General features: G+C 36.4%; 1 protein-coding gene across 2 annotated transcripts; it reads left to right on the top strand.

Moving 5' to 3' along the window:
- The first annotated feature begins 15794 nt into the window (after window positions 1-15794).
- On the top strand, window positions 15795-60706 carry LOC149776355 (pituitary tumor-transforming gene 1 protein-interacting protein-like). 2 transcript variants are annotated; one of them, XM_089942885.1, is made up of 8 exons: window positions 15795-16011; window positions 23615-23670; window positions 26989-27088; window positions 33691-33796; window positions 39185-39250; window positions 43148-43194; window positions 47904-47939; window positions 53983-60706. In XM_089942885.1, the coding sequence occupies exons 1-8, from the start codon at window positions 15891-15893 to the stop codon at window positions 54021-54023; spliced, it is 573 nt and encodes a 190-aa protein (XP_089799011.1). In that variant the 5' UTR covers window positions 15795-15890; the 3' UTR covers window positions 54024-60706. The 2 variants fall into 2 exon arrangements, with proteins under 2 accessions (XP_089799011.1, XP_089799012.1); XM_089942886.1 differs by lacking the exon at window positions 47904-47939 and having other exon boundaries at window positions 15796-16011.
- Window positions 60707-65950: the final 5244 nt, after the last annotated feature.

Here is a 65950-nt window from a genome sequence, read left to right on the forward strand (position 1 = left end):
TTTAATTTCTTCTTCGTCTTCTCCTAACATGTCGTCGAAAATGACCAAATGGGTTTGACGAGAGTCAGAGACGATGCCGTCGTCTTCTTTAGGAATGCCTTCCACAAACACGATGGAATCGCCTTGACTTTCTCGCAAGAGGCTGTACGCCGATTGCCACTCTTTGTAACACCACACGATCCGTTGAGGTGGCCGATCGATCAAATGATGTTTATGTTCGATCAAACGTTTGACGAATTCGGTTTTGCCTGAACCACTAGGTCCAGCAATGAGCATGTTAAAGGGATGGCGAAGATACAAAGCCTCCCAACTGGCACGATCTAAGTGTTCGTCGATGACTTTGACAGTAGAGGAAGAGGGAGCAGAGACAGCAGAGGTAGCCATGGTGTGAGAAATGTCACTTGTGACACGAAAACGAACAAGACAAGAGTTTATATACTTTTTCAGAACACGTTTATTGAATGTTTTTTTTCAAACATGAATTCGAAAGACAAAAATACATAAAAGCCAAAGGCTTAAGTACAAGGATAAAAGGCACATGATAACGATGAACGTGGAATAAACACAAGTATCTGTACAACAATCACATCTTTTGGGTAATGTTCTAACCAGTTCAACAGGGGGTAAGGTCACACAAGTGTCCTCCCGAAAGGGTCTTTCAGGTCTGTCCACGACAGTCCTGTCCTGGGTGACGGGTTCCTCTGGCACCGTCACTAACACGGGTTGAAAAGTAACTTTTTTCCTTGAACAACTCTCTTGCATACTGGGCCACTTCTTGGGTCCAAGCCTCAAAATCCCATTCTTTCCAGGCACGGACATCTGTCCAATGGGGATGTAAGTCACAAGCTACACACACATCGTCATACACGTCTTGGGTAGCTAAAAGTTGACGAATCTTTTTTTCCTGTTGAGGTCGAGAAGTATCCAGATGAAAACGCAAGGCTTTGAGCAAAAGGAGTTTTTCGTGACCATTTAAGGCCATGGAGGTGGTAAGTACTGATCGTAAAGAGTCCACAAAGAATCGGCTGGTAAACGAAATCCCAAAAAACAAGTCACTAAGACACACACAACTTGTCGTCCCAAATTGAATGGATACAGTTCTTGTAATAATCGATGGTAATGATCCACGGTTTGAATATGGTCATTGAGTTCCTTCCACGGAATCTGTTGGATGACATGTGACATAAGTCGTGGCATGGCAGCCTGTTTTTATAGTCTCTTTGTTTCGGAAACAATACACGTACTTTCTAGCCAGAGATCTTCGTTCTCCAGTAGGGAATCTAAATCTTGCATACTGTAACCGAAACTTCAGAGTTTGTTTAGAAGTTTCCTCTTCCTCTAAGTAGATTCCACGTAAAATATGTTGATAATCCTTTAACTTGTCTTCCTCAATGTATTGCTGTAGGTGAATCTCGAAGTAACCAAAATAATGAACATTTCGATCATTCACTAACTCAAAGTGTTGAACAAGGTCTGACCACTGAAACAATTTCTGACGAATCAGTTCTCTTATACCATTCAGGTACCAGTGGTTAAAGATCTGGTGACGTAACGGATGCAATTGTTCTTTACGTTTGACTTGTATTTTCACCAGCTCTCGGTAAATGCGTTCTCTGAACTCCACAGGCAAAGCACGAATGTTCTCTAGCAAAGTATCCATGAATAGGTCATACTAAATCCTCTTTGGTCTGACACAAGAAATGTACTCTTTGCACAAACATGGTTTCACTTCAGTGTCAAATTTAAATCGTTGAGTCACTAATCTACACATTACAATTCGTTCAGAAGTTTCCTCTTTCACTAAGTTGACATTGTGTTCAAGATGTTGGTAATTCGTTAACTCTTCCTCTGGAATTCGATGCAGTACGTTTACAATGATGTAGGTAGAATCGTCCATACCAAACCAATCCTTTTTAAAACTAGAGGATCGTTGATCAATGTCTGTCCGATGGAACACTTTCAATTGAATCAATCCTTGTATAGCCTTCAGGTACCAGTGGTTCAAACACCGGTGACGTAACGGATGCAATTGTTCTTTACGTTTCACTTGTATTTGGACCAGCTCTCGGTAAATGCGTTCTCTCAACTCCACAGGCAAAGCACGAATGTTCTCTTGTAAAGTATCCATGAACAGATTATTATGGTAAGAAGTTACTTCAATGTCTCGGTCCCACTAAAGGTAAGTAATGACAATTCGGTGACCATCGAGCATGTTCTACGTAGGCCGAATCTTGCGGTTCCCAGTGGTGAAGTGTCACATCGCAACTGAAGCACCTGACTTTATCTCCTTCGCCCAAGTAGAAAAATCCGGCTCTGGCTAATTCTTCGGGGGTCGGTCCTCCCAGATACTTTGGCCATTTTCCTTTGAACGATTGAAGACGATTTTCAAAGTCGCAGTATTCCGACAAACGCACAGGAAACGAATATTCGTTTTTCACAGGTTCGTTTCGATGAGGGTTGAGTGACATGGGTAGGAGTTTGCTCAAGGCTGGATGACACCCGTAGGGGGGTAGACGTGAAGGTGAACATTCCCCTTTAAAACGAAACCCAGTAAAATGTCCAAGAGGACGAGCGGCATCACTTTCGCATCCGACAGGTTTGACACGCACAGCATCACTTTCCATGATAGGGGTAGGGGCACTAAAGTTCCCATGATGCTTTACGGCATCGTATCCATCGCAAGGCTCACAATCGCACTCGTCTGCAAACTCCGTTACGCAATTACAATGGTAACCACATGGACAATCGCAGTTTCCTTCCGGACATTTTCCGTCGCAATGCCTGGGTCTTATCCATCCAGTATTAGTCACACTAGAGGAAGATAAAACTTTTTTACAATCCCCAAACTGGAACGATGTCTCTTTCAAAGTATTCATCTTGTTCGCTCGGTCTTGGTAGTCACAATGAACTATCGATCTTGACCATAGCCCCCTTTTTATACTAGTCGCAATGCAGTCTCCAGCTTGTACATCTTTCCTTTTTTACGTTTTTTATGTCTTGTTTCGGAAGGTACCGTCTCTAAGGTACCGTCAACATTGTACCGTAGTGTGATGGGTGGAAAGGCCATAGAAAGGTAAGGGCAGTGCGGAGACCATCGAGTATGTTCCAGAATAGCTGAATCTTTATAGATACATAGATCCATTCGTAACTTCAGTCCGCAAGCGAAACACTGTACCTCGTATCCCAATCCTGACTCAGGTCCCAAGTAGACAAATCCTGTTCTAGCTAAAACATGCGAAGAAGGTAATCCTTCCCTATCCGTAGGCCATTTCTGAAACGTGTCCAATCGACGGGCACAATCACAATAGTCAGGTAAGAAGACTGGAAAATGGTAGGGTTTGAACTTGGAGTTCTCATCGGGTTTCTCACTCGATTCTTGCAGGGGCGAAGTCATCTTTCTGGTGGGTGGCTATTCTCTTCCAACCAATGTTTTATACCAATGTGTCCATACGGTAAGGTGAAATGATTGGGAAGTCGCACTCGCTTCTGGTACACGATTTGATAAACTTTTTCCAAAGGTCGACTGACGATGTGGTGAGTGGGTAAACGTACAATCTTGTTCGGTTGGTAAGTGGTCACTTTAAAGTTTCCATCCTCTTCCGATTGCAAGGCTTCTTTCAATACCCCAAAGTTGACCACTCGACTGGTACGATGATTCAGAGTCAGTCCTTTCACTTTGCACGTCTTGTGCACTTCTCCTTGTTTGTCCCGGTATTCGTAGCCGTAATTTTTGGGACCGCCACTGACGAAACTTAGAATCTTGTCGTCGGGATGCTCGTCTGTCCAGGCTCCTAAACGGTCTCCTTCGATGTCAGGGTGATGTTGAATCGGGTGATGGATGTAAATGCATCTGTCCGTGTCAAAGTACAGGACGCGTTCTTCTAACAGTTCTAAAGCTTCGTACAATTTTAAGCGAGCATGGGCTGTCACGTAAGCCGCAATGATGACATTTCCAAAGGGGTCGTCTTGTACAAAGTCCAGATCTTCTTCGTAATTGACTAAAATCAAATCCTCGCGAACGACGTCCACGTGTTTCATGAATTTGGTTTTGTCGTGAATCATCTGAAAGTAGCGGGAAGGTTCTGTCAAATATTCCGTCTTGGGTAAACACGGTCGTTGTGCCATTTTACCCCACAAGCAATTTAACATCACTTTGGCAAACGATCGCCTGCCTTCGTTTTTCTCGATGTGGTCTAAAGTGATGCCTTCTTGTTCGTAGTATTTCTCTTTGAATTGTATTTGGTCTTCGGGAGTGTGACACCAGGAAGGATAGCCGCTGGCTTCTTGCTTCAGTTTCAAAAAGGCATCCACGTAGTCTGCGAAAATGCCTTTCTGAGTGGGGTCACCCTTGCGATATTGTTGTGTCTTGGGAAAGTGGCAAATTTCGTACACTTCTAACAGTTGGTATCCCATGTCCATAGCTTTGAACAATTCTACGCTGACCCAGGTTCCCGTCAAGGCCCGTTCTTCCTGGCTGTGATGACAAGGCTGGTCTTGGTTGCACGTTTCGGCACAAGTACGGCACAAGGGAAACATCAGTTTGCCTTGACAATGGTGAGGTAAGACGGGATGGTATAGGTTCGTGGGAGGCAAAACTTTACACTTGATCAAGCCTTCGTATTGTCGAATGTTGACCAGGTCGATGTGTTCCGTCAACAATTGCGGGTGCCCTACAGGAAAGCGACAATATTTGCACACGTAGGGATACAGCGAACACACATCCAAGTATTTGATTTCTTCTCCGTTCTCTTCGTCGGCTTGGTACAGCAAACAGGTGGCATTGGTCCTTCCTCCGTACAAACTATCCCTCGGGTTCAGCGGGTCCATGAACTGGTAACTTTCCACGAGGCGTTTAAACTCGGGATCGGTTTTCATACGGTGATCGTACTCGTGTTCCCACATTTCCACCACTTGGTATCCTTGCTGTTCTAACTTTAGGCGTCGCTGACAAGTGTCCTGGTACAAGTCTTCCATGGTCCGTTGCAAAAACTGATTTTTAGTGCCACGGTCAGGATAGCAGACGGGACATCCGTGAAATAAGCAACCGTTAAACTCATACACGACCTTGGGGTTTTCTAAGTCCCAGCCATCGACCGAATACGTTCCGATGGTCTTTTCGCCCCCTCCGTTGCGAGCATGCTGAATCCACTTGTCTTCCTTGTCACACAAGTAATGTAACCAGCGTAAGGCTTTGACCGAGTATTGACGTTTGACAAAGTGGGTCGTTTGAGGGCTGATGACAGCCACGGTGTTTTCAGGCATGAATCGTTGGCGGTACACTAAGGAACACGCTTTGGCAATGGTGCAAGCTTCTTTCAAAGGATCGACCCCTCCGTGTTCCATGAACAGTTCTCGAAATTTTCCACAGCAACGCCGTAAAATGTCCACGTCGGAACGACAATACTTTAGCATTTCTTCCTGAAAGTCGAAGGGGTCAGAGGCATGAGCCTGGTACCAAGCGTAGAAAGCTTCTCGTTGTTCGGTACGCATGTTGTCGGGGTCGTAATAGTGAGCCTCAGGTAAATGGGGTAGAACGGCATGTTGATTGGCTTCCGTATTGAAAAAGTGTGGAAAGTACCCTTTAGCCATTTCTGTCATTCCAAACGTTTTAGGCATTCGACTCAAAGGCATGGCCAAATAGCTCATCGAATCTTTAAACTGTACTTGTCCCACTTGCATGAAAATGATTTTGGCTCCGTTCAAAGTCACTTTAGGACGTTCGGTGCCATGTTCCGTATAGTATCTGAGAAGAAACTGTCCATCGTATCCGGAGAAATTGTGAGCCATCACCGTGGCATGACGATGACAATCTCCGTAAAGTCCGATGTCCTCTTGGCTCCACGTCTTGTCGATGGGGTCTAAGACCCATTGGGCAAAATCGGCTAACGTGTTTGGCCCCCGAAAGATTTTTTCACGCCCTCCAGGAATCTTGCTGCAGTGAGGGCAATGACTGAAGATAGGTTCTTGAATGCACTTCTCGCACGCTCGATGAGCCACGCAGAAATTAGGAATGTGAATGCCAGTCTCTTGCATGCATTCGAAATCGAAAAAGATGAAATTGCCTTTCTTCTTGTGACCGTCCTCTTTCTCTGGTGGGGACTGGTATTTTTGCACGTAACATTGGTGTTCCAAGTCCACGATGTGGTGACAAATGTGACATTTCTTTTTTCCTGAACATACGTGTGCCTTGGTACTATTGGTACGTATGCCTTGTCCACACGTAGGGCACAATCTGAGCAGTTGACAAGCACATTTCTGCTGTGAACCTTGCGTTTTCAGATGTTGTTGGTAACAGGTAGGGCTGACAAACATGCGCAGACAAGTGGAACAAGGCACTGGTTCTTCGCTCAGACAGGGTGAAGAGGCCAAACATCCTGAGCATTTCGATCCACAATGCTTGTGTTGCTCTCGATTATTATAACCATGGTCACATTTCTCACAGTAATAACCGTATCCCAGGAATCCGGTGATACTGGTAATGGTATCGAAATGGTCATCGTGATGATAAACGTGAATGTATTTTCCGTCCTTAAAATCTTGCCCTCGAAACAACAGAGACCCGCGCACTTCTTGAGGGTGCACTTTCAAAGTGTATCGTGGAGCTAGGGCATCTTGCAATTTTTGCATCTCAGGAATGCCACAGGGTGTGTCTTTGGACATGCCAGCTTGTCGTAACAGGAGTTCTGCTTCACTTCGTTGTTTGGCTCGGTCCGATTGTCGAATGTTCTCCCAGTCTCTTTTCCATTCTACCGTGTCGTTCTTGTTGGCATAGGTTCGTCCCACCACGATGGCACGGGCTAAACACATCTGGTCATGAGGATTGTGAATTTGGACAAGGCTACGCTTAATGCTGCGAAGTCGTTCACCAATAACATCTTTTTGCGTCCGGCCCCTTGAGGAGGAGAGACGTGGGTCATGTCCAATGTGGCTTTTCCATCGGTGATGTCAAACTGGTCATTAGATTGTTGCACGTGTTGAATCTTGTCCATGACTTTGGAAGCGGTCAATTCTGCAGGGGTGCTAAACTCGATCCAAACAGGGGATTTCAAACCGTCGTGTTGTATGGAAAGTCTCAAGCGATCGTCTTCTTTGGGTTGACATTGTCGCTTGAGTGCAGTGAGCAGAGAATCCCACACTCCGGTGATGAACCCTTCTGCTTTCTCTAACGGTACTTCGGACTTGAAATCTTTAAACTTCACCGTGTATTTGTAAGCCGTGGTTCTAAATTTTCTAGAGGAGCGCTTTTCCGTCTCTCGAATGGAATAGTACTTTTCAGGGTTGACAAAGGGTGGTGGACTTGGTTTAGAGGTTTCAAATTCTGGTTCACTCATGTCCTCTTCAAAATCACTGGCATGAATTTGTGCCAAGATTTCAGCCCTGGTTCGAGGCGATAGATCACGTTTCTGCCTCTTACTTTCTTCTTTCTTCTCGAATGAATGGGATCGTTTCATCTTGAAAGCAAAAAGTCAAATGACTCAAGTTCAAACACCATAAACTACTTTATAGTCATAGCAGACCAGCGTATATAAAAGGGTGTGTGTCTTGTCCTTTCACTATTCATTTCACTGTCAAGCCGAGCACAACGATGGAAGAGACTAACCAGATGGAACGTTTCGTCAGAGCTTTGCGAGGGGTCATTAGAAAATTCTCTTCAGACCAGCCTACGGACTACTCTCCTTCCTTTCGAGATAAAAGTCAAGATACTTGCTATATCTGTCAGAAGAAAGGGCATTGGTCTTCAGAGTGTCCAGACCGTCAAAAAACAGGAGCTAAAAAAGACAAAAGTAAAGATACCTGTTATTATTGTAAAGAAAAAGGACATTGGTCTCCAGATTGCCCAAAAAAGAAACAAGAGGAGTCAGAAGAAAAGAAGGATTCTTCAGAAGAAGAGAGGGATTCTTCAGAGGAAGAAAGCAGACAGGTGAAGAAAAAGAAACAGGAGACGAAAAGAAGAAGGGAAGAAAGCGAGGAGGAAGAAGAGGAAAAGAGTGTGACGGTGAAGAAATTCAAAAAACAGAGAGACTAAACAAGGAGAAAGAAGAAGTCAATGAACTTTTTATTAAAGTGTTGTGTTGTGAATTGTGAATTGGATTGTAAAAAATGGAGAAAAGAATAAATGAATGATATAAGGTAAGAGTCTTTGAGTTTTGATTTTAAAATAAGAAGCTACACTCACGCACTCATACACAGACACGTACTATAAGGGTAAAATGGGTGGGTTATTTTTTTTTGAGTTATTGGCAAATTGAAATTGTATTTCTTTTCGAGATATGTGGGTGGCCCTGAAAAGGGCCTTTTTTCTTTACGATGTAGGGGTGAGTTTAAGCAATCAACTTTAACTGCCTTATGCCTTTGCCACGGCCAAGGCCTACTTCTGGACTGCGTAATGTTGATGATGATGATAATGATTGGGTTGAAATCACTAAGGGTGGTACGGTAGGCTTAGTCACAGGGTTGACGTGTTTAGCTCGGGAAGGTCGTATTCTCTTCGGTCGTGATAAAGAAGTCTGATACATTTGTTTCAGACTTCTTAACTCCGCTAAAATATCCAACAGTACCGTGACCGTTTGATTCTCACCCTCTTGTTTCTTTGCTGCTACTTCTTCTTGCTGTTGTTTTTTTCTTACCTCTTCTTCTTGTTGCTGTTGCTGTAGGAGAAAAGCCTGTTCCGCTTCTTTTTGTCGTTGCATAAATTTCTCCAATTCTTCTTTCTGTCTCTGTCTAAAATTCTCCACTTGCGGTAATGAAGAAGGTAACGAAGGTTCCGGAACAAATTCTTGCGAGGAGAGAAAATCCACAAAATCCCAATTCACCTCTTCTGAAAGTAAGTCCGGGTTCCCTTGGGCGGTCTCCACTGCTGGTGCACCCCATTGGATCGTTTTCTGAGTTTCCGTCATGTTGAATCACTGTCGCATAGATTGACTGCACACAAGCGCTAGCAGATCTATATTGACTACGTGACGTCACAGACTGCTCTCTTCGGATTGGATGCAGCTGGCTGAATTTTGTAACGCGTGTTCGGATTGGTGAATGAACTCAATCCGTTTCAATCCTACCTGTCCCTATAAATAAGCGCAGTTCAGTGCATTGATTCACCTATTCTCGGAGCCTCAACATGTGGACCGACGTTGAATCTTCAACCCTTGTGTCAACAATGATGTTCAGGACGGACATGCTCATGTATGTCCGATCCAAGTGGACCGTTGTCCACAGGACGAGCAGCAGCCTGTGGATAAGAAGAGTCTATATAGAGAGACAAGGTTGCCTCAAGAGGACTCTGATGTATGGCCCTGCTGTAAGACGAAGTTTGAGGACAAGAAGATGTCGCAAATGCCCTTTATGTTAAGGGCATATTAACATAAACCAAAGGCCCTTTTCAGGGCCAGCCATATTTCTCGAAAAGAGATAGTCTTTGAATTGCCTACCCCTTTTTTTATTTTATTTTTTTTATTTTTTTTAAAAAAAGTAGAGACCCTCCCTGTTTCAATTTTACATAGACCCTATACAGTCCCAAGGGTTTATGTCTATGTTAAATTTACATAGACCCTATATTGTCCCCAGGGTTTTTGGCCATGTTAATTCCCATAGACCCTATATGTTCTCACGATTTTTCTCCATGTTAAATTTACATAGACCCTATATTGTCCCAGGGTTTTTGGCCATGTTAATTTCCATAGACCCTATATGTTCCCACGATTTTTCTCCATGTTAAATTTACATAGACCCTATATGTTCCCAAGGGTGTTTGTAATGATAAATCCCATAGACCCTATAAGATCCCCATTAACTACTGATCTACCACTTCAGTTTTTGTGGGAGGCGACACGGGACGTCGTTGCCGATTACTTTCTCAATGAATTCGTTTCATCCTATTACAAAATTTCATTTGACTAGGTTTCATACGCAGCAGGTCGCTGTATATAGAGAGAGTGTCTTAGAGACAGAGTATTCATTCAACTCTCAAACGATCAAGAAGATGGAAAAGTCAGCGCAGATCGACCTGCTGGTCAAAGATTTGCTGAGAGCCATACGAAAGCATACTTAGCAGGTGAAAAGGGGCAAGAAAACTTACCCTTCTGGTCGTTGATTTGAAGATAGTCATACGAAAGTGTATAAGTGCTGATGAAGTTAGCTATAACTGCAAGGAAATGGGTATTTGTCTCCTGAATACCTGCTTCGTCCAAGAAAGAGAGACAAAAGTCAAGATACCTGTTATCATTTGTCAGAAGAAAGGACACTGGGCTTCAGAGTGCCCAAAGTAAAAAGAGCAGAAACAGAAAAAGAGGAGAGGTTCAGAAGAAGAATAAATTGATGAGGAGGAGGAACTTGTGCCAGTGAAGAGATGGAAATGGAAAAATTGACAATTTGAGCAGATCCGTTGGCCCTGATGTGATAATTCACACTAACTTCTAAAAGAGAATAGACCAGAAGAAGAAAAAACGCATGTGTATCTTGGTCTTGACTTTTTATAATAAGGATGGTGTTTTGTTTTTTATTGACACTGCATGAATATGTGCTATTTCACCCGTCTCTATCCCTCTGGGTCATTTTGTAGTTAGAATTGAAATGAAAGGAATGTTTTCCTTCACGTACGCACTTTAGGCATGCAAGTGGGTAAAAAAATAGTCTGTTCATCCATCATTTGTGTCTTGATTTTTTATAAAATCACACACTGACGCCATAGAATAATGGGTTAAATGGGTTTTGGGGGATGTGTGTGTGGAGGTGTGTGTGGGTGTTTGGTAACGTTGGTCATTGTAGGTGAGAGTTTAGATGCTCTCAAAAAAAAAAAAAAAAAAAAAAATTCTTCTTCACTCTGCGTTGATAGCGTATAATGGGCTATTTTCTTCACTCTAGGTTGATAGTATATATAATGGGTTATTTCTTCACTCTGTATGGATGGTGTATATTGGATTATTTTTTTTTATTCTTCTCCTATGGATAGTATATAAAGGGTTTGTTTTTTAGTTCTCATCTTGTGTGGCAAGTAGATATGTATTTTTCCCTCTCCCACTGTGTAGATAGTATATTTGGCGTTTGTTTTTTTCCCTCCCTTCTCTGTTGATAGTATATTTTGGGTTTGCTTTTTCTCATTCCCGTATGTGGATATTATATTTTGGGTTTGTTTTCCCTCCCTTCTGTGTAGATATTATATTTTGGGTTTGTTTTTTTCTTCTTCCCTGTGTGGATATTAAATTTTGGGTTTGTTTTTTTTTCTTCTTCCCACTGTGTGGGTAGTACATTTTGTGTTTGATTTTTATTCTTCACTCTGTGTGGTGTGTGTGTGTGTTTGTATGTGCGTATGTGTGCGCGCGTACGTTTGTGTGTGTTTGTGTGTGTGCGCGCGCGTACGTTTATTTGTGTGTGTATGTATTGGTCTTTGTTTGTCCCTATAAAACTCCTCTTATCCCTATCAAATTTATTTCGCCTACCTACTTACCTACCTCCAATAGCGCGTACTCAGGTGAGCCACTTGCAACACTGTTGCCATTATTCCCCTAGTGTCCAGTACAGTGACGTCACTAAAGCTATAAAATATAGACTTGTATTTTCCCACAGATTGTAGCTATAAACAGATACTAGGGTTTTTAAACAGGAACGTCACACAAGTTGAGACTATAAATAGATAGTGTGTTTTCCGAAGGAATTTCCACAGGTTGGAACTATAAATAGATAGTGGGATTTCATGGGAATTTCAAACAGGTTAAAGCTATAAATAGATACATGTTTGTTTATCCGCGAGAGTCACATAGGTTGAGACTATAAATAGTGGCCAGATTTATCCATTTTAGTCTAAACCAATGCAATCTAACGTTCGGGGATATGTTTAGTCTCCTTTAAATTCTGGGACAATTTCGTCAATTCAGAGTTACTTTTAGTCACGTCCATTTTGGCGTTGGTCTTTTCCTTGATTATAGCTATTTATAGCATCATTACAATTATGCAAATTTATGAACACCGCCAACATAATTTCAGGTCTAGGTAATGCTTCATAAATAAATCTCGGGCTTGTATTAGTATATGTCTGTCTACATCTCTGTGTTTAGCCCTTTACCATCATAGTCCCTAGACAGGCCCTATACAATTTCCCCATTGTTCCCAGCAAGTTCCATCCATGTTCAAGGTCACATTGTCCCTAGATAGTCCCATGTTCAATTCCCCTTGTCCCTAGACAGTCCCAACCCATTGTCGCTATACATTCCCTATGTTCGAGTCCTCTTGTCCCTATACAGTCCCAACATATGTTAAACTTTCCCATGTCCTGCTATATAGTACCACCAATGTTAAATTTGGCCATGTTAAATTCCATTTGTCCGTATATCGTCTCACCCATATTAATTTTCCCTTGTCCGTATATAGCCCCACCATGTTAAATTCCCGTTCTGTATGTATAGTACAAACAACCAAATTTGACATATAAGTCCCGTTATCCGTAAATCGTCCCATGTTCAATTCACCATGTCGCTAGACAGTCCCAATCCCTTGTCGCTAGACGGTCCCTTATCGCTCTATAGTCCCACCCATGTTAAAAATCTCCATGTTAAATTCCCATTGACGCGAATTTTGATATACCCTATTTTAACATTAGGGGACCGTCCATAAATGACGTTACGCACCTGGGGGGGGGGAGGGGGTCACACATTTGTAACTATGTGTTACGAGGGGAAGGAATTTGTTTAGAAAATGTGTGACGGGGGGGATTGGGGTCAAGAATCGGCCAAAATCACGTGACGCCATGTATGGATGGCCCCTAAGGGCCCTTTGACGCCAAAGTGGCCCAATATACTACTGGCATGCAAAGACATTATAAAATAGTATTTTAATTTTGTTGCTTTCCTATTATTAGCTACGATGTCGTAGCCTCAACTTGATTTGTCCACGAGGTAGGAGTAAAGGTACTAATAGGGGGTTTCACGGTTAGTATCTCCCCTTGAAAACACCAGAGGGCATATCGGTGCAACTCACTTCCGGATAGTTCAGTCAATTAAGATGGCAGATGTAGATCAAGAAAATGTGACAAACCGCTCACGTTATGCAAGCAGGATCGATATCTCACTATCTTAAAAAGAAATTCTATCAATATTTGATCAATTATTTTTACATCTTTTATTTTTTCACTAACTTGCGCTGCTCCCAGCTTTCAAATAAATATTATCTGCCCATTTCATAACTTCATTATCTTTCCATTACTACCTTATGCTCTAGTTTGTATTATTTGATTGTGCGAAAGTGTATCGCTGCGTAAAAAGTTCTTGCTATTTATCTCGCTTGAAAAATAATGAAAATATATTTATTTTGTACAGCTTCAATCATAGCAGTTAATGGAGGTTGAACGACAATGAGAAAAAAATTCTAACTTCTTCAGTTTTTTTATTATTGATTTATGCTGTTGCTTTTCTATTAATGTTCATTATATTTTTCATGAAATAACTTGAGTTTTTTTCAAAATGCACAAATGTCAACCCCGCTTGAACAGACAAGCGCACGTACGAGTCTCCTTGATAATAATTTTAAATTTATTTCCTTGGCTTTTCTATTATTGTTCATTACATTTTTCATGAAATAACTTGAGTTTTTTTTCAAAACGCACAAATATCAACCACGCTTGAACAGACAGGCGCACGTACGAGTCTCCTTGATGATTATTTTAATTTTATTTCCTTGAACGGTTGGAAATTTTAGAGTATACAATTTGGAGAAATATGATGTTAGACACATTATGCATGTATAGGACATATTTGGGCTCTCACCTGTCTATCTGTCTGTCTGTATGTATGTCTGTTTTCTTTCATCTGGTGCATGGGGATGTATATATCCTCGAATGAATGTGTTCGCATACGTATAGTACATAAACATACTTCTGGTTAAAAACAAGTATAAAATGATGCCATGTTAGAAAGACTGACTGATACATAAAGACAACAACTATGAATATTTGTGAGTATTCATTTATTATTGACTTCTAGAGTATGTTCTTACAAGCAGTCTCTTTTTTAAATCATACTATTTGCAATTTTACATCCGGTCACGTGGATCAATATTGATTTAAAAGCCGAACCAAAGTAATATGACGGAATCTGTGAAATAATTGGATCTTAAAAAATTACATATTTGATGCAAGGAAAGTTAAACAGAAATAAACTAATTTTAAGAAGGCTGTTCTAGATGAATTTGCTGGTGGCAATCAGAAATGTTGTCTAAAGACCCCAGCAAATTTGAGAGTTAGGCCTATTACGTGTCAGCATAAGCAAAGAAAAATCATGCTGAAAGTTACTGCATGTACCGTCCGATATTTGATGTTTCAAAAGTCAAAAAGAAAATGAAACAGAAAAAAAAAAACACGTCATTGGGTATGTTATTTAATTTGAATATTGTACGATATTTACACCCAAATATGAATACATATTCCGTCTGCATTAATTACAATCATTTATCGTTATGACAGTTAATGTAATTATTGCTTTGTTAAGTTCTTCTGAATACATTAAAATACTGTGTTCCATTTATTTTTAGAAAACAAACGTTTCTGGCTTAAAATATTCAGCTTTACAAATCAGCTGACGTATCGAATCCATGTTATAATTTTCTTATCGAACTTGTGTTATAACTTTCTTAACTCGTATTATAAACAAACTATTAGCCTTGCGAAAATAACAGAGCAGGAAGGATATATCAACACATAAAAAATGCAAATTGTTGAGATTGTTTTCGTTAAAGTTATATAACCAAAAATGTGCAATAAATGTTTAAAATCGGAGAACAGAGTAAAATGTTCCTACAAATGTATTTGAAATTATTGATAATGAATTTATATTATTAGTTATGGACAGTGTATTTAATTTAATTATTTGATATAATTTAAGTATGGAAAGTAAATATTATTTAATTATCTGATATAATGTAAGTATGGACACTGAATCTAATTATCTGATTTAGTGTCTATAATTATTCTCCTAGTATGAATAAAAGATGTTTGACATATATAACTGATTCATTGGTTTAACCATAATGATCTGTAGTACAGCTAAGATACCTTCCTTTGTTGACTTTATGTTTCGCTAACCAAGTGTAGACTGTGAACTATCCGGAACTGGAACTTTTTTGTGGGCATGCGCATTGGAGCTAAGGGAGGTAATTTTAGGCGCTACAATCAGTAACTCCTTTGTAACCGTGAAACCCTTTATAAGTATTATCATATTATATACTTATTGGTGATTACTTTATGATCATCTCGAATGCTCAAATTATACGCACCAGTTTTTTTTTTCTTCAGAAATTATCGACCATACTTTTTGTTACTTGTATTGACAACAGGAAATTTATAAATAATCATAAATAAGCGTTGGTAACCCCAATTTAGGGAGAAAAAAAAAATAGTAAAAAAAGCCCAAAAAATAAAATATAAACAAAACCGATCACAGAAAAGGGTAACAACAGATTATTCCGCATTTTACGTTAAGAAAGGTCGAGACCATCTGGGACGAAACTGTTCCGGGCCGAATCGCCACCTTAACAACAGTGGGCTAAAACTCAAACGACCTGGGCCGATATGACTCAAATTCTAATGAAGTTCGAAACGATTCCAGGCCGTTCCTGGTACGGTCATGTAAGACTCTCTCTTGATATTAATGCACCAAAATAACGTACGTTTTGCTTTTAGTTTCAATAGAACGTTTATAAATTTTATTCACAAATGTTTAATTATTCTCTATGTAAGAAATATGCTACGTATGTTTCTTAATATTACCTTAAATATTGAACTATTTGTGTCGGATTGTAGCACTTAGGCGGAAGTGACGTTTATTTACTACAATTGAATTCAGGAAGTTGACAAATATTGTAGTGTCAAAGAAACCACCAGTAATTTTTATAACAGAAACCAAATCAAAATGAAGAAGCTACTTGTCATTTGCGTGACATTGGTTTTAATAAGTCTGTCATGGGCGAGGACAACACCAAATACAACAGAACAAACGACGATTTCTGTTACGACCTTGTCTCCAGAAGAAGGTGATAATAATAGATGTCTTCATTCTTTGTTTGTGGCTTGAACAACGAACTCATCCGCAGGTGTATTGTGTTCAGGCTAAAATACTTATTTTTCAAAAATACTTTCCTCTCGCTCGCATGGTAGTTTGTCTGCGGGGTGGGGTATATTTATAGGACCCCTCCCCCTGCTGGGTTACTATAGTCTGAATATACTTCCCTTTGTTTGTATCCCGCACCCACCAATTTAAAAAAACCAAAAGCACAAATTGGAAAAAAGATGCACATAATTTAGTCAGTTCATTCATTGATTCAAAACTGAATATGACATGGGGGGTGATGCCTTAAAACTGTTGTCATCTGCATGTCTCATACCAAACGGAAGTTTTCATTGTTAAAGACAATCCTGCTCACGAGTCATTTTAAGTTCCTGGACAAGTCAAATTTCAGTGAAGAGTGAATGTATGGCTACATATATATGTACATAGAAGGAAAATACTTCATTGTCTGATTATGATATTTACAATGTGGAATCCAGCACATGAATTTTAACAAGCAATGTAATTTCATTTTACTTGTGGGCAAATGGATATAACTGTAAACTTTCAACCTCAGTGGTAATTTACAAAATTATCTAGCAATTACCAAATAGGATGAACAACCTCACTCTGTTATCTGAGGAAAATGGACTTGCCCACAGTGTATGCAGTGTGGTGGCATTTTAGTATGGAAACGCCGTTAAGCATGAAATGTGCAGATGATACCAGTGTTAGGTCCACTCTGGTCACAGTCAGGTTAGAATTATATATTAATGAATGACTTGACTATGTTTTGTGCAGTGTTTTATCACAATAAAGATTTTAGTTATTTAAATCGGTAGGGGGTACAGACAAATGAGGATTTATGCAAAACTAGAAACACCAAAAATACACCTACATACATACATTTTGTACCATAATACTCACGCAGATAAATGTATTATGATTTCTATATGTTTTAAATAATGATTTAAAAATAGTATAAAATTTGATTGTAGTGATTTTTATAAGAATTATTTACATTTTTCTATTTTTTGTATTCGTCACTCTATTCATGTAATGAAGTCACTAGGTCATGCTAGGTTTGACAGCTTTTACCTCGTTTTGTATGTCTGTTATGTCTTTATTTAGTTTTTAACACATAAGTATATTGTATTTCCACAGAAAATATGTAAATACACATTCTGGATTCTCACAATCATAAGTCTCACTTATATTTTAAGTTCTGGTCGATTTTCAAGTTATCATACCTGCCCAATCAAGTAAACATCAAATATGACCGAGTGATGTTATTACATTGATTGCTCCCGAAATTGGTAAAAAGTAAAGAATTCAGATCGAAATTTCTTAAATCAAAGTTTGTTTTGCTTATTATTATTATTAAAACAATTACAAATCATAATATTTGGGTGCACGCCAAGATATGCACCCAAAAGATGTTTTTGAGCATATTTCGTTGTTTCTAGTAAGTACCTCACACTTGTATTCAGCCATTTTCATTTTTGTACAACAGATAATTTCAAATCCTGTGCTATTTGGTATCTTGGAGTCCTCGCTTTAGATGCACTTAAGCATATACTGTCACCTTTTCCGAATTTTGCAACTTCATAGTAATACCTCTCCTTTCTTTTGGGAGAGTAACTGTTTTACCAAAGCTTGCATATCAGATGTCAATGATATTTTCCCACATACTCTTACTGGAATGTTTTCAACCAGATGACCCCTTGTCAGAAGGTTTCTGTATTACATCCCCTGATTTGATGCACTTAACAGAAATCTACTTCACCCTGTGTCACCATAGTATATGCATTCCATTAAAAGAAATTTATTGCAGAGCAACATCAATAGACCATTCTTTGAATGTATGTATTTATACGACCCCAGGTTATTAGGTTGATAGCAAGACTAAGCTAGGCACATGAAGTGACAGTTGTGTCATCAATGGTTACCACTGAACATTTCCAAGAGTATAACAAGAGGTCTCACTAGGATTTGAAGACTAGGAGTCCAGGACTCCTAACTTGGTACAAATCAGAATCCCACCAGCAAAAGTTGCAGTCCTTCCCCCAGAAACGTGTTGAAGTTGCTAAATGGCCAGGAAAAAAGAGACACAAAACTTTGTCAGTTTTATTTATTTGTAATCATTTATTATTCTATAAAAAATATGTAGTAAAATTGATATTGTGTACACATATCATATTCTTTACTTACATTATAGTTCATTTTTGTCTATGTCGCATTTCACAAAATTTTCTGATGCTTGGCTTTGGATCGTATTCTTCCACACTAGGTCCCTCTTCTTTGACTCGCATCATTTGTGTTGAGATCTCATGTTTTATTCTGGACCTTCCCTTAGTCTTGATTTTGTTTTACACACTGAAACCTCTCTTGCATGCCTTGGATGTCTATGGTGACACCACCACAATTACAGCCAGGACTGCAAAGTCTAGAAATCTCTGTACTCTTGAAGTAGAGTTGACAGGCTTCTGTTAGTGTGCAGTTCAATGATTTTATGGCTACCTAGCAAGTAGGTGGTCTCAAGATGTCCCATGCCTAGAAAATGTGGAACTTTGCAGATTAGAAGAACCAGTAGTTGCCATTGAGTTTAATTTTCCACAATCTTTAGACTTTACACCACTGGCATATAGCTCTTGTTTGTCAGTCAGAATTAACTTTGTAAATACACTAAACCAGGCATGATGCACTTTCTTACACTTGGCTACTGTCCCATCCGAACTATCAGTTCTAACAAATTTAGCAGAGTTCTGGATCTCATTAAAATCTTCATCAGTTTTCCGTTTAAACCCAAAATACTTATCCAAATTTGCACACTGCATTTTGTCCAAGTCTCGACGTGCCTTGATTTCGAGGTTGCATGCAATATTTATATGGCTAAAATCAAAAATGAAAACAATAACATGGATCGCACTGGGCTTCGCCAATATCGCAAATTGCGATTTTTTCCTAATTAGCGACAAAATGTACCATCTGGAGATATTTTTAGTGGCAACAGTTTTAGCTGATAAAAACTATATAAAGGCTTTGGAGTGAAGAAATTTAAAGGCACCATGACAGGTCCCCGCAAACTAGGATATAAAATGCACTGGAATCTATTGTTACATAAACAAATCCTTGTTTCATATTGACAAACCACCCCAATAGTGTGTTGTTATATCATAATCCGCTTACACTTGTGTCTGGCCTTGGTACTGTATGACTACAGTCAACCAGAGGACAGCAGTTTAAAAAAATGTAACAGAAAAAATAGTTTTCCTGCAACTTTAAAGAAAACTGATTACCTTTGAATCACTGATATATTCCAAGCAGATAAAAAAAAAATCTGTTTCAGTGTTCTACAATTATTTGATGTTGCCGCAGCAATAACAAACAGGTATTTGTTTGGTCCTTCAAAGAGAGCCTTTAGCGGCACCTTCAATAACACATACACCTTCATCAAAGCAAGCCAACGACCTTTGATCAAAGGAAGTCAGCAACTAACATAAATAAAATTATGGTCTCATTTTTCATAGTGATTAGAACATATTTATTGTGTCACAAAACTTTGCTTTTTGCGACAAAAAAAATGTGTACAGAGGACTCCAGCTTGGGTGATTTTCTGCATCCCAGATCAAAAACTTTCATCCAAATACGCATAATTAAGCGTTTCCAAGATCTCTGATAACCATGTCAAATATTGCTGTTTTCCATTTAGTAGAAAATGCTAGAATCCATGAAGACTTGAATTTCCAATATTAAATGGAACAGCATTTTAGTTGGTCAACCAGGTTCTTTTATAACTTCAAAAATTAAACTTTATTTGTGGTATTTTTTGTGTTCAGTTTGAATCAAACATAATTTAGTTGCTAAATTATTTAAAATGGGTCATACTACAGGTTCTCACAAAATTAGCTAAACCCATCCCCATACAATTAATGTGGTACAGTTTTATCAAATATGACAAACAGCAGTAAAAAAAAAAAACCAGCAAATAGGATAAGCTGATGAATAACAGATAATGGTTTGAAATCTTTGATTTAACAATGAACAGTAAGTCCAAGAACAACTAGTTTGGTTTTCTAATTCTAACTCACAACTTGCTTTTATTGTATCATAATGAAGCTAATAAATTCACGCGATGCACATCCTGAAAATATCATCTTGATTACTGATAGGATAGTGAGAAGTAAAGATGCTAATGGGTATCCAGGTACTTGGGTACCCGTCTGTTGATAATAACCTGTGAAATAAAACAGAGGTGTAGCTATGATATTTTGCGCCCGGGGACGAACTATAAAATTGGCGCCCCAGCCCCCTCCCCGTTTAATCACATTTTTGAATATTACCCATGTTTACTTATTATAATGTAACGTTGTAAGCCTCATTTTGGCGCCACTGTACCTTGGCACCCAGGGACATATGTACCCCCCTGCCCCCCCCAGCTACGCCTCTGAAATAAAATGAGCCACGGCGTACCTGTTCATCCTGTACAAGTTTTCTGCTGGTACTTGTAAAGGGCAGCACTCACTTTGTTTTCAGGTAGATGAGCCTTTTGATTGAGCTGCAAATACATGTACTTACCAATGCTAAGCAGAGGTCTGCCTCTTACAGTAAATATTGACCTTAATCCCATATCTTGTTTCCCTTGTGACAGCTCTTTCGTGGAGCTATGATTGAGCTAAAAGCATGGTACGGTGGCAAGTAACAGGGTGGTTATTTGATCTTGCCACACAACTGACATGTCTTGAGTTGCAACCTTGAATAGATTTCTCAAAATGTATGATCAAAGTGTTAATTGGAAAGTTCAAGCACAGTCTCTAACTAAGAATCCCCATATAATAATTAGACCAAGGAAATGGGAGTCAGACAATATTTATGATGACTACACCATGATGATTTACTAGACAATGATGGAGGATTTAAAAACTTTATCAGTCAGTATGGATGACTTCTTGGATCTTGTACCGAGTGTTGTTCCAATTATTGATTATAATGGATCATCATTTGCTTGAGCAAAACAATAAGATTATTAACTGTGAAACTCCATAATTGATTGTGTTTAAAATGAGGCTAATTCTTTTTAGTTGCATGCAAAACACAAAGGTTAGTAAAACTCCTGTGTAAATGGTAAGCTACATAGGGCTTCCAATCCACTAAAGTTGATCTGAATTATTTATTACATTCACACCTTACCAGTATAAAACTATACCATATTCCATAGGTGCAAACTTTCATAATTAGGAACATAGTCATGATTACATAATTAATTGTTGAGTTAGTAAATTTAAACACATTTTGATGTTATCTTTCAGCTTAAATGTAAAATCCTTTACAGTATTTTTAAATAATGACAAACAAAAAAGCCATGTATTCACCATAATGTTTTAAAAAGAAAAATGACCAATAAAGACATAAATTGCCTTTGCTGGGGTGATTCTGGCAAGAATTGAATAGAAAGTTAGTGCTAAACATACACATGCATGAAGTGTTTTAAATAAAAAGGCAATAGGTATCATTGGTAATCAACTAAACTGGATTGAAATATATATATTAATTCTACAATTGTTTACAAAAAACTGAACTTAGGTTTTATGAGTGTTGTAATTGACTGTTATGCCCATTATGTTAAAATGCACAATTTCATTATATATTTTTTGGGAGATATGCTTGATAGAGTTTTGTAACCTAAGTATCTATAATCCATGAATATAGGTTCCACAATGGAGAAGAAAACGATAGTCAATTTAATTGTTAATTTTCTTATTAAACTCATCCATGGAGAAAACTCAAACACATATGTAAGGAAGAGAGAAGGGCATGAAAATGACTCTTACAGTACCTACCCCCCATTTCACTTTGTAATCTAGGGAAGTGTAATCTTTATTTATTTACAAATCTAAATCTTTATTTGTTAAACATAACATGAAAACAGTTTTTGTTTTCATGTATTTGTTTCAATCTTCTTCATATCTGAATATCAATGTCAGACTATTCCACAGCATAAGACGTGTAATCTTGACATTGGAAATGGTGTCACAGTGTTAATCGCATAAAATCTGGATGGTCTTAAGTAGTCTTGGGGGTACTGCAGGGAACAGTTACTATATTAGGACTGGTTATAGTCACATTGCACATCAGTGTTATGGTAAAGAATATTGACTCTGAAATCTGCTCATTTGTGGCTGACTGTGCATACTACAGACCAGTTAAAACAATAGAAGATAGTGTGAAGTTACAAGAAGACAAGCCTGTTTCAGAGATTGGGGGGGGGGGTGCATTTCCAGTGTAAGAAATGTAACATTATGCAGCTTACAAGAAGGAAATAGTGTAAAGTAGAATCTTGTAGGAAGACGAAATCACACAGACATAAATATTTAGGAGCAATCATCTTCAGTAACCTGAAATGGAATATGCACATATAGAGATATGCAACAAATGAATTCACATCAGGCCGCTGAGACAAAGTCTTTTCTCATGCTGCATCATGTTGTACAAGAATTGCATATTGTTGTTGTAGGGATTAACGCCATTTTTCAGCATGCGATAGGCTATACATGGCGGCCAATATTAATAGTGGAGGAAGAACCTGGGAAATCCCCGGAAAGAACCACCGACCCTCGAGAAGCTACTGGCAAGCTTTCTCACATATCCACATTCACCGAATCCGAGACTCGAACCCACGCAGACAGAGGTGAGGTGGCAGTGATCCGTAATGGAGAGCGCTTTAGATCACTGGCCACTCGGGGCCCCGAGAATTGCATATAGGGGCTTGTTAATACTGGTTTTAAAAATACTAATGCTACATGGGACCCACACAGCAGTATTTTGAAAGGTGAATTAGGAAATATTATTAGTGCTGGGGAATATTAAACTGGGGGAAAAAATGGACATTTGTGTATTCAGGTAATGTATGAGGACCTTGTGCAGAAATGATTTAGATCAAAACTCACTGTATTTAAATGAATCACTGCTCCTTTTTATTTTTGCAATATCAGTAGGTGCAACTACTATGTCAGTGAACTACTTGTTGAAGTAGTATGCAATAAAATGCATGAAAGTTGCTTATTATGATAGTCTCGTTCAGAGAAATTGCATCACATTCACATGTATACCATGACGTGGATCAATGAATATAATTTATTATCATAATGCTGGAAATGCAACAGTTTCTGCACAGAACTTTTACATCAGTCATGGACCATGGAAAGAACAAAATCCAGCATTAATGTTATTCAGAAACCTCTATGCAAATAATGACCATTTTGTGCTATTATAAAAACAATTTTAAATGCTTAATATTTGAGTTGTGAAGAAAAGTTGTGGCCCTTTTCTTGTTCTTCGTGTCCCCTCTTGAAAATCTTGATTTGCCATTGGCCAAATTAGGTGTAATCTTTGGCTGAACCCTGAAGAATTTTCCCCATGTACATCATTGAATGTGTGAAACAATGCACATATCCAGGTAGGTATTGGAGAAATAAGTATCCAATGAGACTTAAATATTTTATTCAGGTAATAGTATTAGATAGTAAATTGTGTATCACTCTTACAGTGAATGGAGTGTTAAAATGAATTTCAGTTTTTTTCTTTTTCAGAATGTAAGAAGCATCATGCAAGCTGTGATGACTGTGTGGGTGTGGCTAAGGCTCAGGTAAGAGTACATGTACTGTAAACCATTGTAATTTGAACACGAGTGATCATTAAATTTAAAGAAAAATACATTTTTATTTTTATTCTGACCTGAAGGTTTCTCTGTGACAAGATTGTGTAATGTTATTACTGTTCTGTTTTTACTCCTTAAAAATGCACAGTATGTATACAGTTGTACCATTATTGCCAGTAAGAATCTTTCCCAACCAACCAAAGTGTAAATTTGAATTTTATTTTTACTGCCTGTCTGGCTGTCTCTCTTTCCTTCACACTCTAGACAGTTACTATCTTCTGAACTGTCCATGATATCTTGTTATCATGGCAAGAGTTTGTCACATATAAGAGTGTGCTTTATATCCGATTGTTACTTATAGAATTGAGGGGTGCATATTTAGTAAGCGTTCACTCACCGTAAGAGCTAGTGTAAAGAAAATAATTGTATATATTTTACTATGGCATGAATATTTGACTTGTAGACAATTTACAGTTTCTTGGCCTAAGTATTTTTTTTACATTTATGTTTCTAATTCTAATTATTTCTATTTCTGATTAAAATCAGACAGCTGTCCTACATGAAGATCTGACAGCGATCTCTTAGGGGTCATGTTCTGGTGACATGTTACTACCATAATCACTAATTTTATTAACCTATCAGATGAAGTCTTGTGCCTTTGTGTTTGGAGACTGAGCAGTGTGGATGAAGAGCATGACTTTGTACCAAACGATTTGATTCACTTTCGGATTTTTCAAAGATGCATTTCCATTAGCTTAATTCATAAGTCAACAGAACATGACCCTTAAGTGGTCGTCATCAGATCTTCACATAGGACAGCGGAGATCTGATTGTAATTAGATTGAATTTTAAGAAAATGTAAAATAGGTACCTTGTCATAGTGCACAAGAAATCTGTATTAGATGCTTGCATGCAGAAATATCCAGAAAGTGATATTTAATGTTTGCAAAACCTGTATTGTATTGTCAGATAATCAGCCAGATATTTCACTTTACATAATCAGAATCAACATTGGAATGTGACTTGTGCCATACTATGTGTTGACATGGTCAGAATCAATGATGGACATTTACACTGGAATGTGACTTTTGTCATACTCTGTATAGCTCAGTTGACATAGTCAGAATCAATGATGGGCATTTACATTGGAATGTGACTTGTGTCATACTCTGTATAAGTCAGTTGACATGGTCAGAATCAATGATGGACAATTATGGTGGAATGTGACTTGTGTCATACTATGTATAATTCAGTTGGCATGGTCAGAATCAATGGTGGACATTTACATTGGAATGTGACTTGTGTCATACCATGTATAACTCAGTTGACATGGTCAGAATCATTGATGGACATTGGAATGTGACTTTTGTCTTACCTTGTATAACTCATATGACATGGTCAGAATCAATGATGGACATTTACATTGGAATATGACTTGTGTCGTAATATGTATAACTCAGTTGATATGGTCAGAATCAATGATGGACATTTACATTGGAATGTGACTTGTGTCATAATATGTATAACTTAATTTTTCTTCATTTTATGCTATTTCTCAGATGTTATCAGAATGGTGAAAATTAACAGTTTTGTGCCAGAACCAGCAAATACCAAAGTGAAACTAAAACTAACTGAACATGGTGTGCATCTGATATCCCATGTGGCATCCATAACAGTCATTTTGAAAATTGTGTTGTTGCTACTTGTCCAAAACGGAAAGTCATATGACCATTTTGTTTTTCACCAGAAGATTTCATACAGTTTCTTGTTGGTGCATTAAGAGGATTAACTTATTAACACAGAGACAAAGTGTTGTAATTTTACAATGCGATAATAAAATAGTCAGACAGAAGGTTCCTCTATTTTATTTCATTTTTATAAATCAGGCTTGCTGTCACTTTTTAAATACATCATAAAAAGCAAACATACTATACAAGCCTCACTTTGGGAACATCCTTATCATTGAACCCATTTTCTTTCCAAACTGGTTCATAAAAGGGGACAGGTACATAGCCTTCCACAGAAGGGAGTATTTGAGAGGATGGAAAACAATCAGACTCAGATTTTCCATTTGCAGATCTTTTGAGTGTTGTAAAAATGTGGAAACCTTAGATTCGTCATCGATCTTTCAACCATAAACTCGGAAATAATGCTTGATGATGGAAATAATTTTGGTCAGGGAAGCCATGAGGCACATGGACTGGGTGATCTCCATAGATATGCAGGATGCATACATTTACAACCCCATCTTCACATCTCACATGAAATATCTACAGTTTTTGTCTTAGGTAGGAGTTATTTCAATATCAGGCTTGTCCATTCAACCTTACCTCCATCCCCAAAACATTTACCAGGATGGTGGAGATAATGGTAGCACACTTGAGGTCTTTAGGGATCCCCTTCCTTCAGTATTTTGACTTTTGCTTTGCTCCTATTTCTCTGTTTAGCTCTCATTTCTTTCAGTTCTGTCTAAAAGGGAAAGTCTCTACTTCTTATAATTTAAAATAAGCAGTTCAAAGAATTATATATGATCAGTTTATGTGTGATCATGAAAAGTAATCAGGAATCACTTGGCATTTAATAGTAATATGTGTCAGTGAAGAAATTCATATAAATTTTCTGTATATGTCAACAGCATCTACCAGTTTTCTGTAACACTGAGAATGTTACAATTCAGTAGCTTCATTTACTGAAAAATTGCATGGCTGTACTGCCTGCCCATTACAGTATTATATTGTGATGAAATAGAAATTAGTGTCTTGAGCCATACTTGCATCAATGCAAATATTGTAATATCAACATGTCAATGAACAGTTACACCTTGTAATAATGGATAAGCCAATGTGGTGCTTGAATGATGCAATGTCCTACATTGATACATTGTTATTGCCATTGGTCTAATTGAAATTAGTCTATACTTGCCCCCCCCCCTTTGGACCTGATGGGTGTGAGCCAAAGATGATTCCCTCTTCCAAGGCAACGTAATTACAACATTTAGTGAATCCCCAATCCCAACCTCCATTGGTTTAGGAGGAGACATAACAGACAGACAGATGGAGAGTATCCCAATATCCCCTGCTAAAAGCAAAGCAAGTGGCTTGCCTGGTTTTGTTTACACTTGCGGAGTGGGTGATAAAGGATATGTGACTAAATTGTTATTATGGCATTACTGGTACTATAATAATCTTTATAGTCCAGAATGAGTTGCAGTTTATAAATTCTGAAAGGTCTGTTTTTTATGCTTAAAGATCATGGCTATTCATACTATTGTTTTCATGTTATTTTTATTTTTTTTTTGGTTTTCAGTGTGTGTACTGTCAGGGTGCCAAGACTTGTAAATTGAAGAAATCCATCATCCCAACAGATGAATGTTCCTTGTCTGATGCCAAATGGGGAGTTTGTTGGGGTAAGAAAGCATGGCAGTTCTTCTTTAAACTGTGGTCCTGAGTCCGTGAAGCACCTTGTGTATGTTTTGATTCAGAAGTGAAAACTGCCTTAAATAACACACAGCACATACAGGTGGAATCCAATGGAGCACAGTTGCTTGAGACTGTCCTTTCGGCAGCAGAGTTAACAAGTCACAAGTTAAACTTCTTACATATTCCTCAACACATTTGTTGAAAGAATTAAAAACATGTTTCCAAAATAGAAATTATTCTACACATATAATTGATTCCGTGCTAAGCAAAGCCCGTAATCTTACTCAGCATGAGGCTTTAAACACAGCAAAATGTACAATAGAGAAAAATATAATTCCTTTCATAACACAGAATAATCCTTCATTACCTAATATAGGCCTTATCATTAATAAATATTGGAGTCTTCTAAATTTATCAAATGGAAACAGCAGAAAAACACTTTACAAGAATAAACTAGTTCTTGCTTATAGAAGACCCAAGAATTTGCAAGATGTTTTTAATTAAAACTAAAGTGACTGAAAACATATTTAAAAAAATATCTTTCGTCTTCTAAATGTAACAGACATCGGTACTTGCAATGTACAGATATAAGAGAAAATACTTGTTTTAGTAGCTCCAACACAAAACAAAAGAAATATTTCTCGATGTTATAACACTGTGTATCAACTGATTTATTTGATAACCTGTATATAAAAAATGTAGCATACAATATCTTGGACAACACTTCAAAAAGTTTATAAGACAATGAATAATCACTTTCTACTCGATTTTTCTTTCATGCCAATCAATATTGTGCATGGAGATGTGAATAGACTGATAACAGAAAGTTACTGGATTCATAAGTTCTATACTTTTGTATCCTAATGGCCTTAATAGCAAGCCACTATATAAAATTGTATACAATTTTAATAAAAGAATTGATATGTTGCATACCTTTTATAAAAAATATAATTATACGTAAGACAATCTCCATTTTATTTTATTATTTTACATACTCCTCAACAGACTCACATGTATTGCTCTGTATAATTGAGTAATGTGCCATCTTTGAGATATAAATTTCTTACGGGCAGTGGGGGAATCGGGGATGTTAGGCTCTTGTAGCTCTTTTGAGAATCTGCCATTTTCAAGAGTTCAGTGTCATATTGATGTTTATAATTTCATAATGAAAATTTACATTGATATTTTCTTTTCATATTGTAATCAAACAAGTTGAATTGAAAATAGAAACAAACCATGGCAGTGTGAACAGTCATGCTTTCTATTTATTTAAAATGGTGACAACTTATATTTTTTGTAGCAGAGTGGGATAGGGTGGCTCATAACAATTACATGTTTCCTCAGGTATATGTATATACTGTATAAATGAAATAGACCTGCAAGACTAGTATGACTACTAATTGTAAATAGGAAATTAAAGTTTAGATGGTTGATGTCAAATTCGGATAGGTTGCTCATTATTATAAATGGTATTCCCATTATACAGGAAGTATTATTTACTCATAATTGTCAACTATACTGTTAAAAATATAAGTTTACCATATTTATAAAAAACAAACAAAAAAAACCCACTTTACATGTTAATATCAGTATTACATTACCTTTCAGTGAAATGTACAAGAAGTATATACATGTATTTACACATTATTCTAGATTTGCTAAGTTATAACTTGATTCATTGTAAAAACTCATTAGTCTTTAAATTGTAATAAACAATATACTTTGTTTCTTCACTTACATATTTTTCACTGCTGCATTAAAATTTAAGTCTTTATGGCAGCAAAACCCTGTGCTGATTGTCACACAGTAATTGCACAACCTCTGTGACAGCCTGTTTTCTCTTGATCCTTTTCATCATAGAAAATGTCCTTTCATTGTCTAATAGGTAGTGCAACATAAATTTGTTAATAGTACAAAAGAGACCCAAAACTTCCTGAAACCAAAATATGGGTATTGCCAAGGACAGATTCTTAAAAAGTCAAGACGTTGATGATGTTTTTAAATGATCATGACAGAATTGGTAATATAATACATATTCCTTTAAATAATAACAATACATCATCTGTTTACTAAAACTATTGCTGCTATGGTAAAAAAAAGCAAACAATCAACTAATAGCACCCAAGGAATAGACACCATCCTTCCCTATACTTTTGCATTTTTTATTTGAGGAGTTAAAAATTGAATGTATTGAGATGTTAAAAATATAAATATAATTACATATATCATAATCATTATATACCAAATAAACATGGTCATATATATTTAGAAAAAGAAACATTTATACAAAAATCAGTGATGGCTATGTCTGTCTTAATGTCTGCTTTTCTGTTTCTTATCAAAAACTATACAAGTATTTCTCTTTATACAACATGGCACAAGAACTCTTTAACATCAGTTTGCTTTTTTAAATAATGAACAGTTTCAGTTTTGACTCTTGAGATGTTCCCTATGCAAAGATTATTCTGAATTTGGTATAAATATTTCTTAGGATATGACCTGTCAGAGTTGTGTCTGAGATGGCTTCATTTGTAATGGTGTGACTTCCATAACAGCTGCATTGTAAACTGTAATTGATTTGTTATCTGCCATCATTTATGACTGTTGTCACTAACATTTAATAGGCAACAGTGTTCAACGAATTTTTTTTTAGACACACCCCAGGACTGGTTACTAAAAAAATGACCAGCCCTGACTTTCCATTAGCCCAGACTCCAATTTCCTTATGCCCAAAAGTTGCCCCTTTTGTAGTATTATTTGTCACATGACATTGTGATTGCTACACTTCAAATATGAAAAGATGAAAACAAAATCATATTAAATTGACTTGTTTATTTATTTGGCTGTCAAAAATATTTAACTTAATGCAGTTTTCCACCAGGTCCTGAGGCCAGCCATTGTCTAATTGTTCCTTACAATGTCTGTCCTACTCAGTAGATCAACATTATTTATGTTCATTAGCATCTGAAGCATGCCTTCATTTATACAGTTTCTGTTTATACTTTTGTTGTTCATAGATGCTAATTAGTATATGTTTAACCAGTGTTTTGATAAACTAATGTAAGCATGAGCAAGGGACAGCTGAATTATTTTTCATTAAACTTTAACTAGAAACCTCTTGAACAATGCAATAGCACCTAAAGAAGAGCATAAAAAAATGCTTAAGTGATTTTGCCAAATATTTTAGTCAGGCTTTCCTTTTTATCTTAACTCAGCCAAAGGATGGTCAGTTTCAGTCTGAAATTAGAGGGGCCCTGGGCATCAGGCTGTCAGGATTGTTTAGCGCTGGGTAAAAAAACAATACTTTAATCAAATGACTCTTCCAAAAATGCTGGAGCATATCAGGTCAAATTTGATGGGTAGAGTCCTAACATTAAGACCTTTTGCTTTTGTACAAAATATGATGATGCACCATCTGGTAAGTAGAGCTGAAGTCACACAAAGTGGAAACACAGTTAAGTTACATCTCAAGTACAATCAGTTTTTGGCCAAATAGTTGGAAATTGTCCTGACTTGGATGTATTCCAACTCAAGGCTCATCCTATGAGACCATCTTTGCCAGACAAGGTTCTGATATGTTAATGCTATCTACACCTTGGTGGATTGAACAGATATTTTAGTGCTTTATCCTAGCAACATCTATTGGATTTCATGAGTTTCTTCACTTATTATGTAAAGCCAACTAACCAATAGCGTGTAACAACAGTGTATTGTGCTTTGGCTGAAAATGGTGGAGCCAATTGACTTCAAAAGGATACTTTGTAAGTATAGTATCAAAACTATGAATGTGTACCAGAGAGAAACCATTATAGGTTTATTTGAGTTGAAGATATTTATTTCAGCACAGACCGGCATTGGAAAATTGTTTATTATTTAGTCCATTCAAGTTGTGTGCTCCCCTTCTCTCGATCAAGTAGGAACAACAGTGTTTGAATTTGTACAACTTGATTTTGATTGGATGTGGTAGCTTCCTGCCCCATCCAATGAAATTCACAGACCCAAAGCACAGAAATATCTGCTGATATGCCAAGGTGTAGATAGGGTTAACATATCAAATCCTTGGCTTGCGAAGATGCCTGTGAGGCAGAAGTATTGAGATTTGAACTGCATCAAGAAACTGTATGATGATGTACCACTTGTGAAAATGTTGGACTTTGTGAGGGAATGCAGTTTAAATAATAATTTAGACCATATTTTTTACGATTTTACATTATGTTACCTTTATCTTTTATGTTGATTTTTGTATATTTTGTTCTGTTTCATGTTTGCATTATTTTTTGGTAGGTTTATGTTTGTGTGTGTGTTTTGGATTTTTAACGTAGCTTTAACAAATTTTCAGTCATATTGCTATGATGTCTATGGTGTGGCGGTTTATAGTGATATCTAGCACTGTGGCATCAAGCTGCAGACATATAGCAAGCATGATGTCCCACCCGGCCACATTATCCAGACACCAGGCCACTCAGTCCTAACACTAACCTCTTCATGCTGAGCACCTATCGAGGCAGCTGCTAGTACACCTCTCCCTCGATAACTTGCGCACAATGGGGTCGACAAACATAGACCACACTATAAGTGAGGCGTGAATTACCAAGGGACCTCAAAAAATGGAGAGAAAAAATCACTTTGACATCGAGAAAACCATGGGGGGGGGGAGCGGCGTTAGGGAACTGTGCTGTTTATTGACTGAATCCTCATTTTACAATCATGTCGATAATAATTTTTAATAACATGCTTTTTCTAATGAAGTTTGTTCGTTATTCTGTTTAAATAACGTTTTTTTTCCAAATGTCTAACATATGATAGATCATTCCAACTGGTTTCAACAACCATCACATGTACGCGAAACAATCTGTATTACATCACTGCTTTTTGTTTTCTTGATGAGTATGGTTCCCGTAGAGGTGTTTAATATTATCCTGCCAAATCAGGAGTCTGCTTAGTAGGTAACTAGACTGACTGTTATTATACCATCAAACAAGATTCCTTGTCAAATGTCAAAAACATGTGACATTTATTTCATGAGACAATCGTCTGTGTCAAAACTCAATTTGTGTATTTTTCAATTAGTACACTATTGATGACATGATTTCATTGGAAGTAATAATTAAACTTCGTATCATCCTTGAGGATATCTCTAAGTGCCAGTTCAAGAATTCTTTGAAACTTACTTGCCCACAATGATCCGTATCTGTGAAATCAAGCTCTTTATTTTACAATGTATTTATTTTGCTTGGCTGCCTTGCTATCTTTGATCACAGTTATGAAAGAGTCAGTTAATTTAAGGTAGTTTATGTGACATACACAATAACATTATAAGTGTTCAACTGATCAAATGATGTGAGTTCACCCAACATATGACCGGGGCCGCTAGATTTTAAGTTGTAGGATTTTCATGCCTTTTAACTTCTGTTTTATTCCACCTCCTTTATTTGATTCAAAAGACATAATTAACATGGTAATACAAAGGAGGCCAGCTTTTAATTCAGTACAGCAATACAACAAATACTTCCGGAAGTCAGTTATCAAAACATGGTCAGCACTTAATTAGGTTCTCAGAGAAACTCTCATGGACATAGCTATTACGGTAGATTGATGCATTTTACGTTTAATTACAAGAGAATGCATTGCATTTAAGACGATTATACTTACAAGGAATTAATAGATAGAACTAGAGCACAAATTTCAGTTTATAAAAAAATTATTTAATTTGTATTTATTTATTAAAGTGCTGCCTCCACTTGGTGTAATTGACATTTTCATTGATGAGATTTCCTTAAATATCATTAATTGCAGTGTACTAGGAATGTCATATGGAAAGAAAATGTAAAAAATTGTATGACCTATTTTTAAATTTGATATTTCAAAGTGTTGATTATAATTTCCACTTCCTATCTACTGTTTTTGATGGTAAAACAAACAATACATCAAAGTTTCCGTTACCAATTTTAATCGTGATTTTCTTCAAGTTCAAAGAATAGGGATAAACTTTTAGGGTATTTTCTGGTATAAAAAATGGGATACACACCTGACCCCACGTTATAAGCAGGTTTGTGAGTTATCAGGGCGCAAGTTATCGAGGGAGTGGTGTACCATTTTTATAAGTCTTTGGTGTAACTCAGCTGGGGTTCAAACCCGCGACCTCCCACATCCGAGGCAGATGCTCTAACTACTAGGCCACTGGAGTGTGGTTCATTTTTGTAAAATGTTTATACAGTTTTTCATTTTCACACTCAAACTTTACTTTTAGTTGGGAACCATATGGCAACTATTGTACTAAAAACTATTTACAGTTCAACCCAATTCATTTACCTTATTACCACATTTGTGATTAGCATGTTCAGACCAAAATGCCATATGAGCAGTGTTAACTCCACTTGAGCCTCTTTTTTCTTAGGGGATGTGACCTCAATTTATTTTCTTCATTTTATTTTTTTAAACTTATTTTCTACTGATGGCACAAAAGTAGGGTTTCTTAATTCAACCTCTAGTCTTTTGCAGGTAGACTTAAATGAAACAGTGTAGACTTAAATTAAACAGTCTAAATTGTCTCCTTTTTTTAAAATAATCAGTCTTTGGTGCATTACAGTTAATTATGAGGCCCTGATAATCGCAGTCGGTGTAATTGGAGGTGTTATCATCCTTGGAATCACGATTTGCTGTTGTTGCTGCTGCCGTGGAAAAGGCAAAGAGAAGTAAGTATAACTCACATATGATGAGCAGCTGATTTGATTGGTGAAGTAATTTAGTTGCTTGGGGATCTAATTGGGACTGAATCTCATGTGCAAATGTGGTTTAAAATCTTCTCTATTGAGATGAAGAGTAAAAGTCCTTCAAATAAAGAAGTGAATATCTAACTTAAAGGTATATCAAACTCTTACAAAATTTTATAACCAAATAATATATCAATATTTTTCACAAGTTTATATCTTTTGTCATGGAGGGATGTTGTTGTGTTATAAATTGCAGTATCAAATGTATTTGTTAAAAGAATCAAATTCAGTATGATCTTTACGGTATGGCCAATATAATGATACATTGACCTTAGAGATGGCAAGTAAACCACCGATAAAAGTATAATTTGTGAATCATATATGGTTTTATTTCATGCACATTTTCAATATGCATGTCTGTACATGTTTTAATTACATTTACCTATTTCTGAATGGAGAGTTTCTCTTCAAATATGTTCCTCAATCACTTTAACAGTTTGGATATAAGCCTGCTACCTCTTGAATCCAGTCCTACAAAAGAGACAAAAACTTGTCTTTTCGGTCAGTCATATAGACAAAAGGCAATAACTCTTGCCCATTACTTCTCCTTGTCACCCTGGTGTTGCTAGTTTTTAAGCTTTACTTCAATAAAACGCCATCGTACAAGACACCTCTCTTGAATCCAAAGTCAAACCAGACATATTGGATTTAGGATTTATTTGGATTATTATTCATTCATAAGCCAGTAGTAAATATTATGTTTTGAATTTGCAAATATTGTTTGAAATTTTTACACTTTCTCAGAGGGGCCCCGAGTGGTCTAAAGTGCTCTCCATTACAGATCACTGCCATCTCACCTCTGTCTGCGGCAGTTCGAGTGTCAGATTCTGCCAATGAGGGTATGTGAGAAAGCTTGCCAGTAGCTTCTTGTGGGTCAGTGGTTCTTTCTGGGGTTTTCCCGGGTTCTTCCTCCACCATTAATACTGGCCGCCATGTATAGCCTATCTTGTGCTGAAAAAAGGCGTTAAACCCTGCAACAACAACAACAACACTTTCTCAGACTTTACAATTTTTAGACTACTTGGTACAAGAGGCAGTCATTGATGCATGATGCTATTCATGGTTTCTCTCACAATGCCTATTGTTCACTCACCCAGTTAGTAATAGGTATTGTTTTAGTGACCTATTAACATGATGAATTGTTAATTTATATATTTTGTCATTGTTTTGTTTTACCTTATCATTTCAAGGAAACCTGTCAATGAAGTGTAATAAATGCAGCAAGTTCAAGACTTTACAAGTCATGCATTAGTTGTGCCTTGCATGTACAAAATGTGCTTTGACAGTATGATGCAGTGTGTGTGTGCTATATGGCATGAGATTGTACAGACCAAGATAATGAAAGAGGGTGACATAAGATTTAAAATTCCTACTATTAATTTGTATACATTGGAGGAGTAAACCCCCATTATTGGGCAGGCCAGGTGGCATAAGAACCTCCCACATGTCTGAGCATCTGCCTTCGGGCCTGTAAGTCCAGGCGCATGCAGTTATTAATGGATCTACTGTTTACTGCCATATAGCAGTCTGAAGCCATTTGTGAGTGTCCAGTCAGTTGAGCTGGGCATCCAGCCAGTCAGGCCAGCAAGTCCAACCATCTCACCAGGCCTGCAGTTTCATCTTTTGAGAATTACGGAGATATTACTGATAGATTTTCCATTCTGACATGCCTATGGCCACGTGCAGTTACAAATACAGGGATCTTGTTGATAGAGCTGTGGTCTCGCCAGACTGTAGTTATGGAGATCTTGATGATAGATTTGTCAGCCCTAACTTGGCTACAGCCAGAATTAAAATTACAGGGATCTTATTGATAGAGCTGTCTGTCTCACCAGACTGTACAGTTATGGAGATCCTGATGACAGATTTGTCAGTCCTAACTTGGCTACAGCCAGAATTAAAATTACAGGGATCTTGGTGATAGAGCTGTCTGTCTCGCCAGACTGTACAGTTATGGAGATCTTGATGACAGATTTGTCAGTCCTAACATGGCTACAGCCAGAATTAAAATTACATGGATCTTATTGATAGAGCTGTCTGTCTCGCCAGACTGTACAGTTATGGAGATCTTGATGATAGATTTGTCAGTCCTAACATGGCTACAGCCAGAACTAAAATTACAGGGATCTTGGTGATAGATCAATCCATCTTGTCAGGTCTTTTGCTACATATCTGTACAGTTATTGATATCTTAGTGATAGATTTTCGGTCCTAACATGCCTACGGTTACATACCATTAGTCACGTGGATCTTAGTGATATATCTGTCCATCTTGCCAGGTCATATCTCTACAATTATGGACCTTTTAATGATAGATTTGTCTCTCCTAACATGCCTGTGGCTACATACAGTAACAATTACAGACATCTTAGCATCCATCTCACCTGGCATAACATAACGCAATCACATTATGACAGGGATTTTGGTGATAGATCTGTCCATCCAGCTATGCCCACGGTATGGCCGGTATTTGCATGAACTGGAAGAGCTTCTACATGGACAGTAACCATGCCAGCCATACTCTCTGAACCAGCCATCCATACTGGTACAGAAAAAAATCGTGTGATGGGATTGTTTTCTCCTTCATTCACTGCTTACCCAATGGGCATTGGCCATAAATAATATAGAGATGATGGCATCACATCATTGTTGCTGCAGGGAATGGTTTATCTTGAAATGAAAGCAGTCCAATAACAGTCTGGTACAAGACACATTTGACCACTTATCATACTGATCTCCTATTGTTTGATATATGAAGAAAAAAACATTTTAGCAGTGTTGACATGTTTACCCTTACCTTTTTAAAAGTGGATTAAAAATAAAATATCCCACCACATTGAAGAGGGATCGATGTTAGATTTGGCCTCGATGATTTTCAGATGGTGGTGGTGGGGACTCATCCAACCAACATGCCTAGGAGTCATTAACTAAGCAGCTCACCATTAGATGGCATCTGTATTGTCTGCCCTTGCTAATCTTAACTTGATACTTCATAATGCATGTTGGTACTCCACAAAAAAGAAAAGAAATTTTAAAAAATCATTCTCTGTCTTTAAGGAAGACTCTGTTTGGCTTGTCATTGCTGTTTGGGAGTAGATTTGATGAAGTTTGGAAGCAGGCAACTCAGGGACTGACCCTTCAACTAGCTGCTCCAACCAGAACCTCATTTTAGGAACCAGCAGTTCTTGTTACATTGTATGGAAGATAGGCAAGCCAAGCAAAGGGACCTTTTACGTTCCAAGTGTGATTCTTCACATTTCAGTCTTATGCCATCAGACAACAGCTGAGTCAATCTAGGAGGCATCATTACAGAGGATTTAAGAAACCAAGTTTCTCCACCCCCGAAGCCACCTGTCTCCCAGTGGTGGCCTAATACCTCTACCACCTGCAGATAGTCTACTGTGGGGCATCATGCTCCAGTGATTCCATTCTCAAAACAAATGTGTGAACCAAGTCATTTAGGCGAGGCTTTGAATTTTGTCTATCGCACCCCCTCCTCTTTATTCCTCTATCCTTATAATGAATGTGCCATCAGAGCAAGAGAAGGATGAAATTCTTCAGCAGGAGATACAGCACTCCAAGTTCTATTCATGGCTGTTCCATACCAAAAGGAAAATGGAAAGTTGAGATCGATTTTAGATTCCAGCCACCTCAATGAAGTCATTTTCATGCCAATGTTCGTGAAAGAGACAAGTATTCATCAGTCTCTATCTCAAAGATGCCTGCTTTCATGTCCCTGTTCACCAGACTTGGCAAACATTTCTTTGATTTGTTTACTGCAACAAGTTTACCAATTTCGAGTTCTCTATTAAGTCTAAATATCAACTCCCTGCATGTTAACAATTATATATTGCCCAACCTGTGTGTGCCGGTTTAGTTATTTCTTCATCAGTGCTGCCATCTTCAGATCAACATGCTAATCAGACACATTCCTGACACACTTAGTGTCCTGGCCGACATTTTCCTCAAAAAGGGTTAGGTTATCCATATGGAATGGGCCCTTCATCTATTGGATTGGGGCATCCAATGATCAACCATTTGCAACAAGTCATGGCTTGCACAAAGTTTTTTTTCTTCTTATCCCTATGAAGGCGAGAAAGCAGGTCATCACTGAATTCTCAATAGATCACTCAGTCGGCAAACTAAATTTGTGCTTTGTGAAGAAGGCATTGTGTAGACAAAAGAATATCAGGTGCATTGATATTTAAATATTTCTTATTTTACTTACGCTTGTACACCAATCACACTGACAATATAACTCAGAAGTATCAACATGGCCAATTTGTAAGCGAGGAAGTTTTTACTGTTTGGTAGAGAATTGCAGCTTGTATGCTGGATGGTGAGAAAAGTAGTTGTGTTATTGCAGCAGAAATGAAAGTTGCCTTTCCAGCCAGTGTGATATGTATAGTTCACAGTCTCCATTTATTTGCATGCAAAAATTGAAGGAAAAGGTTTGTCTTGAAGAGTAGATATGAGTTACATCCATTTTCATTAGGGTCAGGGGTCATTCAGTATTTAAAAGGCAGGTGAAGTTTCAGTTCATGGGTCATAAAGAATACCTACATACAGCTTCTTTAAATTTCCTACACATCACAGGCTTTTCACATAAGTAGACTCTCTTTTGACAAGTTGAGTAACTGGTATATCCATATATTACTTATAAAGCTGGAGCAGCTGTTTCTAAATGAAATTTGTACAGTTCTGCCAACCAGAGAATATTTTGTCATGGTGCACAAATCATAGTAAGATTGATGATTACGTTAAGTCAGTGATGATTTAATTTATAGCATGGATTAAAAGTGAGCTGGAGATAGTAACATTGTCTGGAACCAATTTCAAAGAGAACAACATATGCACTTATTGTATGTATTTATTTAATAGTGGACATACAACAGTTTTGATATAATAATGATATTCAGTGATATTTATTCAAAACCAATTATTAAAGATGAACCTGTGTACAAAAGGTCAGTTGTGCCTTTCCTGTGAGTGTCTGTTGAAAGGTTTGTCATTATTTATGAGGTGATCTGTATCTAATTGGTTGAACATAACGTCACTCCAGAGACTAAATTTCAATCAAATTTTGTTCCACTGTGGTAAAAAAAAAGTTTATGCCATGATATGTATAAGACATGTTTTATAATTAAAAAGATCAGTGCATTGCATCAGATGATCTTGCATCTGATAAGTAGAGTTTGTTTCATGTCTAAATCTAGAAAGTATTTGTATAGCCCACACTTACAGAGGCTGGGGTATATACAGTAATCCTCGTGTCTCCAAGTCTAAACTTGTGTTTCATGTCTTCCTCAGGATAAAGAAATGGGAAGCTAAATGGGAGAGAGATAGGGCAGAAAGGAAAGCAAAGAGTGATGAGAGGTAAGTTAAAAGTTGATGCACAGAGTTCTGCTCAGGATTTTACAAAGGCTTGTAGCATGAAGTCATATTCAGTCTATAAATTCCATTGGTAACCATTTTTTAAAAAAAACGTTAGGATTACTTTGTGCTACCTCTGAATGCAGCCCTAAGGCTTCCTGAAAGCTGAAAAAATATATTTTTGTCTCTATATCTCATAAAGGGAAGCAGCTCTTATAGGTTACTTCCCATTACTACCCAGAACTTGGCTACAGTTATATCTGTCTATAACCAGTTTTCAGCAGGAATGCTCTAATACAGACCTCCAAGAATCCAATTTATTATATGTTTAACTGCATTCATCCACTTTTTATTTCAAAGGTATCATAAGTTAGAACGTTTTACATGGTACATGCCATTTTGTCTGATTATGGTGAATATATTCGGATTTTGCATTTATTGTACCATTCGTTTGTGTTACATGTGATCTCAGTTAGTAACAAAGAATTTTCACAAGTGAAAATATTTAAAGCTGCACTGTCAATAATTCCTCCTCTGGGTGGTTTTGTTAACACAGGTTGACATTTATTTCAACAATTTATGCATACTTGCTGCATGTGCTTTCTTTCTTTTTCTCTTTATTACAGAGATGACAATAGAGTGTATGAAGTGTAAGTGGTTCAGAGTTGTGTAAGATACACATGAGACATGTTGTATATGAACAAAGTACTCATGAACACACACATACATTATGTGTACTCTTTTGTTGGAAAATACTTTAATATTTTTAAGAAATGACTCAAGGACAAAAAAAACAACAAGTACTTTCCATTTCTTCATGGCAAGAAATTCTTAGCTTATGCCCCATATCAGACCCACTGGTTAATTTCATTTGGGATGTCAACAATGCACCTGCCACCTCCCATGAATATGCTGAAAACAGCACACACTTTACTAGAGAAAATAGTAGAAACCAAAGGTGATTTGAATCAGGCAAATCAAGACCATGAATGCACCTAAGCAGGCTTAATCAATTTATTTCTGCCTCCAAATTTAAGATGGCTAACAGCAGAGACCATCTTTCTATTTGTGTGACACAGTTACACAATTTGCCTTCATTTGTTGGTTGCATATGGCTTCCCTTCATTAGTCTTGATTCCAGAAATAATGCTGAAAATGAGAGGCACAAACTGTAATATATTATTGATTGCTCCTTTCAGTGGGACAAATCCTGGATCAACAATCTGCTTGCTTTAGCAACAGATGTTCCCAGGAAAATCATAGTGACCCTCCTCAGGTCAAGCAATTAAAATCACCACTACTCCATGCTACCTCCGAATCCATTCCTCCCTGAAAGATGAGGAAACCATCCTACTCTCTATATCTTGTAGACAAGGGGAGCATTTATTGAAAGTTAATTCCCCTTGCTACCTGCTTGGTGGCTGCCCATGTACCAGTATGTAACCAGATTTTACTTTAGCAAAACCTGTATTAGGTGCTTGCATTGTAGGGAATGGTGGGAGGGATGTTTTGTAATGTGATCAATTAAATATTGTTGGAGAAACATAATTGACTAAAACCTTTGCCATTTTCATGCATTATGAAACCACATTAACATTAGTAGAAAAGGTAAAGAAGGAGAAAATGCTCAGTATATTACTTTTAGCTGTGTCACCCTGTTGGAGCTTGATTGCTCCAATAAAGTGATGAACTTAAAACTTAGCACATTCAGAGACAATTTGTTACGACATGTGAGAGTGATCCCTTTGTGGTTCCATATTTGATTATTGTCTTATTGCTGAAGGAAAACTAGATTTAACTCCACAAATGTTTGATGGAGAATATTATGTTATGATGCTGACCATCTATCCATTCATCTATCTGTGACGAGTTGTTCACCATCTACAGTTGGGTAAGGAAGAACACTATTGATTTTGGGCACAAAAGCTCAGAGGATAAGATCGCTGTAAGAAAAAGAATTTTTCTGCACAATAACACTAGTTCTCTGCCTTAAAAAGTGGAAAATGGTTCCAGTCTGACATCCAGTATGACCACCAGTCTTGTTATTGCTACTTCTCCTGAAAAGATGATTGTATTGCTATGGGAGTTTCATAAAAGAGATTTGATATGTGTTTTGATAATACATAACTGTTTTTTGTTGAATCTTTTTCTTACCAGTCCTTGTTGTGAATTGTACTTTTTATGTTCCATTTTACTGAAGTTGAAGGATTTGAGCACCTTGCTCAGCAATGCAGTGCTTCTGACAGTTCCCTCTTCTTAGTAATGATGTCAGAGTAAGTATCATCTACCCGTTTTTGGTTGTATATCATTTGTCAATTTTTTTTTGTCTTTTTGCACATTAAGATGTCACAAGGTTTGAGTTAGTGTGGGCACAAGAAGGCCTCTTGGGACACTCACCCCACGTGTATATCATGAATGAAATGTACACACATAGACAAATATCCAGTGGATTGCCAGTGAATAGATGAAGTGTAATAGCTGACAGAAAGTTATTGCACTTTCCTTGGGAAGAAGGAAGGTTCCTCTTCAATTACTTCACCCCTATTCGATCCCCTCATTTCTCATGAGGATTATGAACTACAGTATTAGGAAGTCTACACTTCCAGAAAGGTATGAATCAGCAATGATTTCCATGGTTCAGACATTATGCAAAGGCTTTGGATCCCTGATGCTAATCCCAGTGTCATCATTGTCTGTTAGGGATAGATCCCTGGCCCCTCCCAAGGGAGAAAAATGCTGGTGCCTTCGAGCGATTCATGTCAGCTTAGCAGGGGTGAGCAGCACTCTTTCAGAAATGATAAAGTGCTGGTGACTAATAAGAGGCAGTCAACCTTTCTAAAGACAGGGAAGAGCAGCACTGTCAATTCTATAGGTACGATGAGAACTTGGTTTGACCCATGAGAGTTTTGTTGCCAGATTTTCACTGGGTACTGATTACCAGGCAATGCTCTTTGAGTAGCCAGAAAGGGGGTTTTAATCATTGGTCTAGGGACAGTGATCGGGTTGATAACCCACCTTTCCTCAAGAATACCGTTCAATCCCTAGGGGTCATGTGATTGTGGAGGAGGAACTATGGGCAATCACTGTATTTCCCCCAACCACCTACCCCCAGCCTATGCCTAAAGCCTGAGGGGGCTGGCAACATTCAGATTTTCTCTTGTTAGGAAAAATAAGTCACCTGAAATAACTAAAGATGGCCTCCATTAAAAATGGGAAAAACTTGAGTAGGACTAAACAAAAGACTCTAAATGGAATTATACCAAATTTAGGAGAATGCATTCTGGCATGAATATCTTCCAAAAAAGTTCAAATGATGCCATTCTGCCTTCAGATAGGACTGCTCCTTAAACATAAAAAAGTTGAATTTGAATAAATTTGACAGAAAGCATCCAGGAATAGATGGTTTTCTTATTTTACAAATAATGTGACTACCAAGGAGAGTGATACCAAGCTCACTTGGGTTTCCTATTTGCAAACATGTTTCAAATATCTTTTAGTTATTTCAGGTGACTTATTTTTCCTGTTTTTATATAATAATTCCAGTAGGGGTGGGGGAAAAATGACTAAGAAATCAACCAGTTACTTTTATTTAGCAGCTATGACAATAACACTGCAGCTACTGTTATTCTTAAACAATGGTTGTCAAGGAGTGTTGGCATAATAGTAGTTAGTTACTGTCACTTGTATTCCACATTTATTTCATATTTCTGTCTTTCACTAGCAGTAATTTCTGAAGAAAAGAATTACATGCTAAGAACAAAGCCTGTATATTACCATCTTTCTCAAGGTTGTTCTGTTGTGACTGTTACTTCAGGCAACTTTTTTTTATAGAATTCAAGCTAATGCAGTGGCGTTTTATACATATTGCATTACTGCATTTGATTAATTTCTGTGTTTCAGGAGGGCAGAGAGGCAACAGAAGACAGATGAAATCAGAAGAAAGTATGGTGAGTACAGATGTGACCAGTTCCTGATCTGTTTTTTATTAATTGATTAAAAATGGATAAAATGATCAGTAAAACCTGTAAAAATTAAGACAACTAAACTAGTCATTGTTTTGATGATAAAGTTTTAAGTTTTTTTAAACACATTAGGATTCACCTGATGAATTACCTTCTTACCATGTTTATCTGTCACATCCGCCAGCAGATCAGAGTTTGCCATATATACTCGCATACAAGTCAGATCCCACTGCTAGCAAAAAAGATACCCAGAACTGCCACCAAATACTATGCCAGCAGATCGAGGCCCATGTTGTTTCTTCTGCTGATAAAACCTTAGAAACTGCAATGGTCCTGATCTGTTGGTGCATTATATAATGTTAGACCAAAGTCCATGTTTGTTCTACTAAGTAGTCCTAAGAGAGTGCATAGTTCCTGATCAGCTGGTGTATTATATACTGGCAGATATGGGTTTGCATTGTTTGCAGTATGATACATCTTATATGTATTGATGTATGGTATGCAGTATGTGTTCATGTAAATAGCATGCAACCTGATCTGTTGGCACAGTATGTGAAGGCAGATCTGAGTCATGCACAAGTAACTATGGTATTTTATTTCTTTGAATAACATACCTTGTTAAAATGAGGCCTGAATCTTTTCATGGTAGACATAGAACATTTCTACTCAGGATGTGTAAAGATACTGATTGTTTTGCCTCAAATATTCCGAAGGTAATACAGACAAGTTCTAGCACATTTATATGCACAAGTAACTACATTTATACCATAAAAGCAAGCCCGGTACAATTAGTTCAATTTAACATATAATTACATGCATATTTATGCTGTCAGGTACAGTTATGCCATATAGATACATATATTTATGCTGTCAGTTACAGTTATGCCATATAGATACATGTAGTTGTGCTGTCAGGTACAGTTATGCCATGTAGATACATATAGTTATGCTGTCCGGTACAGTTATGCCACATTTATACAAATAAAGCAAGCTGAAAAGAGAGCTAAAAAGAAGGATAAGCAAAAGCGTACTTTGGAGCTACGCCATCGTCTCCCGTAGACGGACGGATGCCAAGAAATCAAGAGACAGTTATGCCACAGTTATACATGTAGTTATACTGTCAGGTACAGTTGTGTCATATAGTTACATATAGTTTTGATGCCTGGTGTAGTCATGCCATACAGTTATATAAATATTCTTAATGCTATAATGTACAGTTTTGCAATATAATCAAGCAAATTATTTATTTACAAGATTTAAAATAGTTGAAAACTTTGGATTTGATATGCATATGAAAAAAGTTAAGACTGTTTTTGAATGATGTGTTATGTTGCTTCCAGGCATGTTACATTTTGGTATTTCGCTATTCTTTACTTTGAAAAATATTCATTGGGACCAACTTGCTCAAATTTCCATTCCCTGTTAACATCAGCTTGTCTGAAGCAATAAATTTGAAAGAAAAACAAAATGTAAATGTTAAGAAAGTGATATTAAACAAATGACCAGTTTTAGCTCTAGTGGTCTTGTCATTAGTCAGTACATTTGTTAGCACAAGTTTGTTCTCATTAATTTCCTAAACTATTTTTAAGATTGCCATGAGACTTTATACACACAAATATCCCATAGTCTGATAGGTCTGAAATGAAAATGTCCCACTTCAACATCTAATATGGCTATGATAAGTACTGGAAAGAGTATGATTCAGCCTTCTGTGTCATAATTATGAGTTATAGCTCCAGTTTGCATGTCTTTCCAACATTTGTTTCCCAAGCTTTTCTTGCCAAGGAGTGTATGATTTCAATCTAATATGGCATGCAGCTTTATATTAAGGATAGCTTGAAAGAATTTGATTTCCAGCAGCCCATGACATCATTTACAGGAGTTATGCCCCTTGATGGCCCAACCAAGTTTGGTTTCTGCAACATAACTTTACCAGTGTTTTTGGGATTTCAGCTATATTTTGGTGTGGATTTATGTTGATCAGACCTTGAAAGAGTTTGATTTCCAGCATTCTGCTTCATTTACAAAGACTTTTTTTCCCAGATTGCTGATCTTCCTGACTTAAGTGTCCAAGGCATTACTTTTTTAAGGATTTTTGAGGTTCAGTTAAATCTGGTATTTTGTTTTATAATGCTAAAATGTTGAATCATGAGCTTCATTTCCAGCATTCTGTGACTTGATGGTTATGGCTTCATATTTTCCATCCTTCTGATTTTATTTTCTGCTGCATAATGTTCAGAAAGATAGTTTGGATTTCAGCCATATTTAGCATGAACCATGGCATTAATAACATCTTGAATTAGTTTAAGTTATAGTATTTACTGATATAATTTACAGGCTTTGAGTCGCCCTCATTGTCCACCTGATTTGATTTCTCCAGCAGTTGTTTTACAAAGGTTTGTTAAATTTCAGATAGTCTTATAAATCAGCCCCCAAACCTGTATTCTTTGGTATTGATGAGTAGTTTCAGCTCTGATCTCACATATTTATAAAAAAAACTGATATTTATTGCAGACACATTTATCAGCAACACATGAGCGCACATGTCAACCATTTTTGGACATCAGTATTTATTATTTCTCTTCATTTACAGTTGGTTGGTTGAAGGGGGCATTTCAGTGATATGTACAGCATATTTTCATTTCAAATCTGACGTTTGATGACTGGTAAAACCATGTGGAATAACACAGCCCTACCTCTATTTCAAATTACTGGGTTCCATATTGATGAACCGATCAGACACACCTTTGCTCATTCAAAATGATTATTTTGGATATGTGAATGGATTTATTTGGGTTTTGTGGGATTTTATACCATTTTTCAGCACATGATAGGCTATACATTACGACCAGTATATTTGATGGATGAAGACCCTGGGAAGAACCATCATCCCACAGGAAGTGAATGGCAGGCTTTTTCACATATCTAAATTGGTCGAGCCGAGACTCAAACCCATGCAGACAGGTGAGATGTGAGTGATCTGATAAGGCGAGCACCTTAGATCACTTGGCCACCCAAGGTTCAGATGTGATTGGAGGGAGTATCATTGGAGTCATGTGACTGTTACATGGTGACTGTCTAGTCATGTGACTTGTATCATGATTCAGCAATGCATCAAATTACAAAATGGTCTGATGCTGTCAGTTAATTTGTCGATTTTGTAATGTTCACATGGCTCGTCCATGGATGCTCAGAAACATGCTGTAGAGGTGAGATCAAACCACTCATCAATACCAGTACAGTTTAGGGAGTCAGTTTATTGGACTAGATTTTAATCAAATTTGGCATGCAAGAATTATATTGATATGATGTTCAGGGCTGTACAAATTGGGTAGACCAACTTATCTAGTCCATTTTTCTGAGGAATTTTGAGATTTTTAAGCGAGTGGAAGAGACGTAAACTGATCAATAAAAAATGTAGGAAAAATCATTTTGATGTCAGTGATGGGGGCTAATAGCAGCAGCCATTTTAACCTCTTGACATACCCTTTAAAAGATATTTTGCTTACTACATTCCCAAATCATATGTGATATAAAATTAAAGTAAAATATTATGATAGATTAGACCCAGCTTAAGCAAAAGTTCTTCTTGTCTGTCACTTATTTGCCGCATTCATTTTCCATTAGTTTTCTGATGGTTCCCATCATTGAATAGGAATACTCAAGGTTCAGAGGCTGTCTACCATTTTAGGGTTGGGTTGGGTGGGCTTTCAGTAAGGATAACAAATTTTATTTTGCTTTTGATAATTTTACGAGGAAAAATAATATTTTATTCTCATAGAAGCAGCTAAAACAGCAACATGACCAGATTAGTCATTCCAAAGAATAATTGCTTGTAAATATGACAACACATCATACATAAAAGGCACCAACATTACATTGCAGTACATAATTCAGTACTGTTAGTTACACTGTCTTTTGACAGGGTTTACAGGATTTAACCACACCTCTAATTTTTGTATTTCCTGAGGCATCATCTGAAGGAAATCAGAAAATTAGGATGATGCTACACCCTGTCAAAAGATGGTGTAATGAATTTATGACTTATTAGTTAACCATTTTCTTTATATTTATACCATTGCCATTGACTATTCTTTCAATCTGTAAATATGTTGTGATTTTCATACACCATGCACAAACTTCAATATACCCATTGAAAACAGCTAATACCACATCATATACATTGACTGTCAAGCAATCAAATAGCTTGAAATTTCTTAAAAGAGTAATTGGTTCCTACCCATATCATTATATTTGATGCCCTTAGCCTGCTTTATAGATATTAGAGTTTGGGAAATTAAGTGCTAAAAAAGGGACAATTAAAGAATTGGCCAGTACAAGTTATACTTGTCCTGACCAAATGGCTGGAGGAAAAACATTTGTACAGCACTGGATTTTGAGTTTGATTTCTAGCATTTGACATTTATGTTTACAGTATTTATGGCCCCTTTATGCCAGTTTTTCTGAAAAATTCATCTGTCGACTGCCATGCTGCTAAAATGGCAGTAGTGATGGGGGCCGTTTGCAATGCATCAGTCACTAATAATTTGTTTTCGTTTTGTTGTATTGTCAAAGGTTTGCAGAAACATAAACTGTTAGAAATGCCAAATATTTTAATATTTACTTATAACAAAGCTCATTGTCATTTGCAGCAGTTTCAAAATTGAATTGCACTTTATATATATATATCACAGTTATATTCAATGCAAACTCTGGACGATCTGTGGATGGTAAGAGTAAATAGATTATAGTTTCATTTACATTGTTTATTGTGACTGTTTTATGTTTTGTTTTAAATATATATGTTTATTTCAGTTTTGTTTACAACTGGAGTAATAATCAGTTGCATATTGTAAATCTTTATTTCCTCATTTTTTCATGTACAGCGTGTATCCAACTGTAATCAGCATCAACTGTGATCTGTCATTGCTTGTGCAAGTCTAAGCTATTTATTGAGTTACTGTTTCAAGCAAATGGAATAGACCAAGATTTGCTATGCAGTTTGCAGTTGGGTGTATTTTTTATTGGTAATCCAGCTAGATAGAAATGGAGGCTCTTCCCCATTGCCTACTATACCTTAAGTGTCATCCTGGAATCTTTGCCTCTGCCTCTCTCTAGATCTCCCAAAAACTTAAAAATCTGTGTTGATTTATATTTATTCCACTTAGTGTTCTGTTTATTTAATGTAGGATAGCACGGAAAATGTGTTTTTGTCTCTTTCTAATTCCAAATTATACAGAGGTTTTGGAAATGCTTAAATAAGCGTATTTGGATGCAATTTTTTTATATCTGGGATGCAGAAAATCATGTACACAGGAGTTCTCCATATCTACACAATAGCTGGTTGGCAAATTCAGTGGCTTGCCAGTCCTGCTTCAACCACCTGCTGTGTAGGAAAATGTGTTGATCAATTGATCATTTTAGCTGTGCTGATATTTACAGTGACAGGATTCAGTGGCTGAAAGGCCCCCATATGTACGCCGTACAAGTCGTTATAAGAGTACATCAAAAGAACATGATGCAGTAGCTGGGCTGCAAGTTCCGAGACTTAGACTAACTGCTGAGTGGTGGGAAAATTTGCTGATACTTACAGTAATTGAATTCAGTGGCAAAAAGACCCAGAGATGTACATGTGGTCATTATAACAGTTCATCAAGTGAACAACTTTTCATTATCTTGTTTATTTCCTAGTGTAGCTGAATAAGTAGTCCATATGATTTCAAAATCAAGGCATGTCAAGACTTAGACAAAATGTTGTTTGCAAATTTGGATAACTATTTTGGGGTTAAAAGGCAAATTGACGAAGACTGCAATGAGATTCAGAAGAGTGCTAAAGTTTCTTGAACTAATAGTTTAGATGGAACTGTAGCCAAGTGTAAGAAAGTATATGATGTCTGCCTTAGTGTTCTGAATAAGGCCTTTCCTTGAATTGACAAAATTCAGTCTGATTCTAATGGACAGACAAGAGCTATAAGTCATTGGTGTAAAGAATTTGGAAAAGTTAGCTCAATGACTACCACTAGTTCTTCTCATCTGGACTCCTAATTGTAAAATCCTAGCGAGATTTCTAAATTTCATGATTAAGATACTGTATCATCATTTGTTGCAAAGAAAGAAGAAATGATCCTTTATTACAAAAACTACCACTTCCTCAACAGAAGCACCCCATTTGCTAAATGTGCTTCTCTTCCAAATCTTCCTGAAATAAATTCCAAAATGGAACACTTTTTTTTTACTGATGAAGGTTGTAAATTTTCCATTGCTTTTACCCTCTGCATGCTCCGGAATGTATAATAGGCCCAGTGTGTTCTCATGCATATCATAAGAGGTGACTTTTGAGGCAGGAGCTGCAGTTGCTTAGTGGTGACCATGCTGGGCTTGGGTTGAAAGCATGCAGGTTCGAATCCTACCATCAGATCAGCCCAGGCTGGCTACCATTGGGGTGGGGTCCTTCGGCATGACATTTTAGTCCAGTTGCCTCAGAGTAGCCCAGGCTGGCTACCATTGGGGGGGTCCTTGGGCATTTCATTTTAGTCCAATTGCCTCAGATCAGCCCGGGCTGGCTACCATGGGGGTGGGTCCTTGGGCATGGCATTTTAGCCCAATTGCCTCAGCACTAAATAAGCAGCTTGTATTTGCTGCTGCATAAAAAAAAATAACAAATCAATCTTGACAAAATAGTTCCTTCCTTGTAAGCATGAGCAAGAGTCGATGTCCATCTGCATTACAGTGAAGTATTCAAAATAAAATTGTATATGATTTTTTTGGACTTTTTAGAAGATGTTCACTTATAGTTCCTAATAGTCGTGTTGGTTATATAGAAAGAGATCACTGTATTTCAAAGTCTGTTTGATAAGGCGTATTGGTATTTTGTAGAACTTACTATTACTATGTTAAAGTAGAGGGTTTTAGCTTATGGACAGATACTGGTGAGAACACGGTTGTCCACTTGAAATTCTTTGTCCAGGCAGATTTCATTCTGTCCACTGCATTAGCAAAATGGGGGACATTATAAACACAGGTATTAATTTTTTTGATGGTGGTAAAGTCATTGCTTCAGTCTCAAGATTAATAGATTTTATTATATTGATATCATAGGAGGAATAGATTTTATTACATTGATATCATAGGAGGAAAAGCTGACATATTTCATATGGATGTCCTTCTACCTTTTCTGTCTGACATATTTTCATCATAAAATATTGTTTCATATAATTTGCTTGCATTTCATGTATTTGATTTGATATTTTCAATAGTAATAATGCAGTGTCCTTTGTACAGTAAACCCCCGATTCATGTGTATATTGCATTCTTGTGAAACCTCACATATGTCAAATTTGCATGACTCAAATCCATCCATCAATGTGGAGCTGACTTTATCCCAGTTCAGATCATTTCTATAAAATAAAAATGTTGATTCCCTGTTTGAGAACCGTCCTCCGCATTCACTTATATATGTGAATAATACACATCTCCATGTATATTTTTCTGGGTATTAATATTAATAGTATGCAGTTAAGTCAAATATGCATGAATCAGGAGTTTACTGTATTGCTGATTATTTTTCTGTAAATGTACAGCACTTCCTCACTATAGTGTCCTTCAGTATACCACCATTCCTGTTAAGGCAGGTATTGTCATGCATCTCATTTTCTAATATAGTAGTGACATTATATGTATAATGTACTTCATTTTAAGGTGATGTCACTATAAAGTGGTATTCTCTGTGGTGGTCAGGGGCAGCGATATAATGAGGAAATGCTGTTATCTTTAAGTTCCTTAGGATTATGGTTGTTTTGAATTATTTTGGTTTGTTTTCAGTGAATATAAAGTTTGAATCTTTTTTGTAGATATATTTATTACAGAAGCCCATTCTTGCAAGACATTGTGTAAATTCTGGCTTGAACATATTTTTGGCAACAAACTTGAAGATAAAATTATTAAATGAATACCCTACGTTTAATAGAAATAGAGCATGCAATAATATTACGTGTAATTTATCCAACAAATAAGCCCTTCATAAAAAGTCTTATTTGCAGTTAAAAACAAGATGCAAATAACTGTGGCTGAAGAAGTTTTAAAAATACCTGATGTAAATGTCCTCAAGCTTATGTGTAGAACTGTAGTAATCCAGCTTTTTAAACAGTTTTTTATCCTTGATCTGTAACTTCTTAAATTGGATCAGCTATTTTGCTTTCATCATCAAGAAATATATCAAAATTGTTTATACGCCTCTCATGTCTTGTGTTACCTGATCTGTCAGTCCATCATCATTATGTTTTCCTTGTCCAACCCATAACTTTGTAATGGCAGCTTTTCATGAAACTTTCCACAAGTATATACGATAACTTGACAGTGTCGTGTGTCATAGTCAGATCCTCACAGCAAGCTCATGCCATGGTCACAACAAATGAAAATATTTTGAGACTTTTATGTTGTTTGGGGTACAGCTTTTCAACCAGTGAAGTTTTAATAAAATTTTAGCTAATTATGTATCATATGTATATAGTACTTGGTTGTTGTTGTTGTTGTTGTTGTAGGGTTTAACGCCATTTTTCAGCACATGATAGGCTATACATGGCGGCCAGTATTGATGGTGGAGGAAGAACCCGGGAAATCCCCGGAAAGAACCACTGACCCTCGAGAAGCTACTGGCAAGCTTTCTCACATACCCACATTGGCCGAATCTGAGACTCGAACCCATGCAGACAGAGGTGAGATGGCAGTGATCGGTAATGGAGAGCGTTTTAGACCACTCGGCCACTCGGGGCCCCTGTAGTACTTGGAATACTGCGGCAACATCTTCTGCTTCAAGGTCACTAGAAGGGAAAGTAATTATGTGACTTGTATCTTTGTTCGGTGTATTAAGTCTTGAAGTACTAGATATTAATGAAACTTACTAACCAGTTATACATCACATAAATGGTGTGCTGCATAATATGGTAAATCGAGCATCAAAATGAATTTCACAGCAAGGCCAAAATGTAACTGCAAGGCCAAAATGTATCCTTGTTTTGATTATACATTTGAAGCAATACAAATATTTGTATGAAACTTTTATCAATTATATATCATGATTAGACAGGTGTCCAAAAACATAGCCTTAAGGTCAAGTTCATTATAAGTAAGAATATAAATGAATAACCGGACCGCTCCGGTGGCCTTGTGGTTAGAACGTCCGCCTCGGATGTGGGAGGTCGTGGGTTTGATCACCAGCCGAGTCATACCAAAGACTTACAAAAATGGTACTAACAGCTGCCTCACTTGGCGCTCAGCATTAAGAGGTTAGTGTTAGGACTGGTCGGCCTGGTGTCAGGATAATGTGACTGGTTGGGACATGCTACATGTCTGCGGCATGATGCCCCAGTGCTAGACATCACTATAAACTGCCACATTGCAGACATCGTAGCGATATGACTGAAAAATTGTTAAAGCTACATTAAAAATCCAAACCACAACACATAAATGTATAACCTCAGTCCATGAAATTTGAAATAATTTAAAATATTGTAATGAAATTTTTGCCATATATATATATCTTGTGACCAAAAAGTACTTCTCATATTTACAGTCATATCCCAATCCTCAGGGTCAAGGTCACATTAAGGGATAATGCAAGTCAGCACCCAGTTTCCTTATCCAGGCTGTTGCTTTTTGACCCCAAAAGTTATATAAAGTTTAACCTGGGTTCACATTATAACAGTCATGACCTTAGTTCAGTGAAAAAGGTAATTAGTAGGAAAATGGTCACAGGATGAATGTATCATGTCTTTATGGTACTTGTGTCTAATTTTGACTTTATGTTTGAAAATGTTTAGAATTGCTTTAATTTTATACAAGGATTTAGGTAACTTCATGTATCATCAAAAATAAACAGCATGAAAACTGTTTGCCAGAACAGTGTTTCTCATGTTGATTTTGTTTTAATATAGTACTATATAGTGAGAAAGTTGGAATATTACAGATGTTTTGTACCAGGATGCTAATTCTTATGATTCTCATACTTGCTGATGTATATTTGATTCACTTTGTCCTCCATCCTTGCATGTAAGTTTTTGCATCCATCTGTCCATCCACCTATCCACACCTTTCCAGACTGTAATGGTTATATTGCTACATCTAATGTTATCTACCATACACTCTTTGTTGTTGTTGTTGTTATTGTTGTTATAGGGTTTAACGCCATTTTTCAGCACAAGATAGGCTATACATGGCGGCCAGTATTAATGGTGGAGGAAGAACCCGGGTAAACCCCGGAAAGAACCACCGACCCACGAGAAGCTACCGGCGAGCTTTCTCACATATCCACTACACTCTTTGTACCTCTTGAAATGAACATGACATGCATCAAATGTGAGTCATTGTGACCTAATGTCCATGATGTGTAAAAACAATTTTGAAAATCATTTCTGATTCTGCTTCCTGCATCTATCCACCTATTGTGGTCAAAGTTACATAGAGTATGCATTGTGTGATGAAAACAGTATTGCACTCCAAAACTGAGTCAATGAGACTTTCTTCAATTTATTTATAAATGATTTTAGAAGTGTTTGGACTCAAGATCCAAGCTTTCGCCAGTTACCACCAGACTTTACATTTAATGGTGAAACTGTATCACAGTAAAACTGGGTCACACTGATTTGTTCTCCAGGTTTTCTTGTGCATTGCTTAAAAATCTTGTCCAGGCTCCAAGTTTTAATACTCTTTGGTCTAAGGCGAATAATCTTGCATTGTAGGTGTGAATTTTGCTGATGATCAAATTTATCATTGCAGGCCTCATCAAGGATGAAGCTCCATACACCAGATTCCAGTGAAATGCTGCTGAATTTTGCTTGTTAGATAAGTGGAATGATATACCTTTGAAAAAAGAAACATGGAATATTAAGAATGTATGTCATTGCCAATTTTGTGTGTACTTTCACCAACAAGAAGTTTTGTTCACATGTCATCAGTTAAACATTAGTTTTGGCTTGTGTGATATTCAACAGCCTCCTCCAGTGTATGTGGCATAGTATTCACTCTCTACCTACCAATATAGGTTTTGTTACTAACAGTAGTAAGAAACTGAATGGCCTTAATAAAGTTAGTAACAAAGTATAGTTTATAATCTTTCGAGTCAATTTTATGTTAACGCAGGTTTAGACAAATGATTAGACTTATAGTAATCCCCTACTGATATTGCTCCTTTTTATGGTAATGAAATATTGGTAGACGTCTTTAAAGGAAATCACTACATTAATTCATTTAATAATGTTTCAGTATTAGTACAAATTATTTAATACAGAGAAAGAGTAAATTAGAATTATAAACATTTAGAGCAATCTATTTACAATAGTGATAAGGACCATAAACAGCAATAGTTCTGGAGTTGTATTTTTTTCCATCTAATCATATGTAAATTAGTCTTTTTGTCAACCCTCCAAGCCAGCAGTGTTTTCAGTACTTTGTTTCTTTTCATACAATTGTCTTGCAAACAAAAAAGTATTGAATGTTTAATATTTTTGTTATAAATAACATTGCATTTTGACCATGAAAAGTTGTTGGTTTTGCTTTGAAGATATAATTTTATGTGTTAATTGTGTGATTCAAAAAATACTCTCAGGCGTCATCAGAAATAGTGAAATCAAAATTTGGCATATTACATTTGAAAGCAGTCAAAAAGAAAAATCAACATTTAATTTAAATAATATTACTCAAGAAAAATATTATCAGCTTGATTTTTTTTCTCTTATCAGAATTAAATATTTTGTAATTAGGACCTAATCTTGTTTAAATTGTAAATGAAATTAGAAAATATTTTACTTTCAGACAGTAGAAAGGAAAATAACAATGGTTGAATCTTGTAGTCATTCATTCCATGCAGAGATAATTTTTTCAGAAACTATATTTTTCAGCCTAGTGTTAAATGCCTTTAAAGAAAATCAATTATTCAGACAGTAATAGTGTTATGTATCCCTGAAAAGTTTTAATTTGCAATACAGTGGTATGAAGACTCAAGAAATTTTTTAATAGATTAATGTAAATATGCTTGATATTCCATGCCACTCAGAGGAATTGATGAATTGTATAGATTTTGTGTTACACTTTTTATTGTTTTTTTCTTTTCTTTTTTTCTATAAACATATTTATTGTTTAGTTGGTGTAAAGACTTTGCATACTTTCTTTAGCTGTATTAAAAAGCTTTTTATTTGCTTTACTTTTCATAGACCATAAGAGCTTTAAGGATGGTCTATTATCCATGATCTGTCCATCTATTCGCATAAGACTTTTATCATTATTCCTCGTAATTACTATGACGATTGCCATGAAACATTCCACACATTTATCTCATGGTCTACTTGGCCCTAAATGAAAATTGTGCTGTTCAGACATCCAGTATGGCCAGCACAATGGCCATGTTGAAAATCTTGCTGTCACTAATCCTCCTGAATGGATGGACCTATCAACATGGGGTTTTCACTCAAAGACTTTTGATGTCTTGTTAGTCATAAATAAGTATGGTTCCAATCTGATGTTTCATATCAACATGCAGTTCCTACTAAAAGACTTATGTCTACCTGGTATAAATGAAAATGGTGCAGCTTGGACATCCACTGTGACCACTATTGCAGTCATCTTGAAAATATTGTTATCACTGCTTCTGAAAAGATGATTATATCAGTATGGGGTTTTCACTAAAAGTCTTGATGCTGATCAGAAATCCAGTATTGCTATCAGAGCAGTCATCTTGAAAATCTTTGTGATTGTTACTTCTCCTAAATGGAGGCTCTTATTAACATGGGGTTTTCATTAAAAGACTTCTTATGATGTCTAGTTAGTCCAAACAAAATAGTGCTAATCTGAAGTCAAATGTGGCCACCATAGTAGGCATCTTGAAAATCTTATTATTGCTGCTCTTCCGCAATGAATAGTCTTATCTTGCAATATTTTTTATCTCTATTCCTCTCCAGATTGATGGCTATATCAGCATAAGGTTTTCACTAATAAATTCTGTATGATACCTTTGGTCCTAAATGAAAGGAGTGCCAGACACCTGTCCAGTTTGACTGCCATGATGACTATCTTAAAAATCTTGTCACTTTAACCACTGAATGTATGATCATTTTGACAGGGTCCTCACCAGGTCCTAAATGAAAATGGTACCAGTCATTCATCCAATATTGCCACTATGATGACTGTCTTAAAAATATTGTGTTTAGCTGACATCCAGATATGTGTGCCCCAGCAGCTAAAGAATATCAGAGATGTTTTCAATACTTTGACAGTTAAATCGAAGTAATGGTCTTATCTTGAATTCCTGGAAATTCTTTTTGCCCAGTAGAGCATCAGTCCCTTTGAGGTACTCTTGTTTGTCCTTCAGTTGATTTAATATTTGATCTACTTGTTGTTATATGTACACAAAAAAAATACTATGGTCACAAAGAGTTAAGGAAGGTAAGGCATCAACCAATAATAATTGTTTAGATGTTCAGTATGACTTGAAATAACTTGCAGGATAAAGCATTGCCTTAATTTTCAACAGTTCATTAGCTGTCGGTCACAAGAAATACAGCTTGCAGAGTATTAGAATTCACATTACCGGTACAGTAAGGTCCTGGTTATAGGATATACATTAAGCATTCCATTACCTTGAAGTCTTTGCAGGGTTAAAACATGATTTTTAAGTAAACAATAAATGCTAATCTTTCAATCATATTTGATTTTCTTCACTTATAATTTTGACTTTTTTTAATGAGTTTTGAGAATTGTCATAAATAACTTGTCATACAGATGTGTGTTCATGTGTATTTATGCCAAAATTTGTAATTATTTTGTTGTGAAAATGTTCCTACATTCTACTTGTTCATTCATATTTTATGTAGGGTTCTCATCAGTCAGTATGAAAAGTGTCACTTTCCTTGAAGTTTTACACCAATCCTGGGCAATCTGATGAAGACAGTTTTTAGTTTTGAATTGTCTAATTCAGACTGTTGTCATTTTTTAGCTGTTCTGGGAGAGCATTGCCATGAAACTTTAGACACATTCATCCAGTGTTCTATATATGTAAGAAATTGTTATTGCTGCTTCTCCTAAACAGATGGTTGTATTGACATAGCATTTCACATAAAGCATTCGTACAATATGTAGTTTGCCTAAACGAAAAGGATGCCAGTCAGACCCCCACCCCATGTCTTCCAATGTGACCATCTTGAAAATCTAGTTTCTTGTGCTGCAAGGATGGTCATGTTGATATAGGGTTTTCGGTGAAAGACTTCCTATTATTCTAATTATTCATAAATGACCATGATGCCTGTATATTCCAAATATGGCCATCTTGAAAATCTTGCAGCTATTTATACTGAATGGATAGTCATATTGACATGGGGTTTTCACTAAAATACTTCTTATAATGTTATTGACATGGATTGTGCAACCTTGAAAAATCTTTGTATTTGAGGAGTTGCCTTCAGAACTCCTTGAACCTTAACAACGTTGGTTTTAACATTTATGATTCCTTGACTTTATTGAAAAATGCCATGATTTTCCCCCATACTCTTTGGATTTACCTGAGGGAATAAACTACATTAAAACTGAATCAAAAATATATTACTTTAAATTTTAAATTTTTCTTGTTAAAATATTTTTTCAAAAATAGTAAACTAATAAATAAAATACATTACAATTAGGTGGACCTTGCATTTTTTTAAATATTTCTTTGACCTTACATGTTTAGTGAGTCATATACACTACATAAATTAATTTTGGCCCGACTTTGTACAGCAAATGCATATGGCTACTTAGCACTCTGACAATGTTTTTAAAGGCCATGGTGAAGACTTGGGCATTAAGCCATGTAAGATTTTCAAGGATGATAACACAGATATACAAGTACATGTTGAATTTTGTATCAAAACTGATTTGTGGATACATCATCCCAAAACATTAATTATAGATTAACACAAGTGTAGCATATTGGTATATCTTGACATTATCCAAGTCAAATTCAAGGACCTTCTATCCATGAAACATCAGGTTCAAGTTCAAAGGTCATGATGAAGAACTGTACTGTACTTACAGCTCTCATATGAACATGTTATCTCAAACATGTAAGAAAATATTGATGTTATTAAATTTGGTACATTGGAGTTTAGTAACAGTATCTGAGATGATCTGAATACTCATTTTTTTCACTGTTTAGGTAAAGCTTGACAGATGTGAAAACATTAATCTGTAGATGCATAATTACGAAGATCATTCATCAGTTTGGAATACCCAAATGTTGTAAATTATTTTTTTATTGGCCTTTACTACAGAGTTATATTTACACCTGTTTTATATTCATATTGTTGTATGATCTTGCAAAATGTGTGGAAATCATTATAAAAATCAAATAAAAAATTTTCACAACAGTTATGTTAACGCTGTGCTTTGTCAGTGTCTTTGTACATAGTCGTGTATTTGTTGATGATAAATTACAACCCAAAAAAATTTAATATTTTAATGTAATTTGTTCAGACTACCAGACAGAAATTTTATATGGTATTAAAGTAGGTGGGCATGAACAGGTGCAGGAGACATGTTCTTTAATACATATTTGATATTGCTGCAATTTTTTTATTAAATAAATTAATAAATAGTTTGTATGCAACATTATATATGTGTGTGTGTGTCTATATATATATATATATATATATATATATATATATATATATATATATATATGGCTTGAAATTAGTGGTAGTCCGCTAGCCTGAGGCAGATTTCCTGTCAAACTAGTAACTTTCATAATGTTAATAGTCCGATGGGCTAGTAAGTTTTGGTTATCAATAGTCAGCATTTGTTTATGCCGTTCCCTAATAATAAAGACTTAGCAGATGTTCTGTAGAATCCAAGCAGTGGCCATTGTAAACACGGTCATAAAATATTAGCATGAGAAGATGAAGTCAATTTCTGCCTCAGAAAGGTGCGTTTCTATAACAAGAATCCATCCAATTTTGTGCATTTCACTTAACAGCGCAAATTATGGTCCCATCTTTAACAACGGAAGTTTGGTAATTGATCCTAATTAATCTGATAACAAATTAAATGAAAAAAATGACATGGTATCACACTTATTCACTCGACCACAATGACAAACTACAAAGCGGTACACCACACAAAAGAACATGGCAGAAACTATTCAAAGAAATTAGTTTGCACATTTTTGGGGTTTTATTTTAGGTTTTTTTTTTTTTTGCTTGCAACCGAAACGCTCCAACAGTCACAAACAGGAAACTACGTATTTTACATTTCCATCAAAATAATTATAAGAATTAGATCAGTTTATTATAATTACATTATTGACACATCCTTTCCATACAACTACTTTTTCTATGGTGATAAGAATAGTTTTTATATTTTTCCCTTACGAGAATGAACAAATAATTGAAAACACGTGGAGATATCGAAGCAGAATGCATGTACATTTGTTGGGAATTAAAATCTCTGAGCATGGGCATCTAAGATTTAAAAATTTTCCACCTTATTATTAATTTCAACAATACATTGAGGTTCAATTAATTAGGAACAATTACCAAACTTACGACTTATGATGCCGTAATTGGAGCTGTTAAATACAATGCGCCGAGTATCAGATGGCTTCATTTGATGGGAACACACCTTTTCCAAGCTGAAACTAACACTACCTTCTGATGCTAATATTTTATAACAGTGTTTACAATAGCCACTGCTTTGATCATGCAGAACATCTGCTGAAGTTAAGTCTTTGTTAGGGATAACCATTTAATTGTGGGAGGGGGCAGAGACACGTGTTTTGAAATGTGTTTCTTGCTCTGATTTTCTTATATAAAGGACACTTCCATTCCTTTTCTTGCTTTAAATAATTCACATCAGCTATACTATAACATCTCGTATTTCAAAACAAGGCACAATTCCCTCCTTATAAGACAGGCAAAATGTGGCATTTGATAGAAGGTGTTCAGCCACCAGAAAAAAAGCAAAAGTTGAATGAGAGTGATGAATAATTCTTATGATAGGGAAAAGCGTATTGGAAAATTTCAGATGAAATGGACAAAAGACAGGGAATGGCTGAATTATGATGAGGAAAGGAACATTATGTGGTGTAACTGGTGTATGCAATTCACAAAAACAAACGCACAGAGAACTTCCAGTTTTGTTGCAGGTTGTTCGAACTTTAAAATTGAATCGTTAAATGTACATGAAAGCTGTGTGACATTGTTTTGTAAACAGGACTAGTAAAGATTTGGCAGGACTAGTAAATTTCTCAATATACTAGTCCATCTGGCTACAAAGAAATTTGTGTTAAATTTGAGCCCTGATATATAGACACACACACTAGAGCCTATATGAGCTGTGCATTTTAAATCACCATAATTGATGTGGTGTAAAGGAACACTGTATTTGGAAAGTGAAACATATCTCATTAAATAAACTGTTCTATTCCATTTGATGTTCTGTGGTCAGTTTTTTCATTCAATAAAAATTGGATGTATTTGTAGGTTTGTACGTCTTGTTTAATGTCCCTAAAATAAGTCCATGTTGAGCAGTAATTACCATAAATAAATGCTACATCACTAGGCTTTATCTGTCTGATCTTTCATGTCCCACTTGTCTTTACAGTAAACTAACAAATGGGCGTCTTGCTTCCATTGCAGCCAGTTTTCTTTTATCTTTTTCAGAGTAATTTCTTATTTAATTATACAGATGTGACTGAAAAACTTATAATAAAGGTACATGCAGATGCCTCGCTTGGCGCTCATCATTAAGAGGTTAATGTTTGGACTCGTCGTCCTGGTGTCAGGATAATGTGACTGGGTGGGACATGATGTCTACCTAGAACCAAGAAACATGATAAGGGAATGCATCTTTATAAGTTCTCAGCCATTACTACAAAAATAGGTCTCTGTGACCTTCATTTTATGTGTCATTGACTTATGTTTGAATGTCATTTATTGGGTGTTGTTTATGTTGGAATCATGAAACTTGATGTATCTGTTAATTCTACACCTGCACAATAAAAGAAGGTTGCTATGACCTTCTTTTTCATAACAAAGGTTAAGTATCTGTTTCTACTTCATTACCACATAGATTTTCCAGTGCTATACACAGCCCACTCTGACCAGTTGAATTAGGAGTGAATATGGTAAACTTTTGGTATTTAGAATCATACATTTTGTTGTGGTGGGTAACCCTCAACAGGTTAAATGTGTATTGTACATTTGAATGAGTACAATTATTAGAAGAGTGGACTGTATGCATTTCATGCATGGTCCCAGTTGTAGTGGCTATTTATTGTAATTACTGATGCATAAAATATGCTTTTATTCATGACCATCCTGACTGTCACTCGAAGGTTATTCAAAACTTGCATCTTTCACCTAGTTAAATATGACTTCATGGGGTGGATGATAATAACAGCTACTGAAGCAGATTTTATGAACAATATTTTGGAATTTATTTTATAATATATTATTTATATTATAATATATTGTATTATTTATATTTATATTATATATTATTATTATTTATTATTATTCATATGTATATTATCTATATTATAATATATTTATATTATAATAAAAAATAACAAAAGAACTTAATCACTGGATTTTATCAATTCATATTAGCTCTCCTTTGATATCATAGAGAAAAAAAATGTACTTGCCTTAAGGTAAAGCCAGTAAATATGGCCAACATTACTAAAAACAGAAAAACCTTTAAACAACTCAATTACTACTCAAACAAATTTGAACACTGCTCTGGTGGCCTAAGTGGTTAGAGTGTCCGCCACAGATGCAGGTGGTTGCGGGTTCGAACCTCTGCTGAGTCATACCAAAGACTTGTAAAAATGGTACTAGCAGCTAGGCCCTCAGCATTAACAGGTTAGTGTTAGGACTGGTCGGCCTGGAGTCAGGATAATGTGACTGGGCATGATGCCCCAGTGCTAGGCATCACTATAAACTGCCACACTGCATACATCATAGCAAAGTGAATGAAAAATTGTTAAGGCTACGTTAAAAATCTGTATCACATACACACACTTTATGCGTTTTAGGGAGACTAAAACTGAAGAGTGTGTATTATTGGGAAAATGCCAAATTCATCACATATGGAGCAATTATTTCTAGAGATTTAATGAATACATTGATTTATTTTTGCTTTTTTTTTCTTGAGAGTTTTATATAATACACTTTAACATTTAATTTCTACCTTCACCATTACTGATAACTGCCATCTCATCTCTGTCTGCATGGGTTCGAGTGTTGGGCTCGGCCAATGTGGGTACGTGGGAAAGCTTGTCAGTAGCTTCTCATGGGTCAGTGGTTCTTTTCTGGGTTTTCCCAAGTTCTTCCTCCACCATTTATACTGGCTGCCATGCATAGCATATCTTGTGCTGAAAAGTGGCGTTAAACCCTAGAATAACAACATTTCTACCTCTTTATTATAATCCTTATATAATATTTCTGCTAGGTTTTGCTGTGGTCATTTTTGATGATGTTCTTTCTTCTTGTTAAGAAGAATTGTGTTTTTTCTCTTATAGATTCTCTAGTTTTTTAATCAAACACGGACAGAAATTCATCTTTCTTTAATACTATTTCTATAAATAGCTCCTGATCAAAATCGATAACATTTCCTTTCAGCAGCGTTTTACATTCATCTCTGCATTCTTCTAATTCTTGGCCTATCTCCATAACTCTTCTGTGATGTTATTCTTATACTCGTTCGCAAATCTCCAAAGATACTTTCTCCAACAGAAATTCCTGGACCGCTGCACTATTCCTGATGTGTATTTTTAGTTTAAGATGCAATCCTTTTTGTATAAGCTGATCGTCAAGTCAGTTTCTTGTATGAAGTTCATTCTTCATTTATTTTTCCGCCAGTCTCACTAATAATGACACAATAGACTTTGTTTTACTAATACTTGGAGTACATATACATTTTCATGTCATGGTGTTGTTTTGTATACAAATTAAATATTAAATATTAAAAAATAAGCAACACATAATACATAAAATCTGTTTCCAGTTTCACTATATTGCTTCCTCAGAGTCTTGGTAGCACATACGAGAAAGTTTTACAATTGCATAAAGAAGAGTATGAAAGAAGCTGAAGTATTTATTGCCTTCAGTGAAAACCTTATAAATTCTGGAAGCCGCCATGGCAAAATGTTATTAAAAAATGGATTGGTAAAGTTGTTTATATCAAATCTATGTTTATTTCTCCGTCTATAATGTTACCTCTCTATGTTCATAAACTATGAAACAGAAAGAAGCAACACCAACAAAATTTATAAAACTTGACAAATAATTTCATTGTCAAAGTTATAAAATCAAAATCTAAGACGAACTTTCAGTATTATAAATTAAATCCAAATTAATCATCAAAAGTTCCACACAAGTCCAACATAATTGTATATTCTGAATTAATTCCAGATCCTCGAATATACTGGTCTGCCAACAGTCCTGGTGTATCAAGGTTTCATTGTCATTAACTCCACTGAATAAATTCACTAAAGTCACAAAATAATATTTTAGTCCAATGAGCACTTGGTAATTCCACTGAATAATCCAAACAAATGTCTCCTCTTAAATTATATCCAAACAAATCATTAAGCACATCTGCAGACTGATATTAACACAAAAACATAAGAATCAAAAATAAAAATAAAATAATTCCTCAGTTGTCACCTTACATATATGTCTAAGAATATATTACTATATGTGGCAATATACCTCACATAACAGACCTTACTACTCAGATATTTCACAATACCTTCTCATGTGACCTACTTTGTAAAATAACCCACCTGACCGCCCCATCCAATGGGGAATAACTTCTAAGAACCCATCTGACCTCACTGGCCAAAGAGAAATTACTCTAAACTTATCAACAGGCTCAGTATATAGGCTGAATTAAACTTGTGAACACCTATTTATAGCTAAATATCTTTAAAATAGAATCTAAACCCCAGGACAAAAAGTATATACTATTTATTGAGGATCACTACAATTTACAGTCACGAACGAAAGTTCCACACAATATTGATACGGTCATATACCAAAGGTTACACAAAAATATAGATATACATAACAACACACTTGCAAACGAGTTTGTCCAACACATTTCGTTTTATAAGTTATCAAATAAATCACATTAGATGTTGAATTAGTATCATAATGCATCTTGAAAGTTTCTTGTTGCTTCTAAAAGGAGTATATTTGCATTAATATAAGAACAATGCGAACATCTGGGTATATATATATATATATATATATATATATATATATATATATATATATATATATAGTTCACGAACAAAGCCTTTCAAACATTTAACAACTTTAACTTATTTAGCATTGAAATATGCTAAAATTGCGAACTCCAATGCCAGAACCAAAATGCCTACTCTCCATATATATATATATATATATATATATATATATATATATATATATATATATATATATATATATATATATATATATATATATATAATGCTTAATAGACATTCTTATATTTCATGTTCGCCTCCTATTATTATATGTATGCCTATGTATATGTTAAGTTCTTCCGCCAGGCTTAATATTTCATGACTGTAATCCTTATGGTTGTTGTTGTTGTTATTCTAGGGTTTAACGCCATTTTTCAGCACAAGATAGGCTATACATGGCGGCCAGTATAACTGGTGGAGGAAGAATTCTTGAAAACCCAGGGAAGAACCACCGACCCACGAGAAACTACTGGCAGGCTTTCCCACGTACCCACGCTAGCCGAGCCTTGGACTCGAACCCACGCAGACAGAGGTGAGATGGCAGTGATCCGGAACTGTGAGCGCTTTAGACCACTCGGCCACTTAATCCTTATGGAATATTACACTTTTACAAAGCAACGCAGGTAATATTTATCTATCCCTCCTGTTAATTCATGTCATACTCTTTTTTTATGCGATTATTAAGCTTTCTCGTATGTGCTACCAAATATGATTTTTCTGTCGTATACCCAGTGGCGTCAATAGGTCGGTTCGGACCGCACTGGGTGACAATATTAGAGGGGGTGACACCAAAATGACATTACTAAGGATTCTGTATGGTCTGTTACGGACGGAGGTCTATTCACTTCTTTTTGGATCCTCATACATTCATATTCCTTTGGAAAGTTATTATTTACACGTATCGAGCACAGGGCTCGTATCGTTTCTTACAATTTAACTGTCTCGCCTCTGCGTGGGTTCGAGTCTCGGATTCAGCCAATGTATGTGAGAAAGCTTGCCAGTAGCTTCTCGTGGGTCGGTGGTTCTTTCTGGGGTTTTCCCGGGTTCTTCCTCCACCATTAATACTGGCCGTCATGTATAGCCCATCGTGTGCTGAAAAATGGCGTTAAACCCTACAACAACAACAACAACAATTTAACTGTCAGTCGTACGTTAGTGTAAAATACTAATGACTGACATTTAAATTGTAAGCAACGATACGTTCCCTCTGTGGCCCCAAGAAGTGCCTACGGCAAAATCAGCTTTAAAGTACGTCGACATTTTTGGACGAGATCAACTTATAGGTACGGACTGAATGAAGCGCGCTGTAACGTCACAATATGTGAAATATGCGTACGTTGATGAATAAATACTAGACCTACTTTTTGGTTGAGAAGAAATAACATGTCGGCCAATTCTACGCGTCGGATACTTCTGCGCAACGATAACTCATTTCTGTAAACATTAAATCGCGTGTTTTTGGGTGTCAAA

The sequence above is a fragment of the Sinohyriopsis cumingii genome, chromosome 18 (assembly GCF_028554795.1).
Source record: "Sinohyriopsis cumingii isolate HCF-2022 chromosome 18, ASM2855479v2, whole genome shotgun sequence".
NCBI classification, from domain to species: Eukaryota; Metazoa; Mollusca; class Bivalvia; order Unionida; family Unionidae; genus Sinohyriopsis; species Sinohyriopsis cumingii.

What these genes read in the sequence shown, in the direction of transcription:
- LOC149776355 (XM_089942885.1), top strand. Translation starts at nt 15,891, where the DNA reads ATGAAGAAGCTACTTGTCATTTGCGTGACATTGGTTTTAATAAGTCTG. An exon ending in CAAATGGGGAGTTTGTTGGG is followed by an intron (nt 27,089 to 33,690) that starts GTAAGAAAGCAT and finishes GGTGCATTACAG; the next exon opens with TTAATTATGAGGCCCTGATA. An exon ending in AAAGCAAAGAGTGATGAGAG is followed by an intron (nt 39,251 to 43,147) that starts GTAAGTTAAAAG and finishes TCTGTGTTTCAG; the next exon opens with GAGGGCAGAGAGGCAACAGA.